Source organism: Erinaceus europaeus, chromosome 16, assembly GCF_950295315.1.
Source record: "Erinaceus europaeus chromosome 16, mEriEur2.1, whole genome shotgun sequence".
NCBI classification, from domain to species: Eukaryota; Metazoa; Chordata; class Mammalia; order Eulipotyphla; family Erinaceidae; genus Erinaceus; species Erinaceus europaeus.
In genome coordinates, this window is record NC_080177.1 from 72,449,588 (window position 1) to 72,521,676 (window position 72,089).

Here is a 72,089-nt window from a genome sequence, read left to right on the forward strand (position 1 = left end):
GGACGCCTGGGTTGCTTCCAGGTTTTGGCTATTACAAATTGTGCTACCATGAACATATGTGTACACAGATTTTTTTTGATGGATATGTTGGGTTCCTTAGGATATATCCCCAGGAGAGGAATTGCAGGGTCATAGGGTAGGTCCATTTCTAGCCTTCTGAGAGTTCTACAGACTGTTCTCCACAGAGGTTGGACCAATTGACATTCCCACCAGCAGTGCAGGAGGGTTCCTTTGACCCCACACCCTCTCCAGCATTTGCTGCTGTTACCTTTTCTAATGAATGACATTCTCACAGGAGTGAAGTGATATCTCATTGTTGTCTTGATTTGCATTTCTCTGACAATCTGAGACTTGGAGCATTTTTTCATATGTTTCTTGGCCTTTTAGATCTCTTCAGTGGTGAATATTCTGTCCATGTCCTCCCCCCATTTTTGGATGGGGTTATTTGTTGTCTTGTTATTGAGTCTGGAAAGCTCTTTATATATGTTAGTTATTAAACTCTTATCTGATATATGGCATGTAAAGATCTTCTCCCATTCTGTGAGGGGTCTCTTAGTTTGGGTAGTGGTTTCTTTTGCTGTGAAGAAGCTTTTTAATTTGATGTAGTCCCATAGGTTTATACTTGCCTTAGTCTTCTTTGTAATTGGATTTGTTTCATTGAAGATGTCTTTAAAATTTATGTGGAAAAGAGTTCTGCCAGTATTTTCTTCTAAGTATCTGATTGTTTTTGGTCTAACACCCAAGTCCTTGATCCACTTGGAATTTACTTTTGTGTTTGGTGAAATACAGTGATTCAGTTTCATTCTTCTGCATGTTTCAACCCATTGTTTCCCACACCATTTGTTGAAGAGACTCTGCTTTCCCCACTTAATAGTCTGGGCACCTTTGTCAAAGATTAGATGTCCATAGGTGCGGGGCCTCATTTCTAGGCTCTCAATTCTATTCCACTGGTCAGTGTGTCTATTCATGTTCCAGTACCAAGCGGTTTTGATGACAATGGCCCTATAATACAGTTTAAATCTGGGAGTGTGATGCCTCCGGTTCTGTTCTTTTTTCTCAAGATTGTTTTGGCAATTCTAGGTCTTTTCTGGTTCCAGATAAACATTTGTAGCATTTGTTCTAGTCTCCTAAAAAAATGTGCTTGGGATCTTGATGGGGATAGCATTAAATTTGTAGATGGCTCTGGGTAATATATTCATTTTGATGATGTTCATTCTTCCAACCCATGAACACGGAATATCTTTCCACTTCTTTGTGTCTTTTTCAATTTCTTTGAGTAGTCACTCATAATTTTCAGTGTACAAGTCTGTCACTTCTTTGGTTAGATTTACTCCTAGATATTTTATTGTTTTTGTTGCTATAGTAAAAGGAATTGATTTCTGGATTTCAATTTCTTTTAACTTAGTGCTTGCATAGAGGAATGCCACTGTCTTTTGAATGTTAACTTTATAGCCTGACACCTTACTGTATTGCCTGATCATTTCCAAAAGCTTCTTGCTGGATTCCTTAGGTTTTTCTATGTATACTATCATGTCATCTGCAAATAAGGAGAGTTTGACTTCTTCTCTTCCAATCTGTATGCCTTTAATTCCTTGCTCCTGCCTGATTGCTATGGCAAGAACTTCCAACACTATGCTGAATAGTAATGGTGATAGTGGGCAGCCCTGTCTAGTACCTGATCTAAGTGGAAATGATCCCAGTTTTTCACCATTGAGTATGATGTTGGCTGTAGGTTTGCTATATAAAGACTCCACTATCTTCAGGAATTTTCCATCTATTCCCATTTTTTGTAGTGTTTTGATCATAAAGGGATGTTGTATTTTGTCAAAGGCTTTCTCTGATATGACCATGTGGTTTTTGGTCTTGCTTTTGTTGATGTGGTGGGTCACATTGATTGATTTATGTATATTAAACCAACCTTGCATGCCTGGGATAAACCCCACTTGGTCATGATGAACAATCTTTTTAATATACTGCTGTATCCGGATGGCTAGAATTGTGTTCAGTATTTTAGCATCTATGTTCATCAGAGATATTGGTCTATAGTTTTCTTTTTTGGTTGTGTCCCTGTCTGCTTTTGGTATCAGAGTGATGTTAGCTTCATAGAAGCTGGCAGGGAGTACTCCAGTGTCTTCAATCTTCTGGAAGACTTTTAAAAGTAGAGGTATTAGTTTCTTCTTTGAAGGTTTTGTAGAATTCATTTGTAAAACCATCTGATCCAGGACTTTTATTTTTGGGGAGATTTTTGATAATTGTTTCAATTTCATTGGCTGTGATGGGCCTGTTATCCACTTCCTCTTTACTTAGTTTTGGAAGTTGGTAGGTATCTAGGAAATCTTCCATTTCTTCCAGGTTCTCTAGCTTGGTGGCATATAGTTGTTCATAGAAGCCTCGCATGATATGTTGAATTTCTGCAGTGTCTGTTGTGATAGCTCCTCTTTCATTTAGTATCCGATTTATTTGGCTCTTCTCCCTTTTTTGTTTTGTGAGTCTGGCTAAAAGTTTGTCAATTTTGTTCACTCTTTCGAAGAACCAACATTTGCTTTTGTTGATCTCTTGTATGGTTTTCTTATTCTCAATGCTATTTATTTCTGCCCTAACTTTAGTGACTTCTGTCCTTCTGGTTGCTTTAGGGTTCCTTTGTTGTTCTTCTTCTAGGTCTTTAAGATGTGCAATCAGGCTGTTTATTTGTGCTTTTTCTTGTTTCCTAATGTGTGCTTGTATAGCTATGAACTTCCCTCTTAGGACTGCTTTAGCTGTGTCCCAAATATTTTAATAGCTTGTGTCTTTCTTTTCATTGAAGTCTCAAAACATTTTGATTTCTTCCTTGATTTCTTCTTTGACCCAGAAGTTGTTAAGAAGTGTACTGTTGAGCTTCCACATTTTGGGACTGTTACTAATCTTTTGTTGATTGTTAAGTGTTAGTTTAATTCCACTGTGGTCTGAGAAGATGCTTGGGATGATTTCAATGCTCTTGAATTTGCTGATGCTGTCTTTGTGGCCTAATATATGGTCTATCCTTGAGAATGACCCATGTGGATTTGAGTAAAATGTGTATTCCAGTTTCTTGGGATGAATGACTCTGAAAATGTCCAATAGTTCTAGTTTATCTATCTCTTCATTTGCCTCCCTTATGTCTTTATTGATTTTCTGCCTGATGATCTGTCAAGCTGAGAGAGTGGGGTGTTGAAGTCCCCTACTATGATTGTGTTACTGTTAATATATTGCTGTAGCTATTTCAGTAGAAGGTTGATGTATTTAGATGACTTCTCATTGGGTGCATAGATGTTAATAATTGTTAAGTCCTCTTGATTAACTGATCCTCTGAGCATTAAGTAGTGTCCATTCCTATCTTTTTAAATCTTATCTATTTTAAAGTCTATTGTGTCAGATATGAGAATAGCTATTCCTGCCCTTTTTTGTGGGCCATTGGCTTGTATGATAGTTTTCCATCCTTTCACTTTAAGTCTGTGTTTGTCTTGTTGAGTTAGGTGGGTTTCCTGTAGACAGCATATTGTTGGGTTGTGTTTTCTGATCCATCTTCCTACTCTGTGTCTTTTAATAGGTGAATTCAGGCCATTGACATTTATTGATATCAAAGATTGAAGGTATTTTAATGCCATTCTTGTAGAGTTTTAGAGTGTTTTGATATATGTCCTATTTGTGGTGGTCTGATTGTTTATAGGAGACCTTTCAGAACTTCTTTCAGGGCAAGCTTGGTGATAGTTGATTCCTTCAACTGTTGCTTGTCTGAGAAGGTTTTGATGCCTCCATCTAGTCTGAATGACAGTCTAGCAGGATATAGTATTATTGGTTGAAAGCCTTTCTCATTGAGCACTCGATAGATATCTTGCCATTCTCTTCTGACCTGTAGTGTTTGGGTTTTCCTTTGTAGGTGACTCTTTGTTTTGCTCTTGCAGCCTTCAGGATCCTTTCTTTATCCTTATTCCATTCTAAGTATGATATGTCTTGGTGTCTTTAGGTCTGGGTTAATTCTGTTTGGGACCCTCTGGGCTTCTTGAATCTTTATGTCTTTGATGTTGTCTAGACTAGAGAAGTTTTCAGCTATTATGGCCCGGAAAATGCTTTCTTCCTCTCCTTCCCTTTCTTCCTCTGGTATACCAATAATGCGTATATTGTTTCTTTTGAAGTCATCCCATAGGACTCTGTTGTTGTTTTCAGCATCTATTACTCTCTTTTTGAGATCTCTTACTTCTTTTTACTCCTTTTTGTTGCCCTTGTTTTATTGTTGTAGTTATTATTGTTGTTGTTATTGATGTCATTGTTGATGGAGAGGACAGAGAGAAATGGAGAGAGGAGAGGAAGACAGAGAGAGGGAGAGAAAGATAGACACCTGCAGACCTGCTTCACCGCCTGTGAAGCGAGTCCCCTGCAGGTGGGGAGCCGGGGGCATTAACCGGGATCCTTCTGCCGTCCTTGCGCTTTGCACCACCTGCGCTTAACCCGCTGCGCTACCACCCGACGCCCCCTCTTACTACTTTTTTAGTTGTCTCTAATTCATCCTCAATCTTGCTAATTCTGTCTTCAGCCTCATTGATTCTATTCTCTCTGCCCTCTACTGTTTTCTGGAGTTCATCTATTTTGTTGCCTTGTTCTGATACAGTTTTAGCTTGTTCAGCTAGTTGCGTTCTTAGCTCAGCTATTTCAGCTTTCAGCTCTCTAATAACCATGAGATAATTAGTATTTTCTTCCATAGTCTCATTTGTTGTTCCTATATTTCTGATTACAATTTTTTCAAATTCTTTACTCACTCCTATTATTATTTCCTTAGCTAATGTTTGGATGTTGAACTCGTTATTTTGTGCTTCACCCTCTGGAGAACTTTTAGCTGGACTCTTGTCCTGGTTTGATTCTCCAATATTTTTTCTTGTTGTTTTAACCATTTTATATATTATGTTATGAGTTCCTTTTATCAGTTCTTTTCAAATTACTGATCACTATTGCCTGGATTGACTTGTGTCTAAGTAAGTTAATTAAAGGGTTCACAGTGGTGGAAGTTAACAGTTGTTTCAATAGTATTCTAATCCCTGAGTTGGAGCTCAATGGTTTAAAAGCCTCTTTTTTTTTCTTCCCTGTAGGCTATGGGAGCCTGAGGGCTTTTAAACTATCAATAGGTTTCTTAGCTTAATCACTGACTCCTGACCAGGAGATAAAGCAGGGTGTGGCAGAGATAATCCAGTGGTTATACAAAGAAACTTTCACAGCCCCTCAGCTATGCCACGAAGGTATAGGGCTTCTCCTGAGTTTCCTGGTTAGATCTCTGTCCCCTGGTGTCCCTCCCTGTCACATAGTAGCAATGGAGACTCAGAGTTGCACTTGGTGAGTCTCTGGGGAGTCCTCTCCTCCCTTCAGCTGTCCCCTTGTTGGTGGAGCAGACTGGAGGTGGTGTCTCCACTGATAAACTGCTGGACTGTTAGCAGTCACTTAATCTCTCCTTACGCTCCTCTCTCCTCTCTGTCACCAGCCACACGTGTTTGTACTCACCGGTGATTTAGTGGGTTCCTGTGGTCATTCTAGTCCTGTCTTGTTTCGGTCCCAGGTGGTCTCCTTTGGTATTCCTAGTGGATCCCAGAGAGGAGAAGAGAGGAGAGAAAGCGATCTGCTACTGCTGGTAGCTCCGCCTCCAGAAGTCTCCTCCTTCACACAATTTCAACACAAAAACATAATTTATTCTTTATTAGAACTGGGGCACATAAAAAAACAATAGGTTATAGTGGGAGTCATTGAAAATAATTCTCAAAAAAGTTTCAGTGATTTTTCAGTCACGTCTTCCAAAGCAAGTGAAAAGGTATGGAGAAAATTTTAAAGATGTTCTTAAAGTTGAATTTTATTGTTAGGTTTTTATTTTATTTCAAAAGTAAGACATTTTTATTATGGAATATTTGTAATATATCAAGGAATGTGGAAAAATATCACCAAATGCATATTTTTAGCAAGTGAAGTAAATCACTAAAACACTTTTACGTGTATGGTCCAGTTTTTTCACATATTGAAGCATTATTTTCATATTTTATTTAGTATGTTACTTTGGTTTGTTTTGGTGTGTGTGTGTGTGTGTATGTATGTGCGTGTGTATGTGTATGTATGTGTGTGTGTGTACCCACAGCTCTACTCAGCTCTGTCATTTCATGATTGAAAAGATTAAAACATGGGGCCAGGTGGTGGCACACCTGGTTGAGCGCACATGTTACAATGCATAAGGACCCAGGTTCAAGCCCCCTGTCCCCACCTTCAGGGGGAAAGCTTCATGAGTGGTGAAGCAGGGCTGCAGGTGTCTCTCTCCCTCTCTATCCCCCCTTCCTTACAATATCTGGCTGTCTCTAGCCAACAAATAAATAAAGATAATAAAATGTTTTTAAAAGTTCCCCCACTACCAGTATATTCTTGGGAAAAAAGCTGACTTTAGAATTTATGTTGCCTCTCCTCTTTAATTTGACCCATCCAGCTTTTCGTCTGGGTTTCTTCTCTCTTTTGTCTGATTAAGAGCTGGACTAAGTAGAAACTATAAACACCTTCCTGGAATGCATCCCAGAGCTGTATGTAGCAGCAGCTCAGTGTCTACATCCTTCTCCATGAAATGAGGCAAAAAGGAAGAAATTCACTGAATTTATTTACATTTCCCCACCAAATTTGGACATTGTGACATATGACTCTGCCAACTGATAGAGTGGGTTTTGCCTGTAAACACCACTTACTCCAGGGGATTAGAGTTATAGCACTGCATAAAGCAAAGATTAATGAGACAGGAAAGAACAACATAGTGCCCAGATGTACTTCCTTCTGGGTTGTTTTTGTTTTTGCTTTGTTTTGTTTTGTTCTTTTTTTATTCCCTTTTGTTGCCCTTGTTTTATTGTTACAGCTATTATTGTTGTTATTGATGTCGTCATTGTTGGATAGGACAGAGAGAAATGGAGAGAGGAGGGGAAGACAGAGAGGGGGAAAGAAAAACACCTGCAGATCTGCTTCACTGCTTGTGAAGTGACCACCCTGCAGTTGGGGAGCCAGGGGCTTGAACCTGGATCCTTGTGCCAGACCTTGAGCTTTCTGCCATGTGCGCTTAACCCTCTGTGCTACCATCTGACTCCCAGAGACTGAATGTTTAATATCCAACTCCAAGAAGTGGTTATTCCTGTAACTGTTAGTATACAGATAGTTTTACATATTTTTTAAAATATTTATTTATTTAATTTTGTTGCCCTTGTTGTTTTATTGTTGTAGTTATTATTATTGTTGTTGTTATTGGTGTCGTTGTTGGACAGAGAGAAATGGAGAGAGGAGGGGAAGACAGAGAAGAGGAGAGAAAGACAGACATCTGCAGACCTGCTTCACCACCTGTGAAGCGACTCCCCTGCAGGTGGGGAGCCGGGGGCTCGAACTGGGATTCTTTAGCAGGCCGTTGCGCTTTGCACCACATGCGCTGAACCTGCTGCGCTACCACCCAACTCCCTAAAACAGGTTATTTTTATCTATGCATCAGCGCATCGTATGCTTACTGTAGTATTTCCTTTTGATTGTAATACCTAGTAAATGATTAAAATCCCTAGAAAGCTACTTCCTACAGCCATTCTGCTCTAGGTTAGATAGACTCCATGAGCACTGTCACTTCTGCTACTCTCCTGTCAACATGATGGGTGCAGTATTGAGATCAGGTGGGAACAGGAATATGGTAAGCCTGGTAGCAGTGTTAAAATAAAATAAAGAACTTTCGGGGGCAGAGCAGAGTAAAGTAAAATCACCTGAAACCTTGCCAAATTACAACTGGAAAATCTGAAAAAACTCACTTAGCTACAGATGAGTGAAGGAGAAATTTCCAAGACAAATGTTTGTGATGGCAGTTAGCACCTTTCTGGTAGTTATGCAGCCCAGCACGTCAGCTGCAGGAAAATGTGAATTTCTGGGTGCTTAACCTGTGAACAAAGGGGCACCAGGATATTGAACTTCTCACAAGGACTCACTAGTGTTTAAAGGAAACCCTGGTCAAAAATCAAAACTGTGATCTGTCCAAGCCCCAGCAGCCAACAAAGAAAGTAAATTGTACTTGTTCTTTGAACTCCAGAGGAAAACAGATCTCCATTACTGTTACTTCTCAAAGGCCAGAAAAACAGCAGTGATAGTTGTTAGAAGCAGTAACTCTAGAATTGCTTTAAGTAAAATTTTAAGCATGAGTTATAAGTATAGTTGCTTTTCTGCCTGAAGTGGAAAATTCCTGTACCTCTCATTTATGAAAAAAAAGGGGGGCTAGATAAAACCCACACACCAAGATGTAAGCCACCTGTTATTTGTCTTAAAGAGAATAGCTAGCCTAACCAAGTCCTTGAAACCCAACCACTTGCTCAAGGTTGAGGGAGCTGATAGCCAGGTGGTCTTGGCTGACAACGAGAAAGTGTGGTGACCCTATTTTGCATAAAGGCTTGAAATTAGACAATTCTTATAGGCTGCTTAGGGTACTGCAATGTCTGAAATGATTGGATCCTGCGTTTTCTATAAAATGCTATTGAGTGTGTGATAGAATTCTAGTTTTGCATATTCCCCACCCAGAATGTACTCTAGAATCCTATAAATTGTGTGGTTTGAGCCTTGTTCAGGGTCGAGCTGGTGGACTGCTGTCAGTCACCACTCGGCCCGGATTCGAATTTGTGAATAAACATCTTTTGCTTCCTTGCAGTGGATGGTGGTTTGATTTTGCTCGCTAACAATAGTATCTTCCATCTCCTGCCCCTACCGTGATACCTACAAAGGAAATCTAGGACCATAGCTGTAATGCCACAAGCTGGCATAACAATCACATTAAATGCACAAGCTTAGAAGCAACCAAGCTACTACAGTCACAGCACCCACTACGAAGATCAGATATATAAAGATATGTGAAAAAATTGCCAGAGATAGAATTTAGAAAACCCATTATGGGGTCTGGGCGGTAGCGCAGAGAGTTTAGCACACGTGGCGCAAGGCCCAAGAACCCACTCCCCACTTGCAGGGGAGTCACTTCACAGGCGGTGAAGCAGGTCTACAGGTATGTCTATCTTTCTCTCCCCCTCTCTGTCTTCCCCTCCTCTCTCCATTTCTCTCTGTCCTATACAACAACAATAAGAGCTATAACAATAACAACTACTACAAGGGCAACAAAAAGGGCGAGAAAATGGGAAAAATAACCTCCAGGAACAGTGGATTCGTAGTGCAGGCACCGAGCTCCAGCAATAACCCTGCAGACAAAAAGAAAAAAAACTCATTATGAAGGCATTTCAAGAATGTAAATATATGTAGAAATATGCTCAGGAATTGAGATGAGAATTTTTACCCATGTATCAATGACTGTACTATAAACCTAATATTAGCCTCTCTCTATATTTTACAAGAGCACTGCTCAGCTCTGGCTAATGATGGTGTGAGGGATTGAACCTGGGACTACAGAGCCTCAGGCATAAGAGTCTCTTTGCATAACCATTACTCTATCTACTCCCACCCTAGACAAACCTCTCGTTCCAATTTTAATATATGTATGTGCTGCTGAAGCAAGCACAACAAACCTCTCAGTTAAAAATTCAAAATAGAATTTATTGTAAAGTTGGAAAAATAATGGAACAACTCCAAACTGAGCAGGTCAAGCGACAGACTTCAAAAGTAGACTAGGGTGGAGGGTAGATAGCATAATGGTTATGCAAAGAGACTCTAGACAAAGAGCCTGAGGCTCCAAAGTCCCAGGTTCAATCCCCCACACCACCATAAGCCAGAGTTGAGCTGTGCTCTGGTAAAAACAACAATAATAATGCAGCCGGGCATTTGTATAGCGTATGGTGCTCCCCACCTGCAAGGGAGTCACTTCACAAGTGCTAAAGCAGGTCTGCAGGTGTCTATCTTTCTCTCCCCCTCTTTGTCTTCCCTTCCTCTCTCCATTTCTCTCTGTCCTATCCAACTACGGCAATGATGACGACAACAACAATAATAATAACAACTGTTGTTGTGGCAGTCTGGTGTCGGGCTGCACCGCGGAGAAGAGAGTGGACGTCCAGAGCAAAGGGGTACACAAATCTTTATTATAGGATGGGGGGGTTTGGTTCAGACCACGTGGGGCCAGCTGGCAATGTCCGTCCCCACTACCTGACCACAGGGGGAGAGCAGGGGGCGAGATCTCAGAGAGGGAGAGCTGAGAGCCCAGAAAGAGAGAGGGGGGGTGAGGGGGCTTTTTATTGGGCGACAACCAGGGGTGACGGGTAGGGCCAGGATTGGTTGAAGGGGACACTGCTAGGATTTCGCGGGGCGTAGTAAAACCTGGGGGCGGAGACTGCATCAGAATAACTCCTCAGCAACAAACAACAACGATAAACAACAAGGGCAACAAAAAGGGAAAAAATAGCCTCCAGGAGCAGTGGATTCGTGGTGCAGGTACCAAGACTCAGCAATAACCCTGGATGCAAATATATAAATAAATAATAAATAAATAACAGAAAGTAGACTGAATCAGGCTGAGGCAAGAACATCAAGACAACAGGATACAACCCACACATATTGTGAATTTAAAGCTGTTGTAGAGAAGTGGTTCAGGAAAAATGAAGCAGCTCTCTGTGAAATAACAGACTCCATCAGGATGATCCAAGTGAAAGACACTGGGGCCCCTAAGGAACAACAGAGGGAGAGAGGAGCAGAGATATTTTCAAAGAAATCATTGCAGAAAATTTTCCATACCTGGGCAGCATTCAAAACACAGACATTCAGGAAGCTGGAAGAGCATCCAAGTTCCATCTGGATGCAAAACAGTCAACACTATGACACATCATTGCAAAACTATCCAAAAGCAAGGGAAATATTGCTGGCTATTAGGAAAAGAAACACTCAGAAATACAGAGGTAGAACCATCAGGCTTTCTTCAGATTTCTCATCACAAGCCCTGTAGGGGGCAAGAAGGGACTAGAACGACAAAATTTGTAGTCTGGGAGGTGGTGCAATGATAAAGCTTTGGACTCTCAAGCTTGAGGTCTTGAGTTCGATCCCCAGCAGCACATGTGCCAGAGTGATGTCTGGTTCTTTCTCTCTCCTATCTTTCTCATAAATAAATAAATTTTAAAAAAAGAATGACAAAATTTACAGGATTAAAAGAGAAAAATTGCCAACCACACTGTATCCTGCCAAATTATTTTCCAATTATAAAGGAGAAGCTAAACTCTTCCCAAACATATAGAAACTGAAATAATTCACTACCAATAATCTTGCCTTGCAAGAATTACTGAAAGGAGTCGTACAAGAAGCAAAGGACCTCTGACTCTAAATGAGGTGATCAGTGATATCAGTAGGGTAGAGCCAGTAATAGCACTGGGGTTGGTGTTCTCCATCAAAGCAAAAGACTCTGGGGAAGCAGTGGAAGACATGGGTCTGGGGGACTTAAAGGTCCTAAGTTAGGGGTAAGAATGTTTTGCAGACACCTACCTATGAAGAGATGGGGAATTGTACCTAGGTGTCAATGATAGCACTGTAATTAGTCCTCTCATAAGAGAGAGAGAGAAAAAGAGGGAGAGAGGGAGATGGAGAGGGAGAGAGGAAAAGCATAAGGCTAATAATAGCCACTTTGAAAATAACACATCAACCACTTTAACAAGTGTGCTATTTTCATGTGGGTGTGTTTTGTTGTTGTCTTGTTGTTGTTATGTTTTTTGCTTGTTTTTGCCTCCTGGGTTATCACTGGGGGTCGGTGCCAGCACTATAAATCCACTGCTCTTGGTGACCATGTTTTCCATTGTATTGGATGAGACAGAGAGAAATTGAGTGGGGGAGAGAGAGAGAGAGAGAGATCTGCAGACCTGCTTTGCAGCTTATGAAGCATCACCCCTGCAGGAGGATGTACAAACCAGGATCCTTGCAGGAGTCCTTGCACTTAGTACTATGTGCACCACCACTCAGCCTCACTAATTTCTTAAAATGATCTAAACCATGAGTTTCTTTTTTTTTTTTTTTGAAGTATTTTTTTCTTTTTTTTCTGATTTTTTTTGGGGGAATTAATGTTTTTTTGTGTTTTTTTTTTTTTTGTGTGTGTGTGTGTGGGTGCAGGGTTTCCTTTCTTTTTTTTTTTCTTCCATTTTTTTTATTGGGGAATTAATGTTTTACATTCAACAGTAAATACAATAGTTTGTACATGCATAACATTCCCCAGTTTCCCATTTAACAATACAACCCCCACTAGGTCCTCTGTCATCCTTCATGGACCTGTATTCTCCCCACCCACCCACCCCAGAGTCTTTTACTTTGGTGCAATACGCCAATTCCATTTCAGGTTCTACTTGTGTTTTCTTTTCTGATCTTGTTTTTCAACTTCGGCCAGAGAGTGAGATCATCCCATATTCATCCTTCTGTTTCTGACTTATTTCACTCAACATGATTTTTTCAAGGTCCATCCAAGATCGGCTGAAAATGGTGAAGTCACCATTTTTTACATCTGAGTAGTATTCCACTGTGTATATAGACCACAACTTGCTCAGCCACTCATCTGTTGTGGGACACCTGGGTTGCTTCCAGGTTTTTTGCTATTACAAATTGTGCTGCCAATAGCTGAAGGGCTGTGAAAGTCTCTTTGCATAACCACTGGATTATCTCTGCCACACCCTGCTTTATCTCTTGGTCAGGAGTCATTGATTAAGCCAAGAAGCCTATTGATAGTTTAAAAGCCCTCAGGCTACCATAGCCTACAGGGGGAAAAAAAAAGGCTTTTACACCACTGAACTCCAACTCAGGGATTGAAAAACCTCTTAACTTATATAAAATGGTTAAAACAACAAGAAAAAATAATGGAGACTCGAACCAGGACAAGAGTCCAGCTAAAAGTCCTCCAGAGGGCAAAGCACAAAACAACGAGTTCAACATCCAAACATTAGCTAAGGAAATAATAACAGGAGTGAGTAAATAATTTGAAAAAATTGTAATCAGAACTGCAGGAACAACAAATGAGAATATGGAAGAAAATTCTAATTATCTCATGGTTATTAGAGAGCTGAAAGCTGAAATTGCTGAGCTAAGAAGGCAACTAGCTGAACAAGCTAAAACAGTATCAGAGCAGGGCAACAAAATAGATGAACTCCAGAAAACAGTAGAGAGCAGAGAGAACAGAATCAATGAGGCTGAAGACAGAATTAGCAAGATTGAGGATGAATTAGAGACAACTAAAGAAGAAGTAAGAGATCTCAAAAAGAGATTAAAAGATGCTGAAAACAACAACAGAGTCCTATGGGATGACTTCAAAAGAAACAATATACGCATTATTGGCTTACCAGAGGAAGAAAGAGAAGGGGAGGAAGAAAGCGTTCTCCAGGCCATAATAGCTGAAAATTTCTCTAGTCTAGACAACACCAAAGACATAAAGATTCAAGAAGCCCAGAGGGTCCCAAACAGAATTAACCCAGACCTAAAGACACCAAGACATGTCATACTTAGATTGGAAAGGAATAAGGATAAAGAAAGGATCCTCAAGGCTGCAAGAGAAAAACAAAGAGTCACCTACAAAGGAAAACCCATAAGATTAGCAGCAGACTTCTCCATACAAACACTACAGGCCAGAAGAGAATGGCAAGATATCTATCGAGTGCTCAATGAGAAAGGCTTTCAGCCAAGAATACTATATCCTGCTAGACTGTCATTCACACTAGATGGAAGCATCAAAACCTTCTCAGACAAGCAACAGTTGAAGGAAGCAACCATCACCAAGCCTGCCTTGAAAGAAGTTCTGAAAGGTTTCCTATAAACAACCAGACCACCACAAATAGAACATATATCAAAACACTCTAAAACTCTACAAGAATGGCGTTAAAATATCTTCAATCTTTGATATCAATAAATGTGAATGGCCTGAATTCACCTATTAAAAGACACAGAGTAGGAAGATGGATCAGAAAACACAACCCAACAATATGTTGTCTACAGGAAACTCACCTAACGCAACAAGACAAACACAGACTTAAAGTGAAAGGATGGAAAACTATCATTCAAGCCAATGGCCCACAAAAAAGGGCAGGAACAGCTATTCTCATATCTGACATGATAGACTTTAAAATACATAAGATTAAAAAAGATAGGAATGGACACTACTTAATGCTCAGAGGATCAGTCAATCAAGAGGACTTAACAATTATTAATATCTATGCACCCAATGAGAAGCCATCTAAATACATCAAACCTCTACTGAAAGAGCTACAGCAATATATTAACAGTAACACAATCATAGTAGGGGACTTCAACACCCCACTATCTCAACTTGACAGATCATCCAGGAAGAAAATCAGTAAAGACATAAGGGAGCTAAATGAAGAGATAGATAACCTAGAACTATTGGACATTTTCAGAGTCATTCAGAGCAAGTTGTGGTATATATACACAATGGAATACTACTCAGCTGTAAAAAATGGTGACTTCACCGTTTTCAGCCGATCTTGGATGGACCTTGAAAAAATCATGTTGAGTGAAATAAGTCAGAAACAGAAGGATGAATATGGGATGATCTCACTCTCAGGCCGAAGTTGAAAAACAAGATTAGAAAAGAAAACACAAGTCGAACCTGAAATGGAATTGGAGTATTACACCAAAGTGAAAGACTCTGGGGTGGGTGGGTGGGTGGGGAGAATACAGGTCCATGAAAAATGATGAATGAAATAGTGGGGGTTTTATTGCTAAATGGGAATCTGGGGAATGTTATGCATGTAAAAAAAAAAAAAAAGAAGTAGAAACGCAAAGCAGAAATTGAGTTTGGAGTATGGCACCAAAGTAAGAAAGCAGAAGTATACTAGAGTTTGCAGTGAGTACCTCCCTAATACTTCCTCTCCACTTTTCCAAGCTTTGGGTCCATGATTGCTCAACAATTTGTTTGGCTTTGTATGTTAACTCTCTTTTCAGTCACCAGGTTCCAGGTATCATCAGGATGCCGGCCAGACTTCCCTGGATTGAAGACACCACCAATGTGTCCTGGAGCTCAGCTTCCCCAGAGACCCATCCTACTAGGGAAAGAGAGAGGCAGACTGGGAGTATGGACCGACCAATCAATGCCCATGTTCAGCGAGGAAGCAATTACAGAAGCCAGACCTTCTACCTTCTGCAACCCTCAATGACCCTGGGTCCATGCTCCCAGAGGGATAGAGAATGGGAAAGCTATTGGGGGAGGGGGTGGGATATGGAGATTGGGCGGTGGGAATTGTGTGGAGTTGTACCCCTCCTACCCTATGGTTTTGTTAATTAATCCTTTCTTAAATAAAAAAAAAAACAATAATAACTATAACAACAACAACAACAAAAAAACAAGGGCAACAAAAGGGAAAAAAATTTTTTTAAGTTGGTGTATTTCACCAAAGTAAAAGACTGGGGGGTGGGGGGGAGAGTACAGCTCCAAAAAGGATGACAGAGGACCTAGTGGGGGTTGTATTGTTATGTGGAAAACTGAGAAATGTTATGTACAAACTATTGTATTTACTGTCTAATGTAAAACATTAATCCCCCAATAAAGAAATTTAAAAATAAAAAAAAATAATAATAAAAAAAAAATTGTGCTGCCAAAAACATATATGTACACAGATCTTTTTTGATGGATGTGTTAGGTTCCTTAGGATATATCCCCAGGAGAGGAATTGCAGGGTCATAGGGTAGGTCCATTTCTAGCCTTCTGAGAGTTCTCCAGACTGTTCTCCACAGAGGTTGGACCAATTGACATTCCCACCAGCAGTGCAGGAGGGTTCCTTTGAGCCCACAACCTCTCCAGCATTTGTTGCTGTTACCTTTTCTGATGTATGACATTCTCACAGGAGTGAAGTGGTATCTCATTGTTGTCTTGATTTGCATTTCTCTGACAATCTGAGACTTGGAGCATTTTTTCATGTGTTTCTTGGCCTTTTGGATCTCTTCAGTGGTGAATATTCTGTCCATGTCCTCCCCCCATTTTTGGATGGGGTTATTTGTTGTCTTGTTGTTGAGTTTGGCAAGCTCTTTATTATGTTGGTTATTAAACTCTTGTCTGATGTATGGCATGTAAAGATCTTCTCCCATTCTCTGAGGGGTCTCTTGGTTTGGATAGTGGTTTCTTTTGCTGTGAAGAAGCTTTTTAATTTGATGTAGTCCCAAGGTTTATACTTGCCTTAGTCTTCTTTGTAATTGGATTCGTTTCATTGAAGATGTCTTTGAAATTTATGCAGAAAAGAGTTCTGCCAATATTTTCCTCTAAGTATCTGATAGTTTAGTATCTGATAGTGGTCTAACATCCAAGTCCTTGATCCACTTGGAATTTACTTTTGTGTTTGAGTGAAATACAGTGATTCAGTTTCATTCTTCTGCATGTTTCAACCCATTGTTTCCAACACCATTTGTTGAAGAGACTCTGCTTTCCCCACTTAATAGTCTGGGCACCTTTGTCAAAGATTAGATGTCCATAGGTGTGGGGGCTCACTTCTGGGTTCTCAATTCTATTCCACTAGTCAATGTGTCTATTCATGTTCCAGTACCAAGCAGTTTTGATGACAATGGCCCTATAATACAATTTGAGTTCTGGGAGTGTGATGCCTCCGGTTCTGTTCTTTTTTCTCAAGATTGTTTTGGCAATTCTAGGTCTTTTCTGGTTCCAGATAAACATTTGTAGCATTTGTTCTATTCTCCTAAAAAATGTGCTTGGGATCTTGATGGGGATAGCATTAAATTTGTAGATGGCTCTGGGTAGTATATTCATTTTGATTGTGTTAATTCTACCGACCCATGAACATGGAATATCTTTCCACTTCTTTGTGTCTTTTTTAATTTCTTTGAGTAGTGACTCATAATTTTCAGTATACAAGTCTTTCACTTCTTTGGTTAGGTTTATTCCTAGATATTTTATTGTTTTAGTTGCTATAGTAAAAGGAATTGGGGGGGAGGTGGGAACTATAAATGTTCAAAGCTTTTCTTACATATATTAATGACAATAACATCCCTAACCCCCCCCCAATAAACCCAAAAATTCCTAATAGGAGTATTCTACTTTGGATAAACAGAAACCTGTATAATTAAGACTAAAATTAAAGTTGTCAAGCCTTCCATGCACAACATGAACATTACTGTGATACTATGGTTCCCAAATAAGTTATGAAAACATCTAGACATATAATGTATATGTATCTAAATAAACCATATAGCTATAAATACCATGCTAAAGGCAAAATTCCAGTTTTGAACTTAATTTTTTTAGTTTTCTGATTTTTATACTTATACTATGTATATTAACCAAAAAATTAAAATTTAAATAATAAGTTTGAAAAACACATACAGAATAAGTAATAAGAGGGGCCGCCCGGGTGGTGGTGCCCCTGGTTGAGCACACATGTTCCAAAGCACTAAGACCTGGATTCAAGCCCCCGGTCCCCACCTGCAGAGGGAAAGCTTTGTGAGTGGTGAAACAGGGCTGCAGGTATCTCTCTGTCTCTCTCCCTATTACCCCCTTCCCTCTCAACTTCTAACTGTCTCTATCCAATAAATAAATAAATGTTTTTTAAATAATAATAAGAAATAATGAACATATTTTATGTGCTTATTGGTTACATGTATGTCTTTTTTTGGAGAGAGATCTATTTAGATATTCTACCCATTTTGACTGGCTTATATGATTTTCAATCATTGAGTTTTATGAGTTCTTTGAATGAGTGATCACCTCACACCTGTGAAAATACTAGTATCCAATGGACAAGACACATAAATTGGAGAAGTAGAGAAAAGAGGATTCCTATACACTTGGTGGAAATGCATATTGGTGTAGTCAATAGTATATAGAAAAAACAAACAGAAATAAGTAAAATTAAAAATAACTTTTTAACAAAGCTATAAAACCAATTAGTTCTTCCCAGAAGGGAAGAAGGAAAGGAAGTGAAGAAATAGGAGCAAAGGAAAAAAAAAAAGGAATTGATTATAGGATTTCAATTTCGTCTAGCATGAGTTTCTTTATAACCAGAGCACTGCTGAGCTCTGGCTTATGGTGGCTTGGGGTCGGGGGTAAAGTTGGAACTTGTGAGTCTCAGGTATGAAAGTCTGTTTCTATAACCATTATGATCTCCCCCCCATAACCATGAATATTTGAAATAAAAACTGTGCAGTTCTTTTTTTTTTAAGAAATTATTTACTTATTCATGAGAAAGATAGGAGGAGAGAAAGAACCAGCCATCACTCTGGTACATGTGCTGCCGGGGACCAAACTCAGGACCTCATGCTTGAGAGTCTAGTGCCTTAGCCACTGCGCCACCTCCCGGACCACTCAACTGTGCAGTTCTAATTCCACATAAGAACAACAATAATGTAGCTCTGGATACTAATGACAAAGTTTTCACTGAATTCTTTTCTTTTTTTTTTCTAGCCTTTATTATTTATTTATTGTCATTCCCAAAGCGATAAGGTTCAGGGCAACTTTTTTAAATTATTTATTTAACAAAACCGTAGGCTGGGAGGGGTATAACTCCACACAATTCCCACCACCCGATCTCCATATTCCATCCCCTCCCCTGATTGCTTCCCCATTCTTTATCCCTCTGGGAGCATGGACCCAGGGTCATTGTGGGTTGCAGAAGGTGGAAGGTCTGGCTTCTGTAATTGCTTCCCTGCTGAACATGGATGTTGACTGGTCGATCCATACTCCCAGTCTGCCTCTCCCCCTCCCTTTTCATTGAATTCTTAACAAAATCTGACAAAATGGTTGGATAGGTCATTTGTTGACATCATAAATGTATAGGCAGTAAGCATGAGGAGTAAATTAGAGAGCTGACTCACAGGGAAAAGGTATAAGAAAGAAGAGCAGATTCATTTCATTTTAAGCTTAAACTGTTTGGGCACCATGTAGAACCAGCAGAGCTCGCAAATCCAAGAGGAGTTAATTAGCAAAGAGGTGTCAGAGGGATGTGACTCTCAGGATACAGCTGCATTCAAATTTTCCAATTAAGTGGTGCTCTGCTCTTGGCCTTCATTTTGATGGTAGGATTAACAAAAAGATGCTTTAGAGTCACAGAATTTTTTAAGAAGTTTTCTAATTGTATTTCTAGTGAAATATAATTATTTTTCCTGAGTCTATATTCATCTATTGGAATTATCAAATGTTAATGTTAATTATATTAATTATATTTAAATAAATATTTAATTATGTTTAATTATATTTAAATAAATATTTACTTTAATATCTGCATTTCTCCATGGGAACATGTATTTATTTGTTAGTTGTCACTTCCTTTTTTTCTTTCATTTTTATGAGGAAAAGCTACACACTCATGAGAAATTCTAACTAACCTAGCTTGCCAAATGCATGACTTTTAATTGCTGTTCAGTTTGCTTATAAGATGCCAGATTTGTTCCTAGGTTTATCAGTTGACACTTTTCTTATGTTCTCTTACATAATTCCATCACCAAAAAATGATTTGTTTTCTTAGATCTGGGAACACGCAAAAAGACAACTGGCAAAAATAGAGGCAATTGAAACAAACATTCACGGTCTCAGTGATTTTCATTCAGTTTCCAAAACAAGTGGAAGGTAAGGAGAAAAACCATTGAAGATAACCCTATAACTTAATCATAATGTTTACATTATCTATGTAAACATTATTCTTTTCAAAAGTAAAGGATGTTTGTTATGGAATGTTTGTAATATCAAGTAGTATGGGAAAAAGCTAAGTATATATTTCTTTTTTTATTTATTTATTTATTTTCCCTTTTGTTGCCCTTTTTTTTTCATTGTTGTTGTTCTTGATGTCATCGTTGTTAGATAGGACAGAGAGGAATGGAGAGAGGAGGGGAAGACAGAGACTGAGAGGGGAAGAGAAAGATAGACACCTACAGACATGCTTCACGGCTTGTGAAGCAATTCTCTTGTACGTGGGGAGCCCGGGGCCGGAACCCAGATACTTATGCAGGTCATTGCACTTTGAGCCACCTGCGCTTAACCTGCAGCGCAGGTTTTTAATAGTTGTTATTATTGTTAATAATCGTTATTATTGTTGTTATTGCTGTCGTTGTTGTTGGATAGGGCAGAGAGAAATGGAGAGAGGAGGGGAAGACAGAGAGGGGAGAGAAGGATAGACACCTGCAGACCTGCTTCACCGCTCATGAAGTGACCCCCCTGCAAGTGGGGAGCCGGGGGCTCGAATTAGAATCCTTTCTCCACTTCTTGGCGCTTCGCGCCCTGTGCGCTTAACCCACTCACTACCACCCGACCCCCGCTAAGTACATATTTCTCCACTCAAGGTAAATCACAGGAACACTCTGATTTATATGATTGCCTTTCTTCACAAATTGAAACATCACTTAGATATTGGCTTTAGCATTCTTTTTACCTTGTTTTTCTTTGTTTGGTTGGTTGGTTTGGTTTGGTTGGTTTGTGTCTATTTGCTTTCTGGGATTGTTTTTATTTTTGTTTTTGCTTTTGTTTTTTACCAGAGCAGTGCTCGACTCTGGTTGCAAAGAATGAAGCTAGAACCTTAGCGCCTAGGGCCTGGAAAGTCTTTTGCCTAAGTATTGTGTGATCTCCCTGGGCAGCCTTAGTCTTTTTTTTTTTTTTTTAACCAAACCATAAATCAAAGTTTCCGTACTTCAAATTGTTTCTGGCCTCCTAGAAATTGTTGAGCTTGACATCACTGTAAAAAGAGATATGCATTTTAAGACAAGTAATTTGAATTTAGTCTATTAGCCAGATTTCCTTAAGGTTAGACTTTGCTGCCCAGATATTTTAAAGGAATATTGATGTCCTGGTTGTTTGCATTGAATGTTAAAGTGCCTGTCAGCTGGATGTCTGTAGCTAACATCTCTCACCTGGATTCATGGACAGAAGTTGAAAAATAAGAACAGAAAGGGAAATACAAAGCAGAACTTGTACTGGGTTTAGAGTATTGCACCAAAGTGGAGACATGGGCCTTGGTCCATTTTTACTGAAAATTTTGAAACTTCCTTACTAGTTTTTAGACTTAGTCTTATGACATTTTTCTCTGGTGTTTATGTCCAGTTCATCTTCTTCCTTTTACAATTTTATGTGATTGAGATAAAGAGAACTGACTCATCTTTTTTATGTTATTTGTTTGTTTGTTTGTTTGTCTGATAGGAGAGAGAGAAATTGAGAAGGGAGGAGAGATACAGAGGTAGAGAGAAAAACAGACCTCTGCAACAACAGAGGTAGAGAGAAAAATAGACACCTGCAGCACTGTTGCACCTCTCCCTGCAGGTGATGACCCAGGACTTGAACTCAAGTCCTGTGCATTGTAATGTGCGGTCTCAAACAGGTGCATTACCAACTTGCCGCCTTTCTTTTTGTCTTTTTTATTGGGGGGTGTGGTGAACTTACTAGTCTTTATCAACTAAAATTAATCTATTTTTTTGTTTGTTTCTTTTACCAGAGCACTGTTCAGCTCTGCTTTGTGGTGGTACAGGGGATTGAACCTGGTCCTTTGGAGCCTCAAGCATGAAAATCTCTTTGCATAACTATTTTTATGGGGTTTTTTTTGTTTGTTTTTGCCTCCAGGGTATTTGCTAGGGTTATTGCCTGCACTGCTCCTGGAGGCTATTTTTCCCTTTTGTTGCTCTTGTTGTTCATCTTTGCATAACTATTATGCTATCTACCCCCCACCCAATTACCCTATTCTTTCATGGTTTCTGCCTTTATGATGATCCTACCACTATTATCAAATACAACAAACATATTATTCATATATATATTATATATAGATATCTTGACCTTTTGTTCTGTGAGTTACTAAAATGGAAACGTGTAAAATACATGAATTGTTACATTTGACTCTGTATAGATAACCAGTTTTATTTTTTTTTATTTCTCTTTCTTTTTTTAATATTTTTATTTGTTTATTTTCCTTTTGTTGCTGTTGTTGTGGTGATTATTATTGCTGTTACTGATGTTGTTGTTGCCAGATAGGACAGAGAGGAATGGAGAGAGGAGAGGAGGACAAAGGAGGAGGGGCAAAGAAAGACAGACACCTGCAGACCTGCTTCACCGCTTGTGAAGCGACCCCCCCTGCAGGTGGGGAGCCGGGGGGCTTGAACCGGGAGCTATGCACCATCTGCGCTTAACCCGTAGGGCTATCGCCCCACCCCCCAGTTTGATCTTTTCAAACCAATCACTTTTATCCTACACAACATATTTTAATAACAAAGACTTTTTGAGACCCCAAGTTTCTTTTTTTATATAGATTTTATTTATTTACTAGAAAGACAGGAGGAGAGAGAAAGAACCAGACATCACTGTGGTACGTGTGCTACCGGGGTCGAACTCAGGACCTCATGCTTGAGAGTCCAGTGCTTTACCCACTGCGCCGCCTCCTGGACCACGAGCCACCAAATTTCTTACAACTATTACTCTATTCATTTATGAAGGATGTGTATCACTTCATTGTTCTAATTTTGTAGCTATTTTTCTTTTATTTTTCGCCTCCAGGGTTATCGCTGGGGCTCTTTGCCTGCACCACGAATCCACTGCTTCTAGAAGCCATTTTTCCCTTTTTGTTGCCATTGCCGTTGTTGTCTTATTGTTGGCATTACTGTTGTTGTTGTTGTTGTTGTTGGATAGGACAGACAGAAATCAAGAGAGGAGGGAAGACAGAGATGGGGAGAGAAGGACAGACACCTGCAGACCTGCTTCACTGCTTGTGAGGCAACCCCCCTGCAGATGGGGAGCCGGGGGCTCAAACCGGGATCCTTGCACCAGTCCTTGTGCTTGCCGCCATGTGCGCTTAACTCGCTGCTCTACTGCCCGACCCCTGTAGCAACTGTTAGTAGCAGATAGGCATGTCTAGCTAATTGCTATTTTGGAACAAATTCTTCCAGTAATTCCCAGATGACACTCTGGAAACAATAATGGGGAGAGAGGGGAGAAAAATACCTTCTGACCTCCTTGGTGAAGTTATTTTGTCAAAGAAAAAAAATGTATGACCCAAAGCCAATTTCCAGTTCTCGAGTTCTGTAACAGTTTACACAATCTATATACCAGCGTCACTGTTGCCTCAACTCTAGACATGTTAGAACTAGAACTAGAAACCAATACATGTTTAAAATTTTTTTAAATGTATTTATTTTCCCTTTTGTTGCCCTTGTTCTCTTTCATTGTTGTTGTAGTTATTATTGTTGTTGTTATTGATGTTATTGTTGTTGTATAGGACAGAGGGAAATATAGAGAGGAGGGTAAGACAGAGGGGGAGAGAAGCAACTCCCCTGCAGGTGGGGAGAAGGGGGCTGGAACCGGGATCCTTAAGCTGGTCCTTGCACTTTGTGCCCCGTGCACTTAACCCGCTGTGCTACCACCTGACTCCCTAGCTTTCCTGTTCTTTATCCCTCTGGGAGTATGGACCCAAGGTCATTGTGGGGTGCAGAAGGTGGAAGGTCTGGCTTCTGTAATTGCTTCCCCGCTGAACATGGGCATTGACAGGTCAATCCGCACTCCCAGCCTGCCTCTCTCTTTCCCTAGTGGGGCTGGGTTCTGGGGAATCAGGACTCCAGGACACATTGGGGTTGTCCAGGGAAGTCTGGTAGCATCTAGAACCTGGTGGCTGAAAAGAGAGTTAACATATAAAGCCCAAGGACCCAGTTTCAAGCGCCCAGTCCCCAGCTGCAGGGGGAAAGTTTTGTGAGTGATGAAGCAGGGCTGCAGATGTCTCTCTGTCTCTCTTCCTCTCTATCTCCCCCTTCCCTCTTGATTTCTAGTTGTCTCTATCCAATAAATAAAGTTTTTTTTTTTTTTTGGTTCCAGGGTTATTGTTGGGTCTCGATGCCTGCACTACAAATCCACTTCTCCTGGAAGCCATTTTTCCCATTTTGTTGCCCTTGTTTATTGTTGTTAAAATTATTGTTGTTGCTGCTGGATAGGACAGAAAGAAATTGAGAGGAGAGGGGAAGACAGAGAGAGGGAGAAAAAGATAGACACTTGCTGACCTGCTGACCTGCTGACCTGCTTCACAGCTTGCGAAGTGATCCCCTGCAGGTGGAGAGCCGGGAGCTCCAACCCGGACCTTTGCATCAGTCCCTATGCTTCGCACTATGTGCGCTTAACTCCGTGCACTATGGCCCGGCCCCCTATTTTATTTATTTTATTCTTTAATTATCTTTATTTATTGGATAGAATTAGCCAGAAATCTAGAGAGATAGGGAGAAAGACAGAGACACCTGCAGCCCTGCTTCACCCCTCCAAAGTTTTCCCCCTTGCAGGTAGCGAGCGACTCAGGGCTCCACGCGGGTCCTTGGCGTTGAAACATGTGCGCTCAACCAGGTGCGCCACCACCTGGCCCCCTCAATTGCAATTCTATTTTATTTTTTTCCTATTTTATTTTCTTTTACTTTTCTTTCTCATTTCTTCTTTTCTTTTTAAAAATATTTTATTTATTTATTTATTTATTTATTTATGAGAAAGATAGGAGGATAGAGAGAAAGAACCAGACATCACTCTGGTACATGTGCTGCCAGGAATTGAACTCAGGATCTCATGCTTGAGAGTCCAATGCTTTATCCACTGCACCATCTCCTGGACCACTCATTTCTTCTTTCCAATGTGTGTAAAGAATCAAAAATATAGGACTAAAATATAAAAATGTAAAAATCTCACCTAAAGATGGTCTCCTTGTGGAGAATTCTTTCTCTACTGTTAGTTGATCTTTGATGAGGTAAGAGTTAATAACCGACTAGTAAACTTTCATTTCACTTTTTTCAATAAGTGTGTTTTAATTCTTCATTTAACATTACATGCACCTTGATTTTACATGCACATTTGCATTTTGAAAAATCAATCTTTCATTGGTAAATGCAATTATTTTTAAGATATATATATTTTTTAACTTTTAAAAGGGGCCAGGTGGTGGCGCACTTGGTTAAGTGTACACATTAGAGTGCACAAGGACCCAGGTTCAGGCCCCTGGTTCCCACCTGCAAGGGGAATGCTTCATGAGCGGTGAAATAGGGCTGCAGGTGTCTCTCTGTCTCTTCTCCCTCTCTATCTTCCCATCCCCTCTCAATTTCTCTCTGCTTCTATCCAGTAATAAATAGGTTTTTAAAAAACTTTTTAAAAATTAAAGATATTTAAAATACAATATTAAGGAACTCAGGAAGATATAGTTATACAAATTCAATCACATTATTTGTACTAACATTTTTTTATATTTATCTTTTATTTATTCCCTTTTGTTGCCCTTGTTTTATCGTTGTAGTTATTATTGTTGTTGCTGGTGTTGTCGTTGTTGTTGGATAGGACAGAGAGAAATGGAGAGAGGAGGGGAAGACAGAGAGGGGGAGAGAAAGACAGACACCTGCAGACCTGCTTCACCGCCTGTGAAGCGACGCTCCTGCAGGTGGGGAGCCGGGGGCTCGAACCGGGATCCTTACGCGGGTCCTTGCGCTTTGCAGCACCTGCGCTTCTTTAGGTTTTCTAACAGCTGTTATGTAGGTTAAAGCAGTTGGTGTGTTTGGTGTTTTTTGACATCTACTCAGATATTTGCGATTAGGCAATTGTTATTGAAGTTGGGAAAGCCTCGGTCCTTAGGGTGGGGCTCGCTCATAATAGTCTCCAGTGAGGATGAGAGAGACACATGTCTTGGAACTCCCTTCTACCTGAAAAGAAGACGAGTTCAAATTCAAACACGATCACTTTTCTGTGGGGTCCTTAACTGCCGGCTGCCGGGCGCCCAGTGATTCGCCCTTTTTAAGTTTCCCTGTCAACCTGTAGCTACGAAGTCAGCAGAGCCGGGGGACCGGCGGCGAGAGCCAATAGCGCCTTGGAGGCGTGGTGTATGCAGATTAGCGTGCGCGCAAAGGAGGCTGGTCTGCACCCACTAGGGAGACTCTCCGCGTAGCTCTCGAGATACAAGCATCCCTGAGAATTTTTCCCAATGGAATAAAGTGTGAGACACGGGACTTTGAGAAAGCAAGGGTGAGGAGGTGGCATGAGACTAGTGACCACGTGTTAAGAGTGAGTGTCATGCGAGGTCCCGTTTGCAGGCGTGATAGAGAGGTCGTACTTACCTGGCATGGGAGATACCATGATCAAGTAGGTGGTTTCCCCAGGGCAAGGCTTATCTACTATATTGGGGACGTGCTGACCTCTGCGATTTCCCCAAGTGTGGGAAACTCGACTGCATAATTTGTGGTAGTGGGTCACTGCGTTCGCGCTCTCCCCTGGTGTCTTGGTTTGAATATTTGGTTTTGTAGACTTTATTTTTTCTACCCAACTCTAGTTCTGGACATGATTCTCTTGTGTTTAAGTTCAGTGCTTTGTCACTTATAAAATGGCTTAACTGCGTAGTGAAAGAATTAGTTGCTATGCTAAATGTTTTGGCAACACTGCCAGGGCCCGAAACCTGGAGTTTTCATTTCTTCCCCGTTCTTTGGTAGGTGTTGAGTGATTTCTGTTGTCTCACCAGCAAGTAGTGCTGTGGCTGTACTCTATGTACAGAATGTACAGAATGTGCTGGCAAACGGGCGTGGAGAGTCTCCTTTATTCCGATCAGTGGGTGGCTCGATATGGCTCCTGTCTATTTTCTCTGGCTGCCAGTACCCAGTTCTCCCAATCAGAGAAGGGTAGCGAGGAAGCCATAGCGGCCAGCTGCAAGCCTTTTCCCGCTGCCCCTCTCTTTCAAGATCCTAGCCCTCCGCCGGCACCGGGGTCCTTGCTCAGTGCAAAGTCTGCACTGCACAATGGCGCCTTCCCCAGCTGCAGCGCTGCTCCAGACTCCGGCAGCCTTAGCGCCCCGCTGCCTCCTTCCATGCACCCGTTCACTCACCTGCCTTTCAGAGATCTTCCTCAGTTTTTGTGTGTTGTGTTACCAGAGCACTGACCAGCGCTGGCTTATGGCGATACGCAGGGGGATTGAACCTAGGACTTCAGAGTCTCAGGCATGGGAGTCTGCAAAACCATTCTGCTATTTACCTCAACCCTCTCAAATTTCCTAAGTTGTGTTACGGGGTTTCTGGTGTTCCTTTATTTCTGTTTTAACAGGTTCCCAACCCTGCCTCCATCATGAATTTGTATTACTTGTTACTCCTTGGCCACTGGAACTTCCAGTGACCAAAGGTTTTTTTTTTTTGTTTGTTTGTTTGTTTTTTAATGAAAGAGAACTATATGTAGAAAAAGGCACACAGAGACCAGAGCACTGTTCAGTTCTGGCTTATGGTAGTGCAGGGGATTGAACGTGGGGCTTTGGAATCTCAGGCAAGAGCTCCCTATTTTGAGAGTTCTTCCATCTTAGAGATTTGTTTTACAGGTCAAAGACAGTAAAGTTGAGAATCAAGCTGATCGCTTCGACAGAAACACCCGAGTCATCTGGGCAGCCACAGATGACTCCTTTGAATTTACAAGAATAATGTTGAGGGTGGTGGGTAGATAGCGTAATGGTTATGCAAACAGACTCTCATGCCTGAGGCTCCAGAGTCTCAGGTTCTGTCCCTCGCAACTCCATAAGCTAGAGCTGAACAGTGCTCTGATATAAATAAATAAATAAATAAATAAATAAATAAATAAATGATGTTGGTAGTCGGGCTGTAGCACAGCGGGTTAAGCACACGTGGCACAAAGCTCAAGGACCACCGCAAGGATCCCGGTTCGAGCCCCGGCTCCCCACCTGCAGGGGAGGCGCTTCACAGGCGGTGAAGCAGGTCTGCAGATGTCTATAAGCTTCTACTTTGAACATGTCATTACTGGTCTTTTACTAATTTCAAACTGTTCTGTTTCTTCATGCTTCAAAATATTCCCTATTCTGAGTAGATCATTTCTACTCTCCCTTTTTAAAATATTTATTTATTTATTTCCTTTGGTTGCCCTTTTTGTTTATTGTTATAGTTATTGTTGTTGTCGTTGTTGGATAGAACAGACAGAAATGGAGAGAGGAGAGGAAGAGAGGGGGGGAGAGAAAAGACACACCTGCAGACCTGCTTCACCTCTTGTGAAGCAACTTCCCTGCAGGTGGGGAGCGTGATCCTTATGCTGGTCCTTGCGTCTACTCTTCTTTATTTAACTCTTACTTGTCATATGGATCTGGACACAAACATCTTCCTTCAGAAGATGGCAAATCGCACTGCAGTCAATTCTGACCATTCAAGTTCTTCTTATCCTTATAGTCACTGGTGTTTGCAATGGCTACATACAGTCTACCTTCATGGCTACAGGCTACAAATAGGCAGGGGGTGTGTTATTTCAATGTGGCAGAGTGCAAAGTACATAGAAGTGTTCTTGGCATCTGTTCAATAACTAGTTGCTAAATATTGTATGCCATTTTTTCTCCCCAAGGAGAAAAGACCCTTGAGGAAGGGGTGGGGGAGAGACGAAAGTTTTATGGCTGTTTCAAAGGGCTTTTCTGACTGAGAATGGAAGTTTTCCTTCAACATCAGAATCTGAGGGCAGGGGAGACAGCATAATGGTTATGCAAAGAGACTCTCATGCCTGAGGCTCCAAAGCCAATCCCTCACATCACCCACCACCATAAGCCAGAGTTGAGCAATGCTCCAGCAAAAGAAAGGCAGGAAGGAAGGCAGGAAGGAAGGAAGGCAGGAAAGAAGGAAGGAAGGAAGGAAGGAAGGAAGGAAAAAAAGAAAGAAAAAAGGATTTGAAAAACAATGACATCTGCTTCCTTCAGTAGCTGTGCTGCTTTCCTACTAACTCCTTTTATTTGTTCCTTCCAGGTAAAACAAAGTCAATGAATAAGACACACTATTCTTCAGTGTCTGAATTTGTGTTCCTGGGACTTTCTACCTCTAGACCAGTGCAACAGTTTCTCCTTGTCTTCTCTTTAGTGATTTTTCTGATGATTGTTTTAGGAAATTTCCTCGTTATCTTGACAGTAATCCTTGACTCTCGTTTGCATTCCTCTATGTACTTCCTTTTAGCCAACCTCTCCTTTATCGACTTCTGTCTTTCCACCTTGACGGTGCCGAAGGTGGTTTATGACCTGCATACTGGTAACCAAGCCATCTCCTTCCGTGAATGTGTCATCCAAATATTTGTTCTTCACTTCCTGGGTGGATGTGAGATGGTGCTGCTCATCGCCATGGCTTTGGACCGCTATGTGGCCATATGCAAGCCCCTCCACTACCTGACTATCATGAGTCCACGAACGTGCACTGTGCTCCTGTGTGGTGCTTGGGTCATAGGCTTCATCCACTCTGTGGCCCAGTTAGCTTTTGTTGTTCATCTGCCTTTTTGTGGTCCTAATGAGATAGACAGCTTTTTCTGTGATCTTCCTAGGTTTATCAAACTTGCTTGTGCAGACACCTACGTATTAGAATTCATCATCACTGCCAACAGTGGCTTCATTTCCTTGGGCACCTTTCTCTTACTGATTATCTCCTACATTTACATCCTGGTCACTGTGTGGAAACACTCTTCAGGTGGTTTGTCCAAAGCCCTCTCCACTCTGTCAGCTCACATCACTGTGGTGGTCTTGTTCTTTGGACCTTGCTTCTTTGTTTATGTGTGGCCATTTCCTCCTGTACCACTGGATAAATATTTTGCCATCTTGGACTTTCTGGTCACACCCATTCTGAATCCCATCATTTACACGTTGAGGAACAAGGATATGATGATGGCAATGAGAAGGTTGAGCAGTCGAGTACTACATTTAAAGAGGAACCCCTAGCTGACTTCTAAGGTACACGTTTGTGCATTAGCGAGCAGTGTCCACTAAAACAGAAAGTATTTACATAGAAAATGAGGGTTTTTTTTTTCTAAAGTTAACATTGTATGATCCTCAAAATATTATGTCTATGCTAATGAGGCTATAGTGTTCTCACCTTATCTAATGTTTAAATATTTGGCAACTAAATCTGTTATGCCCAGAAATTCGATCTCATGCAAAGACCAGAATCACATGCAATAGCAAGAGCCTTTATTGGGAAGCTTAAGCCTCAGCCGCCAACACCCTTCCAAGCAAAGGGAGAGTCTGCGAACCCGATCACTTCTCGTCCCACCTTTTTATAGTTATCACAGGGTGGACACAGGTGGAAATATCCACACGGAACAAGGAACAATTGGCCTTGAGCCAACAGCTGTTCTCAATATTTGGGGCCCCGTCCAACCCCACATTCCCCCCTTGTCTTTTTATAACTTTTAAGACCCAATCTTGGGCCAATCTCTGTTTCTGACTACTGTCCCGGTATCTAGGTGAGGTTCAGTGGGATGTGAGGAGTACAACCGGAGTTTGAGCCGGTGGTTGGGAACAGACTTGAGTCGCCATCTGGTCTTGAACTCTTCTGTCTCTGCTGCACAGACGTGGGAGTGGTGGATCCATGAGCCGATACCATCCGCTGTGGATCCTTTAGGGCTGTGGGGGTGGCTAAGACGACAGTATACGGTCCTTTCCATCGGGGCTCAAGTGTCTCTTTTTGATGCATTTCACCAAGACCAAGTCTCCGGATATTGCTCTCAGTCTTGGCCACACACGCTTTTGGACCTGAGCTATTGTCTGTAAAGAGACAAGCAGGTTCTGAGCATTAATATCAGCGAGCAAGTCTGATCTCAAGGCTGGGATTATGGGAGGGGGACGACTGAACATGATCTCAAATGGGGTCAGCTTTGCAGTATAGGGGGTATTTCTTACTCTATAAAGGGCAAAGGGAAGGAGAGTTACCCAGTCTACGCCACTCTCCAGAGTTAATTTTGTTAAGGTCTACTTTAGAGTTCTATTCATCTTTTCCACCTGTCCTGAGCTTTGGGGCCTACAGGCACAATGTAATCTCCATTTTGCCCCAAGGACACCTACCAAGTCCTGGGTTACCTGGGAAACGAAGGCTGGACCACCATCTGATCTTAATTGAAGGGGCTTACCAAACCTGGGAAAAATCTCTTCGAGTAGTTTCTTCAGCACTTTCTGGGCCGTCTCCCTCTTGGTCGGGAACGCCTCAATCCATCCTGAAAAGGTGTCTACAAACACTTACATATATTTATCCCCATATTTTCCAGGTTTTACCTCAGTGAAGTCTATCTCCCAGTAGGCACCTGGTCTGTTTTTTTTCTCACGCACCCCATTAATTCTAGACTGGTTGCTAGCTTTTTTACAAGTCTGCAAGCTTTGCATTCTGCAACTATTTCCTTAATCATCTGGTTCTTCTTGTAAATTCTCAGGTTGGATTTTTGTAAAAGTTCAGTCATTTTTTTCGTCCCAGGTGGGTACTTCTGTGTATATGCTGTAGTAGGTGTTTAGCCACGGCTTGGGGTAAGATGAGTTTACCATCAGCTGTTACCCACCAATTACCGTGCTTGTCAACGAGAGGTAACTTTTTTATCTGTAGCTCATCATCTGATGTATATTCTGGCTCATCAGGCAGGGTGGGTTCTCCAGGCTTGGCAGACAAAGAGCTAATTCATCAGTTCTTTCTAATGCAACTTGTCTGGCTGTGGCGTCTGCTAGGCAGTTGCCCCATGCCACAGGACCTTCTCCCTTTTGGTGTCCAGGGCAGTGTATTATAGCCACCTCATCTGGCATCCAGATAGCCTCTAATAGGTCCAGTATTTCTTGTTGGTTTTTTATAGCTTTACCTTCAGCTGTGAGCAGTCCCCTTTCTCGATATATAGCCCCATGGATATGGGCTGTAGCAAAGGCATAGCGGCTATCAGTGTAGATGTCAAGTCTTTTCCCTTTTCCTAGGTTGAGAGCTTTTGTGAGGGCAATTAATTCAGCTTTTTGGGCCGAAGTCCCTGCAGGTAGGGCGGCTGCACACACAGTCTCACGTTCAGTAGTTACCGCGGCCCCAGCATACCTTACCCCATCTCCGATGAAGCTGCTCCTGTCAGTATACCAGTTCACTTCTGTTCTTCCCAAAGGCTGGTCCTTCAGGTCCTCCCGGAGGCCAGTCATGCAGCCCAGAATCTCGGAGCAGTTGTGCAAGGGAGCATCCAGTTCGGGGTCAGGGAGCGAGGTAGCTGGGTTTAAGGAAGCCTCATCAGTCAAATTCAAGGCAAGGACAGGAACCGGCACAGAGCTGGTGGTCACAACCACTGGTCCTGGGGCCGGAAAGCAGTGGTTTCTCCCATCCCTGAAAGCAGGTCTCTCCCAAGAAGGGGGCGGGGCATTCGGGAACAAGCATGAAAGAATGAGATGTCTGTCCCTTCCCCAAGTGCACAGTCCTCCGGGTGGTCCAGGAATATTGCTTCATGCCAGTCGCTCCTTGTACCCAGGTCTCTTGTTTGGGTAATTTTCCCATGGGCTGGGTTAACACTGAATGTTGAGCCCCCGTATCTACTAAAAAGCTAACAGGTTTCCCCTCTATTGTTAAAGTTACCCTGGGTTCAGGGAGGGGGGAAAAATAGGTTTGATGCAGAGAGTAGGTAGCATAATCGTTATGCAAACAGAATCTCATAGCTGAGGCTCCAAAGTCCCAGGTTCAATCCCCCTCACCATCGTAAACCAGAGCTGAGCAGTGCTCTAAAAAAAAAAAAAAAAAAAAAAAAAAAAGGTTTAAGTATGGTTTCATCAGAAAACATGCCCCATATTAAAACACACAAATATTTGTTCCTTGAATGTTTTTCCAAACATATCATTATAGTGTTCCATTCCTAACAATAAAAATAGATATAAGGGGGGAAAATTCTTTCAATCTTGGCCCAGACGGTGGCAGTGTAGTTGAGATTTGAACTTGGAAGCATAAAGTCCAGAGTTGATCCCTGTGGCTCCAGCCTCTATTTCTCTCTCTCTCTCTCTCTCTCTATCTATCTCTCTATCTCTGTCTATCTATCTCCTACTTCTCCCTAATAGCTTGTGAAATAAATATAATAATAAACCTTAAAAATCCTTTAAAAGGGTGGGGGTAGATAGCATAAAGGTTATACAAAGATACTCTCATGCCAGAGGCTCTGAAGTCCCAGTTTCAATCCCCCCTACTCCACCATAAGCCAGAGCTGAGCAGTTCTAGTGTTTCTCTCTGAGTCTTTCTCTCTCTGAATATCTCTCAAAAATAAAATAAATAAAATATTTTTTAAAAAAAACGCTCAAAGACTGGGGAGACAACTACATAAGAGATAAGGACCACCATTCTCTATCTATCTATCTTTCTGTGTGTGTGTGTCTCTCTCTCTCAATCACACACACACATTATCCACCACAAAACACCTTCCACCACTAAACTGTTCTATAATAAATTGTTCTCAACAAATTGATACGACTTTTTTATGTTTATTTTCTTTTGTTGCCCTTGTTTCTTATTGTTATTGTACTTATTATTTGCTGTTTTTATTAATGTCATTGTTGGATAGGATAGAAAGAAATGGAGAGAGGAGGGGAAGACAGAGACACCTTCAGACCTGCTTCACCACTTGTGACGTGACCCCCGCTTAAGGTGGGAGCAAGGGGCTCGAACAGGGACTCGAACCGGGATCCTCTCTGGTCCTTGCGCTCTGCACGTGCACTTACACTTAACCCACTGGCTACCGCCCAACTCCCCCCTGATATGTCTTTTTAAGCACCTCAAGTAGGACATTGAAATTTTATGAAGTTTCTCTTCTGAGGCGCATTCTACTCCTTGCCCACAGGAGGGCGACATAACACTGCAGTGCACGCTCTTTTGCGAGCCTTCCTGCCAGTAGACCCTTCGCAAAGGTTTCCTTCCAAATTGTTCCTTCGAGTATGATGCATAGAGACGATGGATTTAATATTGTTTAGCCTTCCCTTCATCTCAACAGTCAGAGAGGTTGGCGACAGAGCTCAGTATGGAAAGGGCAGGGCATGTGCCCCTAAAGCTTCTATTCCGTATATACCCTGCCTCTGGCCACGTTAGTGCGGCTCTGACTTCTGTCTCCTCTCCTCCCATCGCCTCCCCTTTCCTCCAGGGTTATGGCTAGGGCTCGGTGCTGTACTACTAATCCACTGCTTCTGGTGGCCATATTCTTTTACTTTTTAAAATTTTTTATTTTATTTGATAGGACAGGAAGAGGATGGGGGAGATAGAGAGGGTTAGAGAAAGAGAGACACCTGCAGACCTGCTTCACTGCTCATGAATCGTCCCAGCAAGTGGGAAGAAAGGACTTGAACCCGGACCCTGGCGTGGGTCCTTGGACTTAGTACTATATGAGCTCAGGCCTCCAGTAAGTACTTTTTTTTTAATAAGTACTTTCTAAATAAAGTGAGCAGGTAGATATACAGGGCAGTCAGACATAGAAGGGGCCAGAATTGAACCTGGATCCTCACGCACACAAACCTTCCTCTCCAGCACGGAGACCTCCCCCGCTGGACTGCGCTCTTCTCTTCTATGACTTGAAAAGTTTATTTATTTATTTATTTACTTACTTTTTGACAAGTTTATTTAAGCACAGCAAAAGATGACATTGCAATTTAATGGACTGTTGACGAGCTGAATAGTTCCAATAGTAATGGAGTCGTAGAAGGTCGAAGAGGCCGTATGGTAAACGTCCGTAAGACACGATTTGGTGTAGATTGCTCGGCCTTGTTTAGGATGGAGATTATAGCATATTAAATCGAATCCACTGATGGTGAATCGAGCAGCTTCATCGACTGCTATATGTGTTTCTTGTAGGCAGATAACATCTGCCTGATGCTGTATCGCCAATTGACCAATAAGAACGCATTTGGCAAAGGACAGCCCCTCAACATTAAGTTGGAGGACTCGAAGAGCAGGACCAACAGCTTGAAAGCTGTCAGGAGCTGCTTGTTGCTGGCTTTGAAAGAGACTGGGATCCATGTGGATTCAGTCGGTTAGGAAGGATCATCAGTTTCCCCAATGAATGGGTACTCACGGGATGCACCACGGGAAGGTCGATCCAATGCATCCCAAAAAAATGGCGACTAATCCCTAGCACTGCAAAAACGGTATCATCTGTTTTCCATCTACACCATGCCTCGGCCTCTCATGAGCTTAATGTGCAGCTTGGCGATATGAGAATCCGGCATGAAGCCCAGCCAGTCTATCTTGGCGTTACTCTCGATCGCACCCTGTCATTTCAAGAACATCTCATAAAAACTGCAGCAAAGGTGGGCGCGAGGAATCACATCATTGCAAGACTGGCCAGCTCCTCATGGGGCGCGAGCGCTTCCACACTCCGATCATCCTCTCTGGCATTATGCTATTCCACTGCAGAATACTGTGCCCCAGGATGGTTCCGTAGCCCCCATGTCCACTTGGTCGATTCCAAATTATATTCCTCCATGATGATAATTTCTGGAACCATCCGTTCCACCCCGGATGGCTACGGAAGAAGGGCAAACGCTAGAAGAAGAACTGAACACCTGTGAAGCGACTCCCCTGCAGGTGGGGAGCGGGCGGCTGGAACCGGGATCCTTACGTGGGGCCTTGCTGACCTTTTTTTTGTTTCTCACCTGTTAAGTCTGAGTGAAGTCCAATGATAGGCAGAGACTGAAGTTTTTTTTTTTTTAAATTATTTTTATTTTTCCCTTTTGTTACCCTTGTTGTTTATCGTCGTTGTTGTTGGATAGGACAGAGAGAAGTGGAGAGAGTAGGGGAAGACAGGGGGAGAGATAAAGACAGCACTTGTGAAGCGACTCCCCTGCAGGTGGGGAGCCGGGGCTTGAACTGGGATTCTTACACCCGTCCTTGCACTTCGTGCCACCTGAGCTTAACCCTGTGTGCTACCGCCCGGCTCCGAGAGACTGAATTTATTTTTTAAGTTATTTTTAAAAAAAATTTATAAAAAGGAAACTGACAGAAACCATAGGATAAGAGGGGGTACAACTTCACACAATTCCCACCACCAGATCTCCATATCCCATCCCCTCCCCTGATAGCTTTCCCATTCTCTATCCCTCCGGGAGCATGGACCCAGGGTCATTGTGGGTGCAGAAGGTGGAAGGTCTGGCTTCTGTAATTGCTTCCCCGCTGAACATGGGCGTTGACAGGCTTCTTCTTCTTCTAGCATTTGCCCTTCTTCCGTAGCCAGTCAACAGCGTCAGGTTGAGCCTGATGTCAAGTTTCGAGACCTCCTTTGAATCTGGAGAGGTGGCAGTTATTGACTATGTGGGTCATAGTCTGTCTGGAGCCGCAGGGGCAGTTCGGGTCGTCTCTGGCTCCCCAGCGATGGAACATAGCGGCGCACCGGCCATGGCCTGTTCGATAGCGATTGAGGAGGGCCCGATCATAACGTGCTAGGTCAAAGCCGGGTTGACGCTCGCAGGGGTCTGTGATGAGGTGTTTGTTCTTGACCTCAGCTGACTGCCAACTCTGTTTCCAAGAGTCTGGAACAGAGAAGTTCAGTGTAGGCGTAGGGGACCAGATTGGGTGACGAGACGTGAAGCGTTGGACAGGGTAGGCGAAGATATCCGCGTATATTGGCAGGTCCGGTCGAGCGTAGACGTGGGAAATGAACTTAGATGATGCCGCATCCCGACGAATATCTGGCGGGGCGATGTTGCTAAGGACTGGCAGCCATGGAACCGGGGTGGAACGGATGGTTCCAGAAATGATCCTCATGGAGGAATATAATTTGGAATCGACCAAGTGGACATGGGGGCTACGGAACCATACTGGGGCACAGTATTCTGCAGTGGAATAGCATAATGCCAGAGAGGATGATCGGAGTGTGGAAGCGCTCGCACCCCATGAGGAGCTGGCCAGTCTTGCAATGATGTGATTCCTCGCGCCCACCTTTGCTGCAGTTTTTATGAGATGTTCGTGAAATGACAGAGTGCTATCAGACATGACAGAGAGTAACGCCAAGATAAACTGGCTGGGCTTCATGCTGGATTCTCGTATCGCCAAGCTGCACATTAAGCTCACGCGAGGCCGAGGCATGGTGTAGATGGAAAACAGATAATACCGTTTTTGCAGTGCTAGGGATTAGTCGCCATGTTTTACAGTCATCAGATATCAGAGACATGTCTTTCGTGAGTGTTTCCTCGAGGATGTCGAACTTGGATGCCTGAGTTGCACAGCAGATGTCATCGGCGTAGATGAACTTCCTTGAAGAAGTTTCTGGGAGGTCATTGATGTAAATATTAAATAGCATAGGAGCCAGAACAGAGCCCTGGGGGAGGCCACTTGAGACAGGTCTCCATCTGCTAGACTTGTCACCCAGATGCACCCGGAATCTTCTGTTTTGGAGAAGAAATGATATAGTGTTGGCCACCCATGGTGGCAGGCATCTTGAGATCTTGACTAGGAGACCGCGGTGCCAGACCGTGTCATAGGCTGCTGTGAGATCAACAAAGACAGCACCCGTCTTTAAATTCTTCTGGAATCCATTTTCAATGTAAGTTGAGAGGGCCAGGGCTTGTTCGCAGGTAGATCTTCCTGGGCGGATGCATTGGATCGACCTTCCTGTGGTGCATCTCGTGAGTACCCATTCATTGGGGAAACTGATGATCCTTCCTAGCCAACTGAATCCACATGGATCCCAGTCACTTTCAAAGCCAGCAACAAGCATCTCCTGACAGCTTTCAAGCTGTTGGTCCTGCTCTTCGAGTCCTCCAACTTAATGTTGAGGGGCTGTCCTTTGCCAAATGTGTTGACAGGCTGATCCATACTCCTAGCCTGAGACTGAACTTCTAAAGCGGATAGTCCCGTAACTGCTAGTATTCAGATAGTTGAGGATAACTAGTTGGATATGCTAGTTAGTTATTGTTGGAGACAGGTGTCTGGGTCCCAGTCTGAAATGGGACCTCCCCTACCCGGACCTCTGGTCGCTGGTCATTGTTTTAGCTGCCAGTACCTGAGGCTGTGCCCTGGCTACAGCTCTGAATGGCTCTTCCTTCTCCCCCTCCGTCCTTTCTCTCTCACCGTCTGTCCCTCCCACTCTGGTGACTCTGGGAACTGACTTTGGGGCCTCAGAACCTCATGCTTGAAAGTCTTGTATAAACATGCTATCTCCCTGCTTGTGGCTCCAGGTAAACCAAATCAAATTTAACCAAACCAACCAACCAATAAAACAAATAAAACAACAACAAAAAACCCCTGAAAGATGCTGCTAGGTGCTGGCACACGGCAGACCTCTCACATTACTATGTGCAAAGACCTGGGTTCAAGCACCAGATCTCTAACTACTAAGGAAGCTTCAGTAGCGGTGAAGCAGTGCTGCATTTGTCCTTCTCTCTTTCCTTTCCCTCTCAATTTCTCTTATCAAAAAGAAAACAGAAAAAAATACTACCAGGAGTTATGGACTTTTTTGTGCAGGGACTGAGCGATAACCCTGGTGGATATAAATACAATAATAAGGTACCCCCCCCCCCCCACACACAGCTAGTTTCTTCCACTGTGGTGGAATGTCGCCCTCTTGTGGACATGGAGTAGCATGCACATTAGGAGAGAATACTTTGTAAAATTCTAGTGTGGTATTTGACTTGCTTAGACGTGTCAGCTCATTGAAAAGAGACACCAACTCACAAAGCTTTCCTCCTGCAGGTGGGAACTGGGGGCTCGAACCCGAGTCCTTGAGCATCATAACATTTGCACTTAACCGGTTGCACCACCACCCATCCCCGCAGAACTCTTTTCCATATGAATTTTTATTTTATTTAATTTATTTTTTAAAGATTTTATTTATTTATGAGAAAGATAGGAGGAGAGAGATATAACTAGACATCACTCTGGCACATGTGCTGCCGGGGATCGAACTCGCGACCTCATGCTTCAGAGTCCAAAGCTTTATCACTGCACCTCCTCCCAGACCACTATTTTATTTTTTAAAAATATTTTATTTATTCATGAAGGTAGAAGGAAAGAGAGAAAGAACCAGACATCACTCTGATACATGTGCTGCTGGGGATTGAACTCTGGACCTCATGCTTGAGAATCCACTGCTTTATCCATTGTGCTACCTCCCGGACCACTTCCATATAAATTTTAAAGACATCTTCAATGAAATGAATCCAATTACAAAGGAGATAAAAACAAAAATAGATCAATAGGAATACATCAAATTAAAATTCCTTGTGCACAGCAAAAGAAACCACTACCCAAACAAAGAGACCCCTCAAAGAATGGGGGCAAAGCTTTACATGCCATACATCAGACAAGAGGCTAATAATAAAAATACATACTCAACAAACTCAACAACAAGAAAACAAATGACTCCATCCAAAAACCGGGAGAGGATATGAACAGAATATTCACCCAAGAAGAGATCCAAAGGGCTGACAAACATGAATCCCCCAATAAATTAAATTTAGGGTGTCGGGTGGTAGGGCAGCGGGTAAAGTGCAAGGACCAGTGTAAGGATCCCAGTTCAAGTCCCCGGTTCCCCACCTGCAGCGAAGTCACTTCACAAGCCGTGAAGCAGGGCTGCAGGTGTCTGTCTTTCTCTCCCCGCTCTGTCTTCCCCTCCTCTCTCCATTTCTCTCTGTCCTATCTAACAATGATGACATCAGTAACAACAACAATAATAACTACAACAATAAAAAACAACAAGGGCAACAAAAGGGAAAATAAATAAATATAAAAAATTTAAGAAAAGAAATTAAATTTAAAAACACAACACACACAAAAAGAAAACAGAGCAGCCCAGTGAAGGCTGTTCTCTGCGGTGGGCCGCAGACATGCCTGGGTGAGGTCCCAGGCTCCATCTCCACCAGTCCTATGACTCACCACTATAGAGGTCACCTCTTTCCTTTGCTAAAATAACAAATACATGATTTCAAGACTAACACATGTCAAATATGGATAAAGTGGCTCCTCTGTGGTCTGGGAGGTGGCACAGTGGATAAAGCATCGGACTCTCAATCATGAGGTCCTGAATTCAATCCAAGGCAGAACATGTACCAGAGTGATGTCTGGTTCTTTCTCTCTCTCCTACTATCTTTTTAATAAATAAATAAATAAATAAATAATAAAAAAATCTCTAAAAAAAAGTGGATCCTCAGAAATGGAGAAAGAAAGAACAGGGCACCCTTCACTTTTTTAAAAATAGTATTTATTATCTTATTAATTTATTGGATAGAGCCAGCCAGAAGTCGACAGGGAAGGGGTGATAGACAAGGAGAGAGACAGACACCAGAAGCCCTGCTTGACCATTCACAAAGCTCTCCACCTGCAGGTGGGATGGGGTCTCAAACCCGGATCCCTGCAGGGAACATGTGTGCTCAACCAGGTGCGCCACCGCTCGGCCCCACACCGCTCACTTTCCCATGGGTTCTCTTGCCAGAGGCCCCACACAAGCCCCCAGAAGCTACAGAGTGCCGGGGCCGACTCTCAGGCAGCTTCATCAACTTTGCGAACTAATCTTGCACATGCTTGCAAAGACCACACCTGAAACCCAGGCATTGCAAGAAAGCAATGTCACAGGAGGGGTAGAGAGCACAATGGTTAAGCAAAGAGGCGCTCATGCCTGAGGCTCTGAAGTGCCAGGTTCAATCCCCCACACCACTATAAGCCAGAGCTGATTAGTATTCTGGTAAAAAAGAAAAAAAAAAAAAAAAAGCAATGTTACTCCATGTCAAAGATAAAGGAACAACTGGGATGATTCTCAAAGAGCCTTCTTTCTTTCTTTTACTTCTCTCTCTCTCTTTCTGGCCTAAATGAGCAAATATTAACATTGATTTATCAGAGCTCTGGAGCCTAGGAAGTCCTGAATCATGACATCATTTTTTTTCCTGTTGTATAATTTATTTAGAGATTTAGACTTTCATTCTTTTTCAAAAGATTTGTTTTTTATTATATTATTTTGAATTATTACATTATATTGCACTCTAAGCCTTTCAAAGATTTTTAAATTTACTTAATCAGAGAGATACAGAGAGAGCTAGAATGAGAGAGATCAGAGCACTGCTGAGCTCTGAATTATGGTGGTGCTGGGGATTGAAACAGATCTCAGAGAGACACAGACATGAGAGTCTTTTTGCATAACCATTATGCTCTCTCCGGAGCCCATGACATCAGTTTATTCAGTGTCTAAGGAGGACCCTCTGCTGACAAAGAGCCGTCTTCTGTGCCTTCACCTGGAGGTGAGAGGCACCTGCAGTTCTCTGAGTGCTATCCTTGAACTTGGTTATGCAGCTGACAGTGTTTTCTTCACTACCAAGCAGCTGTTAAATACACTAGTCTCTAGTATTTGGATTTCACTCTTGTGTATTGCTGTTTCAAGTTATTTTGTAAGATTCTTCACAATAGGGCAGGGGTAGATAGCATAATGGTTATGTAAAGAGACTTTCATGCCTGAGGCTCCAAAGTCCCAGGTTCAATCCCCTGTACACCATAAGGCAGAGCTGAGCAGTGCTCTGGTAAAAAAAAAAATTCTTCGCAATAGGTTATTTGTTTATTGTTGATCCGGGAAGAAAGAGAGAGAGACAGAGAGAGAGAGACTGACCTTACAGAGGGTCTAGTGACAGGCTTACAAATAACAGACATTGCTGTGTTATGTCGCCCTCCTGTGGACACGGAGCAGAATGCATGCAGGAGATAACCTCACCAAATCTGTGTTTATTTCACGTGCTTAGGTGCTTATTCTGTGTGTTCTTTCCCTCTCCCCATCCCCAAGTTATATTATATTCCACAATAATTTTAATGTTTTTATTTATTATTGGATAAAGACAGAGAGAAGAGGAAGTAATAAAGAGGCAGAGACACAGGCAGCCCTGTTTCACCACTCATGAAGCTTTCCCCTGCAGGTGGGGACCAGGGGCTTGAACTTGGGTCCTTGTCACTATAATGTGTGTGCTTAACCAGGTACGCCACAACCTGGCCCCTATTCCAAAACAATCTTTCACTTTTTCTTCTTTTTTATGTTTATTTCCTTTTTGTTGTCCTTGTTGTTTCTTATTGTTGTAGTTATTATTGTTGTTGGATAGGACAGAGAGAAATGGAGACAGGAGGGCAAGACAGAGAGGGGAGAGAAAGGTAGACACCTGCAGACCTGCTTCACCGCCTGTGAAGCGACGCCCCTGCAGGTGGGGAGCCGGGGTTCGAACCGGGATCCTCAAGCAGGTCTTTGCGCTTTGTGCCATGAGCGCTTAACCCGCTGCACTACCGCTCGACTGCCCCAAAACAATTTTTATGAGGGTGACAGGTCTGTTACTGGGGGAGGAATGCAGGACTCCTGGGGGCTGCTGGCACTTGGCAGCACCTAGTCAAAGGCCCTTCCCCCATGAGACTGGAGGCAGCTGGCCAGACCTGTGCTTATTTGTGGTTTGAAGTGGACTCTGAGTGCTGACCGGTGGCTGGACTGTTAACTTGTAAATAGGAATTTCCCGTTCGTTTCTCAGCAGTGCCTTTGCAGGTACCTGCACTGCGTTTCCTCACACTTCTCTCTTTATTTAGAAGGAGTTTACTTAGCCTAGAGGGGACCGGGTGACAAGTGAGAAAGGGAGAGAGAGGCCAGAACAGCCCTGTAGCACCATAGGTCTGAGGGGGAGAATGGAATCTGGAGCCTCAGACACACATGTTCTGCCCCGTTTCTGTCACCTGCCTTCTGGCTGTGAGAGGAAGGAAAGGTCTAAAAATGTGAAAGCCCATGCAGTCCTTGTAACTTAGTCAAATGAACCACCAGGGAAGAAAGCCAAGCTGACCATTAATTTGCAAAGTGTATTGCAGTGTTATCCTGCCCTCTTGTGGACACTCCGTAGAATGCACCTCAGGAGAACAGTCCATTCTTCTAGCGTTTGCCCTTCTTCCGTAGCCAGTCAACAGCGTCAGGTGGAGCCTGATGTCAAGTTTCGAGACCTCCTTTGAATCTGGAGAGGTGGCAGTCGTTGACTATGTGGGTCATAGTCTGTCTGGAGCCGCAGGGGCAGTTCGGGTCGTCTCTGGCTCCCTAGCGATGGAACATAGCGGCGCACCGGCCATGGCCTGTTCGATAGCGATTGAGGAGGGCCCGATCATAACGTGCTAGGTCAAAGCCGGGTTGACGCTTGCAGGGGTCTGTGATGAGGTGTTTGTTCTTTACCTCAGCTGACTGCCAGCTCTGTTTCCAAGAGACTGGAACAGAGAAGTTCAGTGTAGGCATAGGGGACCAGATTGGGTGACGAGACGTGAAGCGTTGGACAGGGTGGGCGAAGATATCCGCGTATATTGGCAGGTCCGGTCTCGTAGACGTGGGACATGAACTTAGATGATGCCGCATCCCGACGAATATCTGGCGGGGCGATGTTGCTAAGAACTGGCAGCCATGGAACCGGGGTGGAACAGATGGTTCCAGAAATGATCCTCATGGAGGAATATAATTTGGAATCGACCAAGTGGACATGGGGCTACGGAACCATACTGGGGCACTGTATTCTGCAGTGGAATAGCATAATGCCAGAGAGGATGATCGGAGTGTGGAAGCGCTCGCGCCCCATGAGGAGCTGGCCAGTCTTGCAATGATGTGATTCCTCGCGCCCACCTTTGCTGCAGTTTTTATGAGATGTTCTTGAAATGATAGGGTGCGATCGAGAGTAACGCCAAGATAGACTGGCTGGGCTTCATGCCGGATTCTCGTATCGCCAAGCTGCACGTTAAGCTCACACGAGGCCGAGGCATGGTGTAGATGGAAAACAGATGATACCGTTTTTGCAGTGCTAGGGATTAGTCGCCATTTTTTTGGGATGCATTGGATCGACCTTCCCATGGTGCATCCCGTGAGTACCCATTCATTGGGGAAACTGATGATCCTTCCTAACCGACTGAATCCACATGGATCCCAGTCTCTTTCAAAGCCAGCAACAAGCAGCTCCTGACAGCTTTCAAGCTGTTGGTCCTGCTCTTCGAGTCCTCCAACTTAATGTTGAGGGGCTGTCCTTTGCCAAATGCGTTCTTATTGGTCAATTGGCGATACAGCATCAGGCAGATGTTATCTGCCTACAAGAAACACATATAGCAGTCGATGAAGCTGCTCGATTCACCATCAGTGGATTCGATTTAATATGCTATAATCTCCATCCTAAACAAGGCCGAGCAATCTACACCAAATCGTGTCTTACGGACGTTTACCATACGGCCTCTTCGACCTTCTACGACTCCATTACTATTGGAACTATTCAGCTCGTCAACAGTCCATTAAATTGCAATGTCATCTTTTGCTGTGCTTAAATAAACTTGTCAAAAAGTAAGTAAATAAATAAATAAATAAACTTTTCAAGTCATAGAAGAGAAGAGCGCAGTCCAGCGGGGGAGGTCTCCGTGCTGGAGAGGAAGGTTTGTGTGCGTGAGGATCCAGGTTCAATTCTGGCCCCTTCTATGTCTGACTGCCCTGTATATCTACCTGCTCACTTTATTTAGAAAGTACTTATTAAAAAAAAAGTACTTACTGGAGGCCTGAGCTCATATAGTACTAAGTCCAAGGACCCACGCCAGGGTCCGGGTTCAAGTCCTTTCTTCCCACTTGCTGGGACGATTCATGAGCAGTGAAGCAGGTCTGCAGGTGTCTCTCTTTCTCTAACCCTCTCTATCTCCCCCATCCTCTTCCTGTCCTATCAAATAAAATAAAAAAATTTAAAAAGTAAAAGAATATGGCCACCAGAAGCAGTGGATTAGTAGTACAGCACCGAGCCCTAGCCATAACCCTGGAGGAAAGGGGAGGCGATGGGAGGAGAGGAGACAGAAGTCAGAGCCGCACTAACGTGGCCAGAGGCAGGGTATATACGGAATAGAAGCTTTAGGGGCACATGCCCTGCCCTTTCCATACTGAGCTCTGTCGCCAACCTCTCTGACTGTTGAGATGAAGGGAAGGCTAAACAATATTAAATCCATCGTCTCTATGCATCATACTCGAAGGAACAATTTGGAAGGAAACCTTTGCGAAGGGTCTACTGGCAGGAAGGCTCGCAAAAGAGCGTGCACTGCAGTGTTATGTCGCCCTCCTGTGGGCAAGGAGTAGAATGCGCCTCAGAAGAGAAACTTCATAAAATTTCAATGTCCTACTTGAGGTGCTTAAAAAGACATATCAGGGGGGAGTTGGGCGGTAGCCAGTGGGTTAAGTGTAAGTGCACGTGCAGAGCGCAAGGACCAGAGAGGATCCCGGTTCGAGTCCCTGTTCAAGCCCCTTGCTCCCACCTTAAGTGGGGGTCACGTCACAAGTGGTGAAGCAGGTCTGAAGGTGTCTCTGTCTTCCCCTCCTCTCTCCATTTCTTTCTATCCTCTCCAACAATGACATTAATAAAAACAGCAAATAATAAGTACAATAACAATAAGAAACAAGGGCAACAAAAGAAAATAAACATAAAAAAGTCGTATCAATTTATTGAGAACAATTTATTATAGAACAGTTTAGTGGTGGAAGGTGTTTTGTGGTGGATAATGTGTGTGTGTGATTGAGAGAGAGAGACACACACACACACAGAAAGATAGATAGATAGAGAATGGTGGTCCTTATCTCTTATGTAGTTGTCTCCCCAGTCTTTGAGCGTTTTTTTTAAAAAATATTTTATTTATTTTATTTTTGAGAGATATTCAGAGAGAGAAAGACTCAGAGAGAAACACTAGAGAACTGCTCAGCTCTGGCTTATGGTGGTGCAGGGGGGATTGAACCTGGGACTTCAGAGCCTCTGGCATGAGAGTATCTTTGTATAACCTTTATGCTATCTACCCCCACCCTTTTAAAGGATTTTTAAGGTTTATTATTATATTTATTTCACAAGCTATTAGGGAGAAGTAGGAGATAGATAGACAGAGATAGAGAGATAGATAGATAGAGAGAGAGAGAGAGAGAGAGAGAAATAGAGGCTGGAGCCACAGGGATCAACTCTGGACTTTGGGCTTCCAAGTTCAAATCTCAACTACACTGCCACCATCTGGGCCAAGATTGAAAGAATTTTCCCCCCTTATATCTATTTTTATTGTTAGGAATGGAACACTATAATGATATGTTTGGAAAAACATTCAAGGAACAAATATTTGTGTGTTTTAATATGGGGCATGTTTTCTGATGAAACCATACTTAAACCTTTTTTTTTTTTTTTTTTTTTTTTTTAGAGCACTGCTCAGCTCTGGTTTACGATGGTGAGGGGGATTGAACCTGGGACTTTGGAGCCTCAGCTATGAGATTCTGTTTGCATAACGATTATGCTACCTACTCTCTGCATCAAACCTATTTTTCCCCCCTCCCTGAACCCAGGGTAACTTTAACAATAGAGGGGAAACCTGTTAGCTTTTTAGTAGATACGGGGGCTCAACATTCAGTGTTAACCCAGCCCATGGGAAAACTACCCAAACAAGAGACCTGGGTACAAGGAGCGACTGGCATGAAGCAATATTCCTGGACCACCCGGAGGACTGTGCACTTGGGGAAGGGACAGACATCTCATTCTTTCATGCTTGTTCCCGAATGCCCCGCCCCCTTCTTGGGAGAGACCTGCTTTCAGGGATGGGAGAAACCACTGCTTTCCGGCCCCAGGACCAGTGGTTGTGACCACCAGCTCTGTGCCGGTTCCTGTCCTTGCCTTGAATTTGACTGATGAGGCTTCCTTAAACCCAGGTACCTCGCTCCCTGACCCCGAACTGGATGCTCCCTTGCACAACTGCTCCGAGATTCTGGGCTGCATGACTGGCCTCCGGGAGGACCTGAAGGACCAGCCTTCGGGAAGAACAGAAGTGAACTGGTATACTGACAGGAGCAGCTTCATCGGAGATGGGGTAAGGTATGCGGGGGCCGCGGTAACTACTGAACATGAGACTGTGTGTGCAGCCGCCCTACCTGCAGGGACTTCGGCCCAAAAAGCTGAATTAATTGCCCTCACAAAAGCTCTCAACCTAGGAAAAGGGAAAAGACTTGACATCTATACTGATAGCCGCTATGCCTTTGCTACAGCCCATAGCCATGGGGCTATATATCGAGAAAGGGGACTGCTCACAGCTGAAGGTAAAGCTATAAAAAACCAACAAGAAATACTGGACCTATTAGAGGCTATCTGGATGCCAGATGAGGTGGCTATAATACACTGCCCTGGACACCAAAAGGGAGAAGGTCCTGTGGCATGGGGCAACTGCCTAGCAGACGCCACAGCAGACAAGTTGCATTAGAAAGAACTGACGAATTAGCTCTTTGCCTGCCAAGCCTGGAGAACCCACCCTGCCTGATGAGCCAGAATATACATCAGATGATGAGCTACAGATAAAAAAGTTACCTCTCGTTGACAAGCACGGTAATTGGTGGGTAACAGCTGATGGTAAACTCATCTTACCCCAAGCTGTGGCTAAACACCTACTACAGCATATACACAGAAGTACCCACCTGGGACGAAAAAAATGACTGAACTTTTACAAAAAGCCAGCCTGAGAATTTACAACAAGAACCAGATGATTAAGGAAATAGTTGCAGAATGCAAAGCTTGCAGACTTGTAAAAAAGCTAGCAACCAGTCTAGAATTACTGGGGTGCGTGAGAAAAAAACCAGACCAGGTGCCTACTGGGAGATAGACTTCACTGAGGTAAAACCTGGAAAATATGGGGATAAATATATGTAAGTGTTTGTAGACACCTTTTCAGGGTGGACTGAGGCGTTCCCGACCAAGAGGGAGACGGCCCAGACAGTGGTGAAGAAACTACTCGAAGAGATTTTTCCCAGGTTTGGTAAGCCCCTTCAATTAAGATCAGATGGTGGTCCAGCCTTCGTTTCCCAGGTAACCCAGGACTTGGTAGGTGTCCTTGGGGCAAAATGGAGATTACATTGTGCCTATAGGCCCCAAAGCTCAGGATAGGTGGAAAAGATGAATAGAACTCTAAAAGAGACCTTAACAAAATTAACTCTGGAGACTGGTGTAGACTGGGTAACTCTCCTTCCCTTTGCCCTTTATAGAGTAAGAAATACCCCCTATACTGCAAAGCTGACCCCATTTGAGATCATGTTCAGTCGTCCCCCTCCCATAATCCCAGCCTTGAGATCAGACTTGCTCGCTGATATTAATGCTCAGAACCTGCTTGTCTCTTTACAGACAATAGCTCAGGTCCAAAAGCGTGTGTGGCCAAGACTGAGAGCAATATCCGGAGACTTGGTCTTGGTGAAATGCCATCAAAAAGAGACACTTGAGCCCTGGTGGAAAGGACTGTATACTGTCGTCGTAGCCACCCTCACAGCCCTAAAGGTGGATGGTATCGGCTCCGTGGATCCACCACTCCCACGTCTATGCAGCAGAGACAGAAGAGTTCAAGACCAGATGGCGACTCAAGTCTGTTCCCAACCACCGGCTCAAACTCCGGTTGCACTCCTCACACCCCATTGAACCTCACCTAGATACTGGGACAGTAGTCAGAAACAGAGATTGGCCCAAGATTGGGTCTTAAAAGTTATAAAAAGACAAGGGGGGAATGTGGGGTTGGAGGGGGCCCCAAATATTGAGAACAGCTGTTGGCTCAAGGCCAATTGTTCCTTGTTCCGTGTGGATATTTCCACCTGTGCCCACCCTGTGATAACTATAAAAAGGTGGGACGAGAAGTGATCAGGGTCACAGACTCTCCCTTTGCTTGGAAGGGTGTCGGCGGCCGAGGCTTAAGCTTCCCAATAAAGGTTCTTGCTATTGCATGTGATTCTGGTGAGATCGAATTTCTGGGCATAACAGATTTAGTTGCCAAATATTTAAACATTAGATAAGGTGAGAACACTATAGCCTCATTAGCATAGACATAATATTTTGAGGATCATACAATGTTAACTTTAGAAAAAAAACCCCTCATTTTCTATGTAAATACTTTCTGTTTTAGTGGACACTGCTCGCTAATGCACAAACGTGTACCTTAGAAGTCAGCTAGGGGTTCCTCTTTAAATGTAGTACTCGACTGCTCAACCTTCTCATTGCCATCATCATATCCTTGTTCCTCAACGTGTAAATGATGGGATTCAGAATGGGTGTGACCATAAAGTTCAAGATGGCAAAATATTTATCCAGTGGTACAGGAGGAAACGGCCACATATAAACAAAGAAGCAAGGTCCAAAGAACAAGACCACCACAGTGATGTGAGCTGACAGAGTGGAGAGGGCTTTGGACAAACCACCTGAAGAGTGTTTCCACACAGTGACCAGGATGTAAATGTAGGAGACAATCAGTAAGAGAAAGGTGCCTAAGGAAATGAAGCCACTGTTGGCAGTGATGATGAATTCTAATACGTAGGTGTCTGCACAAGCAAGTTTGATAAACCTAGGAAGATCACAGAAAAAGCTGTCTATCTCATTAGGACCACAAAAAGGCAGATGAACAACAAAAGCTAACTGGGCCACAGAGTGGATGAAGCCTATGACCCAAGCACCACACAGGAGCACAGTGCACGTTCGTGGACTCATGATAGTCAGGTAGTGGAGGGGCTTGCATATGGCCACATAGCGGTCCAAAGCCATGGCGATGAGCAGCACCATCTCACATCCACCCAGGAAGTGAAGAACAAATATTTGGATGACACATTCACGGAAGGAGATGGCTTGGTTACCAGTATGCAGGTCATAAACCACCTTCGGCACCGTCAAGGTGGAAAGACAGAAGTCGATAAAGGAGAGGTTGGCTAAAAGGAAGTACATAGAGGAATGCAAACGAGAGTCAAGGATTACTGTCAAGATAACGAGGAAATTTCCTAAAACAATCATCAGAAAAATCACTAAAGAGAAGACAAGGAGAAACTGTTGCACTGGTCTAGAGGTAGAAAGTCCCAGGAACACAAATTCAGACACTGAAGAATAGTGTGTCTTATTCATTGACTTTGTTTTACCTGGAAGGAACAAATAAAAGGAGTTAGTAGGAAAGCAGCACAGCTACTGAAGGAAGCAGATGTCATTGTTTTTCAAATCCTTTTTTCTTTCTTTTTTTCCTTCCTTCCTTCCTTCCTTCCTTCTTTCCTTCCTTCCTTCCTTCTTTCCTGCCTTCCTTCCTTCCTGCCTTCCTTCCTGCCTTTCTTTTGCTGGAGCATTGCTCAACTCTGGCTTATGGTGGTGGGTGATGTGAGGGATTGGCTTTGGAGCCTCAGGCATGAGAGTCTCTTTGCATAACCATTATGCTGTCTCCCCTGCCCTCAGATTCTGATGTTGAAGGAAAACTTCCATTCTCAGTCAGAAAAGCCCTTTGAAACAGCCATAAAACTTTCGTCTCTCCCCCACCCCTTCCTCAAGGGTCTTTTCTCCTTGGGGAGAAAAAATGGCATACAATATTTAGCAACTAGTTATTGAACAGATGCCAAGAACACTTCTATGTACTTTGCACTCTGCCACATTGAAATAACACACCCCCTGCCTATTTGTAGCCTGTAGCCATGAAGGTAGACTGTATGTAGCCATTGCAAACACCAGTGACTATAAGGATAAGAAGAACTTGAATGGTCAGAATTGACTGCAGTGCGATTTGCCATCTTCTGAAGGAAGATGTTTGTGTCCAGATCCATATGACAAGTAAGAGTTAAATAAAGAAGAGTAGACGCAAGGACCAGCGTAAGGATCACGCTCCCCACCTGCAGGGAAGTTGCTTCACAAGAGGTGAAGCAGGTCTGCAGGTGTGTCTTTTCTCTCCCCCCCTCTCTTCCTCTCCTCTCTCCATTTCTGTCTGTTCTATCCAACAACGACAACAACAATAACTATAACAATAAACAAAAAGGGCAACCAAAGGAAATAAATAAATAAATATTTTAAAAAGGGAGAGTAGAAATGATCTACTCAGAATAGGGAATATTTTGAAGCATGAAGAAACAGAACAGTTTGAAATTAGTAAAAGACCAGTAATGACATGTTCAAAGTAGAAGCTTATAGGGTTTATAAACAGTTTGGTCATGGGTGGAGGAGATAGCATTATGGTTAATACAAAGAAAGCTTTCATGTTAGGAAGCCACTGACAAAGCCCGACCACAAACCAAGACAGACACGGACAGAGTAACGATGTTCAAAAAGATTTATTCACACAAGCACACACACAGAGTCTCACTCATACAGGGGAACTCAGAGCTGAGGGTTCACTAGCTGGGGCCACTCCCTGGGCTGGGAACTCGGAGCAACTCCAAGACTCACTGCTTTATACTCTCAAGGGATGGGGGTTACACAAGCAGGATGTACACTTTATCTAAGGAAAACAGTTACGTATTACATCTTGAGCAATATCTTGAGCAAAGCAAAAGGGCACAAATTACACACTACATTTAACATTTTAAAAAAATTTAATCCCTTTTGTTGCCCTTGTTGTTTTATTGTTGTAGTTATTATTGATGTTGCTATTGATGTTGTTGTTGGATAGGACAGAGAGAAATGGAGAGAGGAGGGGAAGACAGAGAGAGGGAGAGAAAGACATCTGCAGACCTGCTTCACCGCCTGTGAAGCGCCTCCCCTGCAGGTGGGGAGCCGGGGCTCGAACCGGGATCCTTGCGGTGGTCCTTGAGCTTTGTGCCACGTGTGCTTAACCCGCTGTGCTACAGCCCGACTACCAACATCATTTATTTATTTATTTATTTATTTATTTATTTATTTATATCAGAGCACTGTTCAGCTCTAGCTTATGGAGTTGCGAGGGACAGAACCTGAGACTCTGGAGCCTCAGGCATGAGAGTCTGTTTGCATAACCATTACGCTATCTACCCACCACCCTCAACATTATTCTTGTAAATTCAAAGGAGTCATCTGTGGCTGCCCAGATGACTCGGGTGTTTCTGTCGAAGCGATCAGCTTGATTCTCAACTTTACTGTCTTTGACCTGTAAAACAAATCTCTAAGATGGAAGAACTCTCAAAATAGGGAGCTCTTGCCTGAGATTCCAAAGCCCCACGTTCAATCCCCTGCACTACCATAAGCCAGAACTGAACAGTGCTCTGGTCTCTGTGTGCCTTTTTCTACATATAGTTCTCTTTCATTAAAAAACAAACAAACAAACAAACAAAAAAAACCTTTGGTCACTGGAAGTTCCAGTGGCCAAGGAGTAACAAGTAATACAAATTCATGATGGAGGCAGGGTTGGGAACCTGTTAAAACAGAAATAAAGGAACACCAGAAACCCCGTAACACAACTTAGGAAATTTGAGAGGGTTGAGGTAAATAGCAGAATGGTTTTGCAGACTCCCATGCCTGAGACTCTGAAGTCCTAGGTTCAATCCCCCTGCGTATCGCCATAAGCCAGCGCTGGTCAGTGCTCTGGTAACACAACACACAAAAACTGAGGAAGATCTCTGAAAGGCAGGTGAGTGAACGGGTGCATGGAAGGAGGCAGCGGGGCGCTAAGGCTGCCGGAGTCTGGAGCAGCGCTGCAGCTGGGGAAGGCGCCATTGTGCAGTGCAGACTTTGCACTGAGCAAGGACCCCGGTGCCGGCGGAGGGCTAGGATCTTGAAAGAGAGGGGCAGCGGGAAAAGGCTTGCAGCTGGCCGCTATGGCTTCCTCGCTACCCTTCTCTGATTGGGAGAACTGGGTACTGGCAGCCAGAGAAAATAGACAGGAGCCATATCGAGCCACCCACTGATCGGAATAAAGGAGACTCTCCACGCCCGTTTGCCAGCACATTCTGTACATTCTGTACATAGAGTACAGCCACAGCACTACTTGCTGGTGAGACAACAGAAATCACTCAACACCTACCAAAGAACGGGGAAGAAATGAAAACTCCAGGTTTCGGGCCCTGGCAGTGTTGCCAAAACATTTAGCATAGCAACTAATTCTTTCACTACGCAGTTAAGCCATTTTATAAGTGACAAAGCACTGAACTTAAACACAAGAGAATCATGTCCAGAACTAGAGTTGGGTAGAAAAAATAAAGTCTACAAAACCAAATATTCAAACCAAGACACCAGGGGAGAGCGCGAACGCAGTGACCCACTACCACAAATTATGCAGTCGAGTTTCCCACACTTGGGGAAATCGCAGAGGTCAGCACGTCCCCAATATAGTAGATAAGCCTTGCCCTGGGGAAACCACCTACTTGATCATGGTATCTCCCATGCCAGGTAAGTACGACCTCTCTATCACGCCTGCAAACGGGACCTCGCATGACACTCACTCTTAACACGTGGTCACTAGTCTCATGCCACCTCCTCACCCTTGCTTTCTCAAAGTCCCGTGTCTCACACTTTATTCCATTGGGAAAAATTCTCAGGGATGCTTGTATCTCGAGAGCTACGCGGAGAGTCTCCCTAGTGGGTGCAGACCAGCCTCCTTTGCGCGCACGCTAATCTGCATACACCACGCCTCCAAGGCGCTATTGGCTCTCGCCGCCGGTCCCCCGGCTCTGCTGACTTCGTAGCTACAGGTTGACAGGGAAACTTAAAAAGGGCGAATCACTGGGCGCCCGGCAGCCGGCAGTTAAGGACCCCACAGAAAAGTGATCGTGTTTGAATTTGAACTCGTCTTCTTTTCAGGTAGAAGGGAGTTCCAAGACATGTGTCTCTCTCATCCTCACTGGAGACTATTATGAGCGAGCCCCACCCTAAGGACCGAGGCTTTCCCAACTTCAATAACAATTGCCTAATCGCAAATATCTGAGTAGATGTCAAAAAACACCAAACACACCAACTGCTTTAACCTACATAACAGCTGTTAGAAAACCTAAAGAAGCGCAGGTGCTGCAAAGCGCAAGGACCCGCGTAAGGATCCCGGTTCGAGCCCCCGGCTCCCCACCTGCAGGAGCGTCGCTTCACAGGCGGTGAAGCAGGTCTGCAGGTGTCTGTCTTTCTCTCCCCCTCTCTGTCTTCCCCTCCTCTCTCCATTTCTCTCTGTCCTATCCAACAACAACGACAACACCAGCAACAACAATAATAACTACAACGATAAAACAAGGGCAACAAAAGGGAATAAATAAAAGATAAATATAAAAAAATGTTAGTACAAATAATGTGATTGAATTTGTATAACTATATCTTCCTGAGTTCCTTAATATTGTATTTTAAATATCTTTAATTTTTAAAAAGTTTTTTAAAAACCTATTTATTACTGGATAGAAGCAGAGAGAAATTGAGAGGGGATGGGAAGATAGAGAGGGAGAAGAGACAGAGAGACACCTGCAGCCCTATTTCACCGCTCATGAAGCATTCCCCTTGCAGGTGGGAACCAGGGGCCTGAACCTGGGTCCTTGTGCACTCTAATGTGTACACTTAACCAAGTGCGCCACCACCTGGCCCCTTTTAAAAGTTAAAAAATATATATATCTTAAAAATAATTGCATTTACCAATGAAAGATTGATTTTTCAAAATGCAAATGTGCATGTAAAATCAAGGTGCATGTAATGTTAAATGAAGAATTAAAACACACTTATTGAAAAAAGTGAAATGAAAGTTTACTAGTCGGTTATTAACTCTTACCTCATCAAAGATCAACTAACAGTAGAGAAAGAATTCTCCACAAGGAGACCATCTTTAGGTGAGATTTTTACATTTTTATATTTTAGTCCTATATTTTTGATTCTTTACACACATTGGAAAGAAGAAATGAGTGGTCCAGGAGATGGTGCAGTGGATAAAGCATTGGACTCTCAAGCATGAGATCCTGAGTTCAATTCCTGGCAGCACATGTACCAGAGTGATGTCTGGTTCTTTCTCTCTATCCTCCTATCTTTCTCATAAATAAATAAATAAATAAATAAATAAAATATTTTTAAAAAGAAAAGAAGAAATGAGAAAGAAAAGTAAAAGAAAATAAAATAGGAAAAAAATAAAATAGAATTGCAATTGAGGGGGCCAGGTGGTGGCGCACCTGGTTGAGCGCACATGTTTCAACGCCAAGGACCCGCGTGGAGCCCTGAGTCGCTCGCTACCTGCAAGGGGGAAAACTTTGGAGGGGTGAAGCAGGGCTGCAGGTGTCTCTGTCTTTCTCCCTATCTCTCTAGATTTCTGGCTAATTCTATCCAATAAATAAAGATAATTAAAGAATAAAATAAATAAAATAGGGGGCCGGGCCATAGTGCACGGAGTTAAGCGCACATAGTGCGAAGCATAGGGACTGATGCAAAGGTCCGGGTTGGAGCTCCCGGCTCTCCACCTGCAGGGGATCACTTCGCAAGCTGTGAAGCAGGTCAGCAGGTCAGCAGGTCAGCAAGTGTCTATCTTTTTCTCCCTCTCTCTGTCTTCCCCTCTCCTCTCAATTTCTTTCTGTCCTATCCAGCAGCAACAACAATAATTTTAACAACAATAAACAAGGGCAACAAAATGGGAAAAATGGCTTCCAGGAGAAGTGGATTTGTAGTGCAGGCATCGAGACCCAACAATAACCCTGGAACCAAAAAAAAAAAAAAACTTTATTTATTGGATAGAGACAACTAGAAATCAAGAGGGAAGGGGGAGATAGAGAGGAAGAGAGACAGAGAGACATCTGCAGCCCTGCTTCATCACTCACAAAACTTTCCCCCTGCAGCTGGGGACTGGGCGCTTGAAACTGGGTCCTTGGGCTTTATATGTTAACTCTCTTTTCAGCCACCAGGTTCTAGATGCTACCAGACTTCCCTGGACAACCCCAATGTGTCCTGGAGTCCTGATTCCCCAGAACCCAGCCCCACTAGGGAAAGAGAGAGGCAGGCTGGGAGTGCGGATTGACCTGTCAATGCCCATGTTCAGCGGGGAAGCAATTACAGAAGCCAGACCTTCCACCTTCTGCACCCCACAATGACCTTGGGTCCATACTCCCAGAGGGATAAAGAACAGGAAAGCTAGGGAGTCAGGTGGTAGCACAGCGGGTTAAGTGCACGGGGCACAAAGTGCAAGGACCAGCTTAAGGATCCCGGTTCCAGCCCCCTTCTCCCCACCTGCAGGGGAGTTGCTTCTCTCCCCCTCTGTCTTACCCTCCTCTCTATATTTCCCTCTGTCCTATACAACAACAATAACATCAATAACAACAACAATAATAACTACAACAACAATGAAAGAGAACAAGGGCAACAAAAGGGAAAATAAATACATTTAAAAAAATTTTAAACATGTATTGGTTTCTAGTTCTAGTTCTAACATGTCTAGAGTTGAGGCAACAGTGACGCTGGTATATAGATTGTGTAAACTGTTACAGAACTCGAGAACTGGAAATTGGCTTTGGGTCATACATTTTTTTTCTTTGACAAAATAACTTCACCAAGGAGGTCAGAAGGTATTTTTCTCCCCTCTCTCCCCATTATTGTTTCCAGAGTGTCATCTGGGAATTACTGGAAGAATTTGTTCCAAAATAGCAATTAGCTAGACATGCCTATCTGCTACTAACAGTTGCTACAGGGGTCGGGCAGTAGAGCAGCGAGTTAAGCGCACATGGCGGCAAGCACAAGGACTGGTGCAAGGATCCCGGTTTGAGCCCCCGGCTCCCCATCTGCAGGGGGGTTGCCTCACAAGCAGTGAAGCAGGTCTGCAGGTGTCTGTCCTTCTCTCCCCATCTCTGTCTTCCCTCCTCTCTTGATTTCTGTCTGTCCTATCCAACAACAACAACAACAACAACAGTAATGCCAACAATAAGACAACAACGGCAATGGCAACAAAAAGGGAAAAATGGCTTCTAGAAGCAGTGGATTCGTGGTGCAGGCAAAGAGCCCCAGCGATAACCCTGGAGGCGAAAAATAAAAGAAAAATAGCTACAAAATTAGAACAATGAAGTGATACACATCCTTCATAAATGAATAGAGTAATAGTTGTAAGAAATTTGGTGGCTCGTGGTCCAGGAGGCGGCGCAGTGGGTAAAGCACTGGACTCTCAAGCATGAGGTCCTGAGTTCGACCCCGGTAGCACACGTACCACAGTGATGTCTGGTTCTTTCTCTCTCCTCCTGTCTTTCTAGTAAATAAATAAAATCTATATAAAAAAAGAAACTTGGGGTCTCAAAAAGTCTTTGTTATTAAAATATGTTGTGTAGGATAAAAGTGATTGGTTTGAAAAGATCAAACTGGGGGGTGGGGCGATAGCCCTACGGGTTAAGCGCAGATGGTGCATAGCTCCCGGTTCAAGCCCCCCGGCTCCCCACCTGCAGGGGGGGTCGCTTCACAAGCGGTGAAGCAGGTCTGCAGGTGTCTGTCTTTCTTTGCCCCTCCTCCTTTGTCCTCCTCTCCTCTCTCCATTCCTCTCTGTCCTATCTGGCAACAACAACATCAGTAACAGCAATAATAATCACCACAACAACAGCAACAAAAGGAAAATAAACAAATAAAAATATTAAAAAAAGAAAGAGAAATAAAAAAAAATAAAACTGGTTATCTATACAGAGTCAAATGTAACAATTCATGTATTTTACACGTTTCCATTTTAGTAACTCACAGAACAAAAGGTCAAGATATCTATATATAATATATATATGAATAATATGTTTGTTGTATTTGATAATAGTGGTAGGATCATCATAAAGGCAGAAACCATGAAAGAATAGGGTAATTGGGTGGGGGGTAGATAGCATAATAGTTATGCAAAGATGAACAACAAGAGCAACAAAAGGGAAAAATAGCCTCCAGGAGCAGTGCAGGCAATAACCCTAGCAAATACCCTGGAGGCAAAAACAAACAAAAAAAACCCCATAAAAATAGTTATGCAAAGAGATTTTCATGCTTGAGGCTCCAAAGGACCAGGTTCAATCCCCTGTACCACCACAAAGCAGAGCTGAACAGTGCTCTGGTAAAAGAAACAAACAAAAAAATAGATTAATTTTAGTTGATAAAGACTAGTAAGTTCACCACACCCCCCAATAAAAAAGACAAAAAGAAAGGCGGCAAGTTGGTAATGCACCTGTTTGAGACCGCACATTACAATGCACAGGACTTGAGTTCAAGTCCTGGGTCATCACCTGCAGGGAGAGGTGCAACAGTGCTGCAGGTGTCTATTTTTCTCTCTACCTCTGTTGTTGCAGAGGTCTGTTTTTCTCTCTACCTCTGTATCTCTCCTCCCTTCTCAATTTCTCTCTCTCCTATCAGACAAACAAACAAACAAACAAATAACATAAAAAAGATGAGTCAGTTCTCTTTATCTCAATCACATAAAATTGTAAAAGGAAGAAGATGAACTGGACATAAACACCAGAGAAAAATGTCATAAGACTAAGTCTAAAAACTAGTAAGGAAGTTTCAAAATTTTCAGTAAAAATGGACCAAGGCCCATGTCTCCACTTTGGTGCAATACTCTAAACCCAGTACAAGTTCTGCTTTGTATTTCCCTTTCTGTTCTTATTTTTCAACTTCTGTCCATGAATCCAGGTGAGAGATGTTAGCTACAGACATCCAGCTGACAGGCACTTTAACATTCAATGCAAACAACCAGGACATCAATATTCCTTTAAAATATCTGGGCAGCAAAGTCTAACCTTAAGGAAATCTGGCTAATAGACTAAATTCAAATTACTTGTCTTAAAATGCATATCTCTTTTTACAGTGATGTCAAGCTCAACAATTTCTAGGAGGCCAGAAACAATTTGAAGTACGGAAACTTTGATTTATGGTTTGGTTAAAAAAAAAAAAAAAAGACTAAGGCTGCCCAGGGAGATCACACAATACTTAGGCAAAAGACTTTCCAGGCCCTAGGCGCTAAGGTTCTAGCTTCATTCTTTGCAACCAGAGTCGAGCACTGCTCTGGTAAAAAACAAAAGCAAAAACAAAAATAAAAACAATCCCAGAAAGCAAATAGACACAAACCAACCAAACCAAACCAACCAACCAAACAAAGAAAAACAAGGTAAAAAGAATGCTAAAGCCAATATCTAAGTGATGTTTCAATTTGTGAAGAAAGGCAATCATATAAATCAGAGTGTTCCTGTGATTTACCTTGAGTGGAGAAATATGTACTTAGCGGGGGTCGGGTGGTAGTGAGTGGGTTAAGCGCACAGGGCGCGAAGCGCCAAGAAGTGGAGAAAGGATTCTAATTCGAGCCCCCGGCTCCCCACTTGCAGGGGGGTCACTTCATGAGCGGTGAAGCAGGTCTGCAGGTGTCTATCCTTCTCTCCCCTCTCTGTCTTCCCCTCCTCTCTCCATTTCTCTCTGCCCTATCCAACAACAACGACAGCAATAACAACAATAATAACGATTATTAACAATAATAACAACTATTAAAAACCTGCGCTGCAGGTTAAGCGCAGGTGGCTCAAAGTGCAATGACCTGCATAAGTATCTGGGTTCCGGCCCCGGGCTCCCCACGTACAAGAGAATTGCTTCACAAGCCGTGAAGCATGTCTGTAGGTGTCTATCTTTCTCTTCCCCTCTCAGTCTCTGTCTTCCCCTCCTCTCTCCATTCCTCTCTGTCCTATCTAACAACGATGACATCAAGAACAACAACAATGAAAAAAAAAGGGCAACAAAAGGGAAAATAAATAAATAAATAAAAAAAGAAATATATACTTAGCTTTTTCCCATACTACTTGATATTACAAACATTCCATAACAAACATCCTTTACTTTTGAAAAGAATAATGTTTACATAGATAATGTAAACATTATGATTAAGTTATAGGGTTATCTTCAATGGTTTTTCTCCTTACCTTCCACTTGTTTTGGAAACTGAATGAAAATCACTGAGACCGTGAATGTTTGTTTCAATTGCCTCTATTTTTGCCAGTTGTCTTTTTGCGTGTTCCCAGATCTAAGAAAACAAATCATTTTTTGGTGATGGAATTATGTAAGAGAACATAAGAAAAGTGTCAACTGATAAACCTAGGAACAAATCTGGCATCTTATAAGCAAACTGAACAGCAATTAAAAGTCATGCATTTGGCAAGCTAGGTTAGTTAGAATTTCTCATGAGTGTGTAGCTTTTCCTCATAAAAATGAAAGAAAAAAAGGAAGTGACAACTAACAAATAAATACATGTTCCCATGGAGAAATGCAGATATTAAAGTAAATATTTATTTAAATATAATTAAACATAATTAAATATTTATTTAAATATAATTAATATAATTAACATTAACATTTGATAATTCCAATAGATGAATATAGACTCAGGAAAAATAATTATATTTCACTAGAAATACAATTAGAAAACTTCTTAAAAAATTCTGTGACTCTAAAGCATCTTTTTGTTAATCCTACCATCAAAATGAAGGCCAAGAGCAGAGCACCACTTAATTGGAAAATTTGAATGCAGCTGTATCCTGAGAGTCACATCCCTCTGACACCTCTTTGCTAATTAACTCCTCTTGGATTTGCGAGCTCTGCTGGTTCTACATGGTGCCCAAACAGTTTAAGCTTAAAATGAAATGAATCTGCTCTTCTTTCTTATACCTTTTCCCTGTGAGTCAGCTCTCTAATTTACTCCTCATGCTTACTGCCTATACATTTATGATGTCAACAAATGACCTATCCAACCATTTTGTCAGATTTTGTTAAGAATTCAATGAAAAGGGAGGGGGAGAGGCAGACTGGGAGTATGGATCGACCAGTCAACATCCATGTTCAGCAGGGAAGCAATTACAGAAGCCAGACCTTCCACCTTCTGCAACCCACAATGACCCTGGGTCCATGCTCCCAGAGGGATAAAGAATGGGGAAGCTATCAGGGGAGGGGATGGAATATGGAGATCGGGTGGTGGGAATTGTGTGGAGTTATACCCCTCCCAGCCTACGGTTTTGTTAAATAAATAATTTAAAAAAGTTGCCCTGAACCTTATCGCTTTGGGAATGACAATAAATAAATAATAAAGGCTAGAAAAAAAAAAGAAAAGAATTCAGTGAAAACTTTGTCATTAGTATCCAGAGCTACATTATTGTTGTTCTTATGTGGAATTAGAACTGCACAGTTGAGTGGTCCGGGAGGTGGCGCAGTGGCTAAGGCACTAGACTCTCAAGCATGAGGTCCTGAGTTTGGTCCCCGGCAGCACATGTACCAGAGTGATGGCTGGTTCTTTCTCTCCTCCTATCTTTCTCATGAATAAGTAAATAATTTCTTAAAAAAAAAAGAACTGCACAGTTTTTATTTCAAATATTCATGGTTATGGGGGGGAGATCATAATGGTTATAGAAACAGACTTTCATACCTGAGACTCACAAGTTCCAACTTTACCCCCGACCCCAAGCCACCATAAGCCAGAGCTCAGCAGTGCTCTGGTTATAAAGAAACTCATGCTAGACGAAATTGAAATCCTATAATCAATTCCTTTTTTTTTTTCCTTTGCTCCTATTTCTTCACTTCCTTTCCTTCTTCCCTTCTGGGAAGAACTAATTGGTTTTATAGCTTTGTTAAAAAGTTATTTTTAATTTTACTTATTTCTGTTTGTTTTTTCTATATACTATTGACTACACCAATATGCATTTCCACCAAGTGTATAGGAATCCTCTTTTCTCTACTTCTCCAATTTATGTGTCTTGTCCATTGGATACTAGTATTTTCACAGGTGTGAGGTGATCACTCATTCAAAGAACTCATAAAACTCAATGATTGAAAATCATATAAGCCAGTCAAAATGGGTAGAATATCTAAATAGATCTCTCTCCAAAAAAAGACATACATGTAACCAATAAGCACATAAAATATGTTCATTATTTCTTATTATTATTTAAAAAACATTTATTTATTTATTGGATAGAGACAGTTAGAAGTTGAGAGGGAAGGGGGTAATAGGGAGAGAGACAGAGAGATACCTGCAGCCCTGTTTCACCACTCACAAAGCTTTCCCTCTGCAGGTGGGGACCGGGGGCTTGAATCCAGGTCTTAGTGCTTTGGAACATGTGTGCTCAACCAGGGGCACCACCACCCGGGCGGCCCCTCTTATTACTTATTCTGTATGTGTTTTTCAAACTTATTATTTAAATTTTAATTTTTTGGTTAATATACATAGTATAAGTATAAAAATCAGAAAACTAAAAAAATTAAGTTCAAAACTGGAATTTTGCCTTTAGCATGGTATTTATAGCTATATGGTTTATTTAGATACATATACATTATATGTCTAGATGTTTTCATAACTTATTTGGGAACCATAGTATCACAGTAATGTTCATGTTGTGCATGGAAGGCTTGACAACTTTAATTTTAGTCTTAATTATACAGGTTTCTGTTTATCCAAAGTAGAATACTCCTATTAGGAATTTTTGGGTTTATTGGGGGGGGTTAGGGATGTTATTGTCATTAATATATGTAAGAAAAGCTTTGAACATTTATAGTTCCCACCTCCCCCCCAATTCCTTTTACTATAGCAACTAAAAGAATAAAATATCTAGGAATAAACCTAACCAAAGAAGTGAAAGACTTGTATACTGAAAATTATGAGTCACTACTCAAAGAAATTAAAAAAGACACAAAGAAGTGGAAAGATATTCCATGTTCATGGGTCGGTAGAATTAACACAATCAAAATGAATATACTACCCAGAGCCATCTACAAATTTAATGCTATCCCCATCAAGATCCCAAGCACATTTTTTAGGAGAATAGAACAAATGCTACAAATGTTTATCTGGAACCAGAAAAGACCTAGAATTGCCAAAACAATCTTGAGAAAAAAGAACAGAACCGGAGGCATCACACTCCCAGAACTCAAATTGTATTATAGGGCCATTGTCATCAAAACTGCTTGGTACTGGAACATGAATAGACACATTGACTAGTGGAATAGAATTGAGAACCCAGAAGTGAGCCCCCACACCTATGGACATCTAATCTTTGACAAAGGTGCCCAGACTATTAAGTGGGGAAAGCAGAGTCTCTTCAACAAATGGTGTTGGAAACAATGGGTTGAAACATGCAGAAGAATGAAACTGAATCACTGTATTTCACTCAAACACAAAAGTAAATTCCAAGTGGATCAAGGACTTGGATGTTAGACCACTATCAGATACTAAACTATCAGATACTTAGAGGAAAATATTGGCAGAACTCTTTTCTGCATAAATTTCAAAGACATCTTCAATGAAACGAATCCAATTACAAAGAAGACTAAGGCAAGTATAAACCTATGGGACTACATCAAATTAAAAAGCTTCTTCACAGCAAAAGAAACCACTATCCAAACCAAGAGACCCCTCAGAGAATGGGAGAAGATCTTTACATGCCATACATCAGACAAGAGTTTAATAACCAACATAATAAAGAGCTTGCCAAACTCAACAACAAGACAACAAATAACCCCATCCAAAAATGGGGGGAGGACATGGACAGAATATTCACCACTGAAGAGATCCAAAAGGCCAAGAAACACATGAAAAAATGCTCCAAGTCTCAGATTGTCAGAGAAATGCAAATCAAGACAACAATGAGATACCACTTCACTCCTGTGAGAATGTCATACATCAGAAAAGGTAACAGCAACAAATGCTGGAGAGGTTGTGGGCTCAAAGGAACCCTCCTGCACTGCTGGTGGGAATGTCAATTGGTCCAACCTCTGTGGAGAACAGTCTGGAGAACTCTCAGAAGGCTAGAAATGGACCTACCCTATGACCCTGCAATTCCTCTCCTGGGGATATATCCTAAGGAACCTAACACATCCATCAAAAAAGATCTGTGTACATATATGTTTTTGGCAGCACAATTTTTTTTTTATTATTATTTTTTTTTATTTTTAAATTTCTTTATTGGGGGATTAATGTTTTACATTAGACAGTAAATACAATAGTTTGTACATAACATTTCTCAGTTTTCCACATAACAATACAACCCCCACTAGGTCCTCTGTCATCCTTTTTGGAGCTGTACTCTCCCCCCCACCCCCCAGTCTTTTACTTTGGTGAAATACACCAACTTAAAAAAATTTTTTTCCCTTTTGTTGCCCTTGTTTTTTTGTTGTTGTTGTTGTTATAGTTATTATTGTTTTTTTTTTTTATTTAAGAAAGGATTAATTAACAAAACCATAGGGTAGGAGGGGTACAACTCCACACAATTCCCACCGCCCAATCTCCATATCCCACCCCCTCCCCCAATAGCTTTCCCATTCTCTATCCCTCTGGGAGCATGGACCCAGGGTCATTGAGGGTTGCAGAAGGTAGAAGGTCTGGCTTCTGTAATTGCTTCCTCGCTGAACATGGGCATTGACTGGTCGGTCCATACTCCCAGTCTGCCTCTCTCTTTCCCTAGTAGGATGGGTCTCTGGGGAAGCTGAGCTCCAGGACACATTGGTGGTGTCTTCAATCCAGGGAAGTCTGACCGGCATCCTGATGATACCTGGAACCTGGTGACTGAAAAGAGAGTTAACATACAAAGCCAAACAAATTGTTGAGCAATCATGGACCCAAAGCTTGGAAAAGTGGAGAGGAAGTATTAGGGAGGTACTCACTGCAAACTCTAGTATACTTCTGCTTTCTTACTTTGGTGCCATACTCCAAACTCAGTCAATTTCTGCTTTGCGTTTCTACTTCTTTTTTTTTTTTTTTACATGCATAACATTCCCCAGATTCCCATTTAGCAATAAAACCCCCACTATTTCATTCATCATTTTTCATGGACCTGTATTCTCCCCACCCACCCACCCACCCCAGAGTCTTTTACTTTGGTGTAATACTCCAATTCCATTTCAGGTTCGACTTGTGTTTTCTTTTCTAATCTTGTTTTTCAACTTCGGCCTGAGAGTGAGATCATCCCATATTCATCCTTCTGTTTCTGACTTATTTCACTCAACATGATTTTTTCAAGGTCCATCCAAGATCGGCTGAAAACGGTGAAGTCACCATTTTTTACAGCTGAGTAGTATTCCATTGTGTATATATACCACAACTTGCTCTGAATGACTCTGAAAATGTCCAATAGTTCTAGGTTATCTATCTCTTCATTTAGCTCCCTTATGTCTTTACTGATTTTCTTCCTGGATGATCTGTCAAGTTGAGATAGTGGGGTGTTGAAGTCCCCTACTATGATTGTGTTACTGTTAATATATTGCTGTAGCTCTTTCAGTAGAGGTTTGATGTATTTAGATGGCTTCTCATTGGGTGCATAGATATTAATAATTGTTAAGTCCTCTTGATTGACTGATCCTCTGAGCATTAAGTAGTGTCCATTCCTATCTTTTTTAATCTTATGTATTTTAAAGTCTATCATGTCAGATATGAGAATAGCTGTTCCTGCCCTTTTTTGTGGGCCATTGGCTTGAATGATAGTTTTCCATCCTTTCACTTTAAGTCTGTGTTTGTCTTGTTGCGTTAGGTGAGTTTCCTGTAGACAACATATTGTTGGGTTGTGTTTTCTGATCCATCTTCCTACTCTGTGTCTTTTAATAGGTGAATTCAGGCCATTCACATTTATTGATATCAAAGATTGAAGATATTTTAACGCCATTCTTGTAGAGTTTTAGAGTGTTTTGATATATGTTCTATTTGTGGTGGTCTGGTTGTTTATAGGAAACCTTTCAGAACTTCTTTCAAGGCAGGCTTGGTGATGGTTGCTTCCTTCAACTGTTGCTTGTCTGAGAAGGTTTTGATGCTTCCATCTAGTGTGAATGACAGTCTAGCAGGATATAGTATTCTTGGCTGAAAGCCTTTCTCATTGAGCACTCGATAGATATCTTGCCATTCTCTTCTGGCCTGTAGTGTTTGTATGGAGAAGTCTGCTGCTAATCTTATGGGTTTTCCTTTGTAGGTGACTCTTTGTTTTTCTCTTGCAGCCTTGAGGATCCTTTCTTTATCCTTATTCCTTTCCAATCTAAGTATGACATGTCTTGGTGTCTTTAGGTCTGGGTTAATTCTGTTTGGGACCCTCTGGGCTTCTTGAATCTTTATGTCTTTGGTGTTGTCTAGACTAGAGAAATTTTCAGCTATTATGGCCTGGAGAACGCTTTCTTCCTCCCCTTCTCTTTCTTCCTCTGGTAAGCCAATAATGCGTATATTGTTTCTTTTGAAGTCATCCCATAGGACTCTGTTGTTGTTTTCAGCATCTTTTAATCTCTTTTTGAGATCTCTTACTTCTTCTTTAGTTGTCTCTAATTCATCCTCAATCTTGCTAATTCTGTCTTCAGCCTCATTGATTCTGTTCTCTCTGCTCTCTACTGTTTTCTGGAGTTCATCTATTTTGTTGCCCTGCTCTGATACTGTTTTAGCTTGTTCAGCTAGTTGCCTTCTTAGCTCAGCAATTTCAGCTTTCAGCTCTCTAATAACCATGAGATAATTAGAATTTTCTTCCATATTCTCATTTGTTGTTCCTGCAGTTCTGATTACAATTTTTTCAAATTATTTACTCACTCCTGTTATTATTTCCTTAGCTAATGTTTGGATGTTGAACTCGTTGTTTTGTGCTTTGCCCTCTGGAGGACTTTTAGCTGGACTCTTGTCCTGGTTCGAGTCTCCATTATTTTTTCTTGTTGTTTTAACCATTTTATATAAGTTAAGAGGTTTTTCAATCCCTGAGTTGGAGTTCAGTGGTGTAAAAGCCTTTTTTTTTCCCCCTGTAGGCTATGGTAGCCTGAGGGCTTTTAAACTATCAATAGGCTTCTTGGCTTAATCAATGACTCCTGACCAAGAGATAAAGCAGGGTGTGGCAGAGATAATCCAGTGGTTATGCAAAGAGACTTTCACAGCCCTTCAGCTATTGGCAGCACAATTTGTAATAGCAAAAAACCTGGAAGCAACCCAGGTGTCCCACAACAGATGAGTGGCTGAGCAAGTTGTGGTATATATACACAGTGGAATACTACTCAGATGTAAAAAATGGTGACTTCACCATTTTCAGCCGATCTTGGATGGACCTTGAAAAAATCATGTTGAGTGAAATAAGTCAGAAACAGAAGGATGAATATGGGATGATCTCACTCTCTGGCCGAAGTTGAAAAACAAGATCAGAAAAGAAAACACAAGTAGAACCTGAAATGGAATTGGCGTATTGCACCAAAGTAAAAGACTCTGGGGTGGGTGGGTGGGGAGAATACAGGTCCATGAAGGATGACAGAGGACCTAGTGGGGGTTGTATTGTTAAATGGGAAACTGGGGAATGTTATGCATGTACAAACTATTGTATTTACTGTTGAATGTAAAACATTAATTCCCCAATAAAAAAAATGGAAGAAAAAAAAAAAGAAAGGAAACCCTGCACCCACACACACACACACAAAAAAAAAAAACACAAAAAAACATTAATTCCCCCAAAAAAAATCAGAAAAAAAAGAAAAAAATACTTCAAAAAAAAAAAAAAGAAACTCATGGTTTAGATCATTTTAAGAAATTAGTGAGGCTGAGTGGTGGTGCACATAGTACTAAGTGCAAGGACTCCTGCAAGGATCCTGGTTTGTACATCCTCCTGCAGGGGTGATGCTTCATAAGCTGCAAAGCAGGTCTGCAGATCTCTCTCTCTCTCTCTCCCCCACTCAATTTCTCTCTGTCTCATCCAATACAATGGAAAACATGGTCACCAAGAGCAGTGGATTTATAGTGCTGGCACCGACCCCCAGTGATAACCCAGGAGGCAAAAACAAGCAAAAAACATAACAACAACAAGACAACAACAAAACACACCCACATGAAAATAGCACACTTGTTAAAGTGGTTGATGTGTTATTTTCAAAGTGGCTATTATTAGCCTTATGCTTTTCCTCTCTCCCTCTCCATCTCCCTCTCTCCCTCTTTTTCTCTCTCTCTCTTATGAGAGGACTAATTACAGTGCTATCATTGACACCTAGGTACAATTCCCCATCTCTTCATAGGTAGGTGTCTGCAAAACATTCTTACCCCTAACTTAGGACCTTTAAGTCCCCCAGACCCATGTCTTCCACTGCTTCCCCAGAGTCTTTTGCTTTGATGGAGAACACCAACCCCAGTGCTATTACTGGCTCTACCCTACTGATATCACTGATCACCTCATTTAGAGTCAGAGGTCCTTTGCTTCTTGTACGACTCCTTTCAGTAATTCTTGCAAGGCAAGATTATTGGTAGTGAATTATTTCAGTTTCTATATGTTTGGGAAGAGTTTAGCTTCTCCTTTATAATTGGAAAATAATTTGGCAGGATACAGTGTGGTTGGCAATTTTTCTCTTTTAATCCTGTAAATTTTGTCATTCTTTTTTTAAAATTTATTTATTTATGAGAAAGATAGGAGAGAGAAAGAACCAGACATCACTCTGGCACATGTGCTGCTGGGGATCGAACTCAAGACCTCAAGCTTGAGAGTCCAAAGCTTTATCATTGCACCACCTCCCAGACTACAAATTTTGTCGTTCTAGTCCCTTCTTGCCCCCTACAGGGCTTGTGATGAGAAATCTGAAGAAAGCCTGATGGTTCTACCTCTGTATTTCTGAGTGTTTCTTTTCCTAATAGCCAGCAATATTTCCCTTGCTTTTGGATAGTTTTGCAATGATGTGTCATAGTGTTGACTGTTTTGCATCCAGATGGAACTTGGATGCTCTTCCAGCTTCCTGAATGTCTGTGTTTTGAATGCTGCCCAGGTATGGAAAATTTTCTGCAATGATTTCTTTGAAAATATCTCTGCTCCTCTCTCCCTCTGTTGTTCCTTAGGGGCCCCAGTGTCTTTCACTTGGATCATCCTGATGGAGTCTGTTATTTCACAGAGAGCTGCTTCATTTTTCCTGAACCACTTCTCTACAACAGCTTTAAATTCACAATATGTGTGGGTTGTATCCTGTTGTCTTGATGTTCTTGCCTCAGCCTGATTCAGTCTACTTTCTGTTATTTATTTATTATTTATTTATATATTTGCATCCAGGGTTATTGCTGAGTCTTGGTACCTGCACCACGAATCCACTGCTCCTGGAGGCTATTTTTTCCCTTTTTGTTGCCCTTGTTGTTTATCGTTGTTGTTTGTTGCTGAGGAGTTATTCTGATGCAGTCTCCGCCCCCAGGTTTTACTACGCCCCGTGAAATCCTAGCAGTGTCCCCTTCAACCAATCCTGGCCCTACCCGTCACCCCTGGTTGTCGCCCAATAAAAAGCCCCCTCACCCCCCCTCTCTCTTTCTGGGCTCTCAGCTCTCCCTCTCTGAGATCTTGCCCCCTGCTCTCCCCCTGTGGTCAGGTAGTGGGGACGGACATTGCCGGCTGGCCCCACGTGGTCTGAACCAAACCCCCCCATCCTATAATAAAGATTTGTGTACCCCTTTGCTCTGGACGTCCACTCTCTTCTCCGCGGTGCAGCCCGACACCAGACTGCCACAACAACAGTTGTTATTATTATTGTTGTTGTCGTCATCATTGCCGTAGTTGGATAGGACAGAGAGAAATGGAGAGAGGAAGGGAAGACAAAGAGGGGGAGAGAAAGATAGACACCTGCAGACCTGCTTTAGCACTTGTGAAGTGACTCCCTTGCAGGTGGGGAGCACCATACGCTATACAAATGCCCGGCTGCATTATTATTGTTGTTTTTACCAGAGCACAGCTCAACTCTGGCTTATGGTGGTGTGGGGGATTGAACCTGGGACTTTGGAGCCTCAGGCTCTTTGTCTAGAGTCTCTTTGCATAACCATTATGCTATCTACCCTCCACCCTAGTCTACTTTTGAAGTCTGTCGCTTGACCTGCTCAGTTTGGAGTTGTTCCATTATTTTTCCAACTTTACAATAAATTCTATTTTGAATTTTTAACTGAGAGGTTTGTTGTGCTTGCTTCAGCAGCACATACATATATTAAAATTGGAACGAGAGGTTTGTCTAGGGTGGGAGTAGATAGAGTAATGGTTATGCAAAGAGACTCTTATGCCTGAGGCTCTGTAGTCCCAGGTTCAATCCCTCACACCATCATTAGCCAGAGCTGAGCAGTGCTCTTGTAAAATATAGAGAGAGGCTAATATTAGGTTTATAGTACAGTCATTGATACATGGGTAAAAATTCTCATCTCAATTCCTGAGCATATTTCTACATATATTTACATTCTTGAAATGCCTTCATAATGAGTTTTTTTCTTTTTGTCTGCAGGGTTATTGCTGGAGCTCGGTGCCTGCACTACGAATCCACTGTTCCTGGAGGTTATTTTTCCCATTTTCTCGCCCTTTTTGTTGCCCTTGTAGTAGTTGTTATTGTTATAGCTCTTATTGTTGTTGTATAGGACAGAGAGAAATGGAGAGAGGAGGGGAAGACAGAGAGGGGGAGAGAAAGATAGACATACCTGTAGACCTGCTTCACCGCCTGTGAAGTGACTCCCCTGCAAGTGGGGAGTGGGTTCTTGGGCCTTGCGCCACGTGTGCTAAACTCTCTGCGCTACCGCCCAGACCCCATAATGGGTTTTCTAAATTCTATCTCTGGCAATTTTTTCACATATCTTTATATATCTGATCTTCGTAGTGGGTGCTGTGACTGTAGTAGCTTGGTTGCTTCTAAGCTTGTGCATTTAATGTGATTGTTATGCCAGCTTGTGGCATTACAGCTATGGTCCTAGATTTCCTTTGTAGGTATCACGGTAGGGGCAGGAGATGGAAGATACTATTGTTAGCGAGCAAAATCAAACCACCATCCACTGCAAGGAAGCAAAAGATGTTTATTCACAAATTCGAATCCGGGCCGAGTGGTGACTGACAGCAGTCCACCAGCTCGACCCTGAACAAGGCTCAAACCACACAATTTATAGGATTCTAGAGTACATTCTGGGTGGGGAATATGCAAAACTATAATTCTATCACACACTCAATAGCATTTTATAGAAAACGCAGGATCCAATCATTTCAGACATTGCAGTACCCTAAGCAGCCTATAAGAATTGTCTAATTTCAAGCCTTTATGCAAAATAGGGTCACCACACTTTCTCGTTGTCAGCCAAGACCACCTGGCTATCAGCTCCCTCAACCTTGAGCAAGTGGTTGGGTTTCAAGGACTTGGTTAGGCTAGCTATTCTCTTTAAGACAAATAACAGGTGGCTTACATCTTGGTGTGTGGGTTTTATCTAGCCCCCCTTTTTTTTCATAAATGAGAGGTACAGGAATTTTCCACTTCAGGCAGAAAAGCAACTATACTTATAACTCATGCTTAAAATTTTACTTAAAGCAATTCTAGAGTTACTGCTTCTAACAACTATCACTGCTGTTTTTCTGGCCTTTGAGAAGTAACAGTAATGGAGATCTGTTTTCCTCTGGAGTTCAAAGAACAAGTACAATTTACTTTCTTTGTTGGCTGCTGGGGCTTGGACAGATCACAGTTTTGATTTTTGACCAGGGTTTCCTTTAAACACTAGTGAGTCCTTGTGAGAAGTTCAATATCCTGGTGCCCCTTTGTTCACAGGTTAAGCACCCAGAAATTCACATTTTCCTGCAGCTGACGTGCTGGGCTGCATAACTACCAGAAAGGTGCTAACTGCCATCACAAACATTTGTCTTGGAAATTTCTCCTTCACTCATCTGTAGCTAAGTGAGTTTTTTCAGATTTTCCAGTTGTAATTTGGCAAGGTTTCAGGTGATTTTACTTTACTCTGCTCTGCCCCCGAAAGTTCTTTATTTTATTTTAACACTGCTACCAGGCTTACCATATTCCTGTTCCCACCTGATCTCAATACTGCACCCATCATGTTGACAGGAGAGTAGCAGAAGTGACAGTGCTCATGGAGTCTATCTAACCTAGAGCAGAATGGCTGTAGGAAGTAGCTTTCTAGGGATTTTAATCATTTACTAGGTATTACAATCAAAAGGAAATACTACAGTAAGCATACGATGCGCTGATGCATAGATAAAAATAACCTGTTTTAGGGAGTTGGGTGGTAGCGCAGCAGGTTCAGCGCATGTGGTGCAAAGCGCAACGGCCTGCTAAAGAATCCCAGTTCGAGCCCCCGGCTCCCCACCTGCAGGGGAGTCGCTTCACAGGTGATGAAGCAGGTCTGCAGATGTCTGTCTTTCTCTCCTCTTCTCTGTCTTCCCCTCCTCTCTCCATTTCTCTCTGTCCAACAACGACACCAATAACAACAACAATAATAATAACTACAACAATAAAACAACAAGGGCAACAAAATTAAATAAATAAATATTTTAAAAAATATGTAAAACTATCTGTATACTAACAGTTACAGGAATAACCACTTCTTGGAGTTGGATATTAAACATTCAGTCTCTGGGAGTCAGATGGTAGCACAGAGGGTTAAGCGCACATGGCAGAAAGCTCAAGGTCTGGCACAAGGATCCAGGTTCAAGCCCCTGGCTCCCCAACTGCAGGGTGGTCACTTCACAAGCAGTGAAGCAGATCTGCAGGTGTTTTTCTTTCCCCCTCTCTGTCTTCCCCTCCTCTCTCCATTTCTCTCTGTCCTATCCAACAATGACGACATCAATAACAACAATAATAGCTGTAACAATAAAACAAGGGCAACAAAAGGGAATAAAAAAAGAACAAAACAAAACAAAGCAAAAACAAAAACAACCCAGAAGGAAGTACATCTGGGCACTATGTTGTTCTTTCCTGTCTCATTAATCTTTGCTTTATGCAGTGCTATAACTCTAATCCCCTGGAGTAAGTGGTGTTTACAGGCAAAACCCACTCTATCAGTTGGCAGAGTCATATGTCACAATGTCCAAATTTGGTGGGGAAATGTAAATAAATTCAGTGAATTTCTTCCTTTTTGCCTCA

The 72,089-nt window shown here is 42.4% G+C and overlaps 2 protein-coding genes and 2 non-coding genes across 4 annotated transcripts; 2 read left to right on the top strand and 2 right to left on the bottom strand.

Moving 5' to 3' along the window:
* The first annotated feature begins 25,975 nt into the window (after positions 1-25,975).
* On the top strand, positions 25,976-26,139 carry LOC132533682 (U1 spliceosomal RNA). Its single transcript, XR_009545532.1, has one exon. It is a non-coding gene; the product is annotated as a U1 spliceosomal RNA (small nuclear RNA).
* A 2,507-nt stretch (positions 26,140-28,646) lies between these two features.
* Positions 28,647-29,588, top strand: LOC103127286 (olfactory receptor 4F15-like). The gene has a single exon (XM_007538184.2). The coding sequence runs from the start codon at positions 28,650-28,652 to the stop codon at positions 29,586-29,588; it is 939 nt and encodes a 312-aa protein (XP_007538246.2). The 5' UTR covers positions 28,647-28,649.
* Positions 29,589-48,557: 18,969 nt separating this feature from the next.
* LOC132533368 (olfactory receptor 4F15-like) lies at positions 48,558-49,499 on the bottom strand. The gene has a single exon (XM_060174174.1). It carries the CDS (start codon positions 49,494-49,496, stop codon positions 48,558-48,560), a length of 939 nt encoding a protein of 312 aa, XP_060030157.1. The 5' UTR covers positions 49,497-49,499.
* A 3,051-nt stretch (positions 49,500-52,550) lies between these two features.
* On the bottom strand, positions 52,551-52,714 carry LOC132533684 (U1 spliceosomal RNA). The gene has a single exon (XR_009545533.1). It is a non-coding gene; the product is annotated as a U1 spliceosomal RNA (small nuclear RNA).
* Positions 52,715-72,089: the final 19,375 nt, after the last annotated feature.

Bases quoted from the DNA above. Each gene is read 5' to 3' on its own strand.
- LOC103127286 (XM_007538184.2), top strand. From the start codon at position 28,650: ATGAATAAGACACACTATTCTTCAGTGTCTGAATTTGTGTTCCTGGGA.
- LOC132533368 (XM_060174174.1), bottom strand. From the start codon at position 49,496: ATGAATAAGACACACTATTCTTCAGTGTCTGAATTTGTGTTCCTGGGA.